The following is a 72089-nucleotide window of genomic DNA, read 5'->3' on the forward strand; positions in this document are numbered from 1 at the left end:
CTCTTGTGAATGGACAAAACACGTATGGGCTGCGGGACCTTTAGGGCTTAGAACTGAACACATATCCTTTCCATCTTTATTACACTTTTATGAGTCCTACACTCTAAGCAATCTAAAAGATAAAGCTATGACAAAATGGTTTTTCTCTGTTTTCATCATCTTTTGCTATTTCATTTGGATTCACAGGAACAAAGTTCTATTTCAGAAGGATAAGCTAGATCCATTATGGATCATGACTATGGCTAACAAATGGCTCTGTGAGCTTTCGGTTAACCCACCTTGTTGTGATCCCATTGAATCTTCAACATGCTACACGAATGAGCTCAATAGCTTGTCATCTTTGGATAATCTTCCAGTCTTTAATTTTCCAATTTTGCTATGCGCAGGGGTTGCTGCCTCAGAACTAAACAGATCTGGTTGGGCCTTTATAGTTCTGCTATAAGGAGAACTTATATTTCTTTCTGCAGGTTTTTTGGGTACTAATAATATTCTGGAAATAGAATTGTTTAGCATTACTCAGGGGATGGAGTTTGCTACTAGACAAGGATACGACATCAAGGAAATGTGGTGCAATAAGAAGGAGATCTTGGAGTTGGTTACTAATCCCAACAAATCGGTCCACCTGCAACCGTTATTATATTCTAGTCTTATAGCCTACTGGAACTCTAGGCTTTTTGTTTTCAATCTAGATGTTCCAATCTTCTCTTTACTTTGTGCTCTTACTAATTATATGTATGTTCACCAAGAGCACATACAGTTATCAAACAATATTATACGGTCGTTATCTTTTATTACTTAATATATACTTTCTTTCCCCATTAAAAAAAAACAAAAAAGCATATTGGGGGGTTTTACCAAAAAAAAAAAGGAAAGCATATTGGGGAAACGTTGATTTCAGGTGCCATTCCAAAATCCTGTCTGTTTTTACATTCATACCACCCGAGATACTTTAGCTCGTATTTCTATTGGTGACATTCTGTCTCGGGTTTACTTATCTTTCAAGTCAGAATCTCCGAAGTCCTTGATATAAGCTTTGGAGATCGATAAGTGCTTTATAAACTCAACCTATCTCTCTCTCTATTTTTTGGTTTCACTGGTGGAGCTCTGAAACATGACAACCGACCCAAACCCTAAAAATGACGGAAATCGGGAGGAGGCCTCATTGAAGGTCCCTTCCAAAGACCCTAAGAAGAAAAAGGATGAGAAGAAGGAGGAAGATCTTGTAAGTTCAAAACCCTACTTTCCTTTGTTTTTTTTATTTATTATAGTTTTATTGAGCTTTTACCTTCGTTCTCTAAGCTGTTCGATCTGTTACGCATTTTTTACATACGAATTATAGTCAGATGAAGATTTAGCCTTAAAGCAGCAGTTGGAGCTCTATGTTGAGAGAGTTCAAGATCCTGACCCGGGCTTGCAGAAAGTCGCCCTCGAGAGTATGAGGTAGTTTAGTCTCTTAAAATTTCGATTTTTACGGGGATTTCTTTTTATTTGTTTGGGTTTTTATGTTGTAACGCTCGGTAGCTCAGAATAATATAAGGCAGTTGGAAAAATTACTGAACAGAATATAACGTTTGGAGTGGGGTGGGAGAAGCTGAAGTTTGAAGAGTGTTTGTTAAGTACGGGTGAATGTTTAGGGCATTTGAACTGTTCACTTTCTAGAATATAACCCATGCAATAGGTAACTTTGATTGCTGCACTTTATAGGGAGCGCATCTCCTATTTTGAAGAATATTCTATACAAAATTTTGTTTCGTTAAGCATTTAGTATGCATTTCATGCATACTGCCTTGTGGTGTACTTCTCAGATAACATTTTTTGAATTAGGAATTAAGTCCTTTATATGCATGTTTTGATTGGACCAAATTCTACAATAGCAAGGAAAATTTATTAGTGGGGGCATAAGTGAGATCAGTGTCCATTTTACCGTGAGAGCAATGTCTTGGGAGACAGTGGTTCGGGGAAAAAATGTAGGGAGAGTGTATTTATTTTTAATATGTATAGCTATATAATAGAAGAGGCTCTTCTTGACATCTATATCGTGAAAGTGCTTTTGCTGCCTCTTTCTTTCGTGACACATTTTTCAGAGTTGTGCAATATCATATAGTTTTTTTTTTCCCATGGGGGAGGAGTGCATTCAGTGAAGTTGTAACATAATGTTTCTTACTGTATCCTATTGTGGATAAATCTGCATTGAACAATGTTTCTAATTTGGAGACAGTGGTTATGCCTGGAATAACTTTATCTACACTGTAGCTTGAGAATGTGTTTTCTTTCTTCTTGTAGGCAGGAGATCCGAACATCTACAAGTTCCATGACTTCGGTTCCGAAGCCATTAAAGTTTCTTCGTCCCCACTATGGAACCTTAAAAGCATATTACGAAACAATGAACGATTCTCCTGAGAAAGTATGAACAGTTTGTTTTGGTATTTTCCATAATTTTGTTCAAAGAGCACTACTGCTTATGTGGTTTCTGACCTTCCCTTTCTCCATTTACTTGCAGAAATTCCTCGCAGACATACTTTCAGTTTTGGCCTTGACTATGTCTGCTGAAGGAGAACGGGTATGCAAAATTGCTTTATAATGCTATTTCTAGTTTGAAGTGTTTGACTCTAGTGTTCAATTGTATTTATTTGTTTTCCAGGTTTTTTATCCCCATTTTTTCTAAGAGAGGAAAAAAAGAACTTTGTCGCCATGAGCTTATTGTTTTTTTTATGTAATGGGGATGTGTTGTGTGAAAAACAAATTCCTGCACTTCGAAGTAGATATTGAAGAGGAAAATAAGAAATAATAGTGCAGAATCAGAGATTTTAGGAATGATGTCACTTGTCATTAATGGCAAAGGTCCTCTTTATTTATAATGAGAATTACAGCCCAAGGGCAAAATAATAAAACGGGAAATTATAAAATCATAAAGACAAAGAGAAAATATTCCAATCCCACGGTTCTCAACACTTTCCCTCAAGTTGGTGCAAATATATCAAACATGCCCAGCTTGGAGACCAATGGATGGAACATCTTACAGTTTAGGCCCTTGGTGAAGACATCATCTAACTGATTCTCAGAACTAACAAAAGGAATGCAGATCACTCCTCCCTCAAGCTTTTCTTTGATGAAGTGTCTGTCAATCTCCACATTTTTGGTGTGGTCGTGCTGAATAGGATTACGAGCAACATTGATGGCAACCTTGTTGTCACAGTAAAGGCGAATAACATAGTTTGAAAACTTGTTTCGGTGTTTCGGGCTGACCGAAATTTCGGATATTTCGGTTGAAATATTGCATTTTTTCTGTTATGTTTCGGTAGGTCATTTCGGTGGGTTTTAGGTCAAGTTAATGCCTGAGACTACATGGAAACCATATTTTAGGCTATATAAACACATTTAAATGTTCAAATTGCAAAAATAGTCACCTAAAGTGGTTTTTTGGATTTGCACCATTGATTGGTAATATACGGTCGAATCCTTATGTATAACTTAGTTATTGCACATACACATTGTTTAAGACTTTAAGTACTAGAGGGCATAATAGGTTAATAATTAATCAGCAATTTAAACAAGTAAATTGATTTGGAAGTTGGAAACATAAAGTGAATGACTCATAACTTAAGTCATAATATTAAGTACAATAAGTCATTAACAACTTAAGAAGATGATATCAATATGACAATATCCCCAATAGTCTAATACAAGTCAAGTAGTCATCAAATGACTTATGTTTACAAATATTCTAATAATAATTACTCTGCCATCTAGGATCGACCCCACTCATAGTCCGATGGAGCCGACGTGCATTGTTCTCCCACTGTAGAACAAATGAATGCCACGTCATAGTCTGGGAGAAGAAACGAGTGTTGTCATCAACAATGGCCATGTAAATTGCATCAGCAACATGCTGAAGGTAACTTATCCTAGGATATGGATCATCAAACTGTGAAGTACTACCCATTGATCCACTATGATATAACGCCTCTGGGGGCATATACGGGTACGGCTGGTGGGTTGGGTAGGAAAAGATGTCATCCAAAAAAGATGATCCACTACGTCCCTGTGAATGGGAGTCGTACTTGGGAATGGATGGAGAAGATATATGCTCCCCCCCTTAGTCTACCATATGGATGTGAATGAGATGAACTATACTCTGATTGTGCTGGAGATGGACTGCTCTCTATCTAAAAAGATGGGGCACAAAAATGCCCACTCGATTTGCTGTCCCTATCCAATACTCAATCCACCAATAGAGCCAGATAAGGTATCAATGTCCCTAAGATCAACCGGCCTACTAGTACCACGGGGACGGGACTGGCCATGACGTTGTCTCGAGTAGGTCGAGGTGGCCGGTGTGGGGGCACGTGCACCATGGTCTGTATCTTGTGTGGCATGATCAAACTGTGTTTCTCCGGTGAATCGGACTGGCTCTTGCTGCTCTCCTACCACATACCGCTCTCGTATTCCCTCGTATGCTTGACTACCACCACCATCACTACCATTATCACCTCCATCATCACCTCCATCATCACCATCTTCACCATCGCTACCATCAACACCATAATCATCTCTACGAGTTTGAGTCTGAGTCCCACTACCGCCACTGGAGGGCACTGAGCAATCTTCTTCCTCATCAACATTGCCACCAGTAGGCTGGAACGGTATGGGTGACGCGTCCCGTGCGTGTACCTCACCCTCTTTAGCCATGAACTCATCCACATCGGCTTCTATATGTTCGGCTATCATGGGGTCAGGCCTACCTCCAGATTGATATAACGTTGGCTCACCTCTATCCCTCACCCAATCCACAATAGGATCTTCATCATCCGACTCCACCTTGAAAATGTCGGCGAGATCGATATTTTCCCTGATACCCTCTTGTCCCATGCGTATGTGTTTTATCTTCGACCTCAAATTGTAATGCATATACACCAAGTTAGATAGATGTTCGGAACCCAATCTATTTCTCCTCTTGGAGTGATGAGAGAAAATGTACTCCAATTCCGTTCACAGCCAGATGCGGAACATGTCTGGGAGAGAACCTTGATTGCTATTTTCCTTAAATTCTCTGCCAAACCCCCATACAACACCGACCATTCAGCTGCATTGCAACAAAAGAGACATGTTATATTCATTTCAAAAGTTTCAATACATACATAATTTAAAGAATAAGATATTGAATTGAGTAATGACTAATGAGTACCAGCATCACCATGTGTCCGGCCTTGCTCTGCAGCATCGGTTCCAAAACTCCCCAATGCATCCCTAAAAGTCTTCAACTATAATCATTTGGAAAATATTTAAAATTAGTAATTCATTACTATTTAGTATTTACTGAGGTAATTCCAAATGAATTTTAAGACTCACCTCATTGTTCCATATAGCTTGTACTTTACTGTTAGGCTCTAACTTGGTAACTACTTGCTTTACTGCTTCAATAAGACTACTATTCAATCCAAGCCTATGATTGTATTGGTACTTGGGGTTCAATAGTATGCTGAAAATTGACATTACATATTGTCAATGCCTTAATAGTTAGTAATATATCTTTCAAATTAACTTTAAAAGATGTAATTGCATAAAAATAAAATTATACTCCCCAGCCTTATGCAATGGATGCATAAGTTGATTTTTCCAGTGCTCCTTGATAATTGTGAGAAAATGTTTGCTACCTCGTGGATTGGTATTGTAAACACCTTCATTCGTCAAGTCTTTGGCAGCATATAAATGTGGCATGGTTGGTCCCTTGAGGGCAGAATCAACTATATGCAAAATCTTGACCAATGGGTAGCAACTTTGACTAAAAGTCGTCTGATGCAATGGTAGCTTGTGCTCCCTTACCACCATGGGTATTGGACCCATTCCAGTTAAACCATCTTCAGAAGCAAACATAGACTTATGTCCAGACTTCTTGGTCTCAATACTCTTGAGTGCAATGTAGTTGGTGGCAAATCTAGTTATGTCCGGCCTCACTAAGTCAACCCCACACTTCTCCCTCACGAGGTTTAATGCAAACCCATAGTTGTATACAAAGTTGGTCATTTGTCTTTCCTTTTCCATAACATGTTTACCAATTTGATCTTTCCCATATCCTTCAATATGAGGTCTATACAATAGGCAACACAAGGAGTCCAAAACAGCCGATACTTACTGTTATGCATCAACTTCTCACAGGCCTTTTTGTAGGTGCTTACGTTGTCTGTTACAATCTGGACAACGTTCCCGACTCCTACATCATCTACCACGTCCTTCAACAGCTTATAGATATACTTTGCATCCTTTTTCTCCTTGGATGCATCCACAGACTTGAGAAAGACTGTCCTCCCATCACAATATAGCATAAAGTTGATGATGGACTTTCTTGTAGGACCAGTCCAACCATCACACATTATGGTCACCCCATAGCTCTCCCACATCCCCCTCATTTCATTGATATATTCTTGAAGCTCTCTCTTCTGTTGGGGCAAATACACATTCATGATCTCATGGGGGTGGGCCCCTTATACCCTGGGCCGGCCTCAGCAATGGAATCTATCATAGTCTGATAAAAGGGGCCTTGTACAGTGTTTGCTGGGATGATATTGTATAAAATCCACTTAGCTATAGATTCCTTTACCATCCCCTTCAGATTTTTTCAGGCTCCATTGATTTTTGGTTGCTTGTTGTCTTCCTTTGTGTAAACACAAGGTGCTTGTTGGAGTGCGGGGTCAGCTCGTGGTGGTACTACTGGACGTGGTGGAGGCGGTGTTGTCCTCTTGTACTCTGTGATCTCCTAAAGGGATTAGGCACCCCAGGCTGCCTACCACCTGCTCTAGATGTACCTGCTCCTCCACTACCACTAGCACTTGCTCTAGAGGTACCAACTCCTCCACTACCACCTACTCTCTGTCTGTCTTGCTTCTCGTAACAAGTGCCTCTGCTCAACCCTGTCGCCCGTCTCCAATCCCTAGCCTCTTGCTTAGTCTCTATATCATTAGGAACATAGACAGGATCATTCGTATCACCATCATCATCATCATAAGCAACATCATCGTAGCCTCCTGCTGTACTCCTCGCTGCATCCTCAAGGTCTGCCCTTGCCTTCTCCCCCTGAGCCTTCCTTTTACTCCCTCCCTTCATGTACTCACTGACAGCCCTAGATACCTCAACAGGGACCATATGACATGAAACTAGTTTAGGAGAATTCCCAGCCTGATGTTGTTTGAGTCTAAGTGGCTCCACCTCCCGAAAACTTCAGGTGACAGTAATTGCATTGTGTTTTTCTTTTATCCCCATCAATTGGAGTGACATGCAACCATGCAATGTCATCCCTAGTGCGTCTGGGTGGTCTCTGCTCCCCCTACCTCTGGCTCTGTCGTCTATCACGGCGCCATAATCGGACTTGTTTACTGTTGCATGAATACAAGACAATTCAATAATCACTGAAGCACATCAATTCTTTTAGTTTGAGAGCACTAAAACAAGTATATAGCTATTTAATATTTTTCCCTTAACCCTCATATTTTTCTCATATTTAAAAACAATTTTTTAAAATATTTTTCAAATAAATATTGGCATAGCACAACAAAACCGAAATGATATGCAATGGACAACACTTAAAAAACATGTAGAATTTACTTTCATATTTTTCAGTAATTTTCAAACAAAAACCTCATATTTTCCTTATTTTTTTTTGAATTTTTATATAATTTTCATAATTTCTGAAAATTATAATAACTAATTATTGGCAGAAAAATATTTTTGACACTGTGAGACCGTAGATCGGCCAATGGTGTCTAACATATATTTAATTGATCACCATACAATGTACATAACCCCTATTTTTTTTTTTTTAGATTTTTGTTGTAGGAAAATCAAGTTTTCGAAGCAGAAAAATAAAAAAATAATATATATACAAAAAAAAATTTGACACCATGAGGTTGTAGATCGGCCTCCGGTGTCTGACATATATTAATTTCATCACTAACAAACATGTATTAATCATGCATTTAAAAAAAAAAAAAGACAATTTTAGAGAAAATGGTTTTACCTGGAATAGTGCACAAGCTTCACAGATGTGCTAAAAGCGAGAAGATTCGAAGAACAAACCAAAAATCACCAACAATGAGTGAAAAATGAGCAAAAATTACCAAAAACAAGAAAAAGGAGATTGTTGTGAGCTCTCGGTCGAAATTTCTAGTGAGACTCACGAAACAGTGTCTATTTTTATAAGGGACGTTTTGTAACTTGGCCAAAAAGTTCTAAGAAAGAAAGTTGTCAAGCTAGAAACGCTACGAGTAAGCCTAAAGCTCATTGTTCAGCTGTTCAGCTAGTAACGCTTTGAGAAAGCATGTGAGGCTCTGCAAGAGCTTTCAAGAAAAAAAGAAAAAAGATCTTTCGGCATTGCCAAGAGTGGGAGAAATGTTTTTTAAACGAACAGCCACTAGAGCCTATTGATACTTTCTACGATCTTACTCATGACGATATCCTAGCGTGGTTAGTTTCCAAGGAATATGAATCAGATGAACAACAGGGCGTTCAAAACTCGATATCTCGCGAGATGATATATTGGGTTGAAATATTGCGAGACGATCGAAATTTCGAACGAAACAATGTATTTTTTCGTATCCAAGTAGCGTTTTGTTTCGGACAGGTCGAAATATTCAAAATACCGAGATTTCGTGAGTTTTTGTACAATGGGGAATAGGATCTTCAGAATTGATTCCCAAATCACTCAAAATTCCCTTAAGCCATATAAGTTCACAAATTCCTTGTGCCATGTCACGAAATTCGGCTTCTGTACTGGAGCAAGAGACAACTGTTTATTTTTTGCTATGCCATATAACTAGATTGCCTCCAAGGAAGGAGCAATAACCAGAGGTAAATCTCTTGTCATCAATGGATCCTGCCCAATCGGCATTAGTGAATATTTCCAGTCGAAGGGTCCCATTAGTGGAGAAGAGAATACCTTTCCTAGGGGTAGACTTCAAATAGCGTAATATACAATTGACTGCTTCAAGATGGGATATCCTGGGATCATGAAGAAGCTGAATGACAATGCCCACAACATAAACAATATCAAATCGAGTATGAGACAAGTAGATCAATCGACAGTCGTATATACTGTTCTCTATCAACATGGTCCTCCATATGATTGCACAACTGGTGATTGACTTCAATGGGAGAATCAACAGGTTTACACCCTAACATGCCAGTGTCTTGAAGAAAGTTTTAGACGTATTTCCGTTGGGAGATGAAAATGCCCTTATTTGACCTTGCCACTTTAATCCCAAGAAAATACCAAAGAGGACCCAAATCCTTGGTTTCAAATTCCCTTACAAGTAGTGGCTTCAAATGAGATATTTCATCATCATTATTCCCAGTGATTACTATATCATCAACATACACAATGAGAGCAGTGATCTGGGATCCATCTCTTTTCACAAACAAAGTATGATCAGTCTGACTGTGACGATATCCAAATATTTGCATGGCTTTTAGAAATCGACCAAAGTAGGCCTTGGGAGATTGCTTGAGACCATGTAAGGATTTCTTCAACTTGCAGACATGGCCAGTAGCTGAAGGAAAAGAACCCAGGGGGTAGATCCCTGTAAACTTCTTCTTCAAGATCTCCATTTAAGAAGGCATTCTTGACATCTAATTGTTGGAGATCCAACCCAAATTGGCAGCACCGGATAATAGTTCCCTTGCTGTGTTCATCTTTGCTACAGGGGCGGAGGTTCTCTTGGTAATCAATTCCATAAGTTTGGGTAAAATCTTTTGCGACTAGGTGTGCCTTGTATCTCTCAACAGTGCCATCAACTTGCTACTTGACTGTGAATACCCATTTGTAGCCCACTAATTTCTTCCCTGTAGGGTGAGGAGTGAGTTCCTAGGTACTATTTTTAACAAGGCCTACATTTCTTCTATCATGGTAGCCTTCCATGTTGGATCATTGATGGCTTCCTTTCAATCCTGTAGAGTAGACACAGAAGACAGGAAACAAAGGCCGATAGGAGGGCGATAAAGACTCATAAGAAACAAAGTAGTTAATGGGAGTATGGGACGTTGGGTACATGAACTAACCCCTTTTCTTAGAGCAATGGGGCGCTCATCAGGAGCATTTGCAGAAACAGGTACAAAATTAATAATAGGAGAGATGTTACCTGATGGTGAGGGCAGATCTGGTGAAGGCGCCACCATGGGTAATGGTTGAGAACCGTCCATGGTATTCGCTTGGATTTAGTCCCGAGTGTAAGTTATCTAATCCAGAACAATAGGAGGGGTTTGGACAGATGTTTCTGGAATTGGAACAAGTAGACTACCAACTACTAGAGTGGGTAATGACATCTCTTCTTCCTTTAGACTCTCCTCCTTAAGAGGTGTCGAGAAATTTTGTTTAGACTCATGAAAGGTTTCATCCATGGTGATATAAAGGCGGCAAGAAGGGGGATGATAACATTTGTAACCCTTCTGAGAGTCAGTATCCCAGAAAAATGCACCGAATAGCATGAGGATCCAGTTTAGAACAAGAGGGAGAAGAATTGTGGGCGAAGTAAACGCACCCAAATATTTTGGGAGGAAGAGAAGAAGCAATTGTGGGATCCGGTAGGAAAGAAATGGGTATCTTAAAATTAAGAACACTAGAGAGAACTGTATTAATGAGATAGGCGGCAATGAGGATAACATCTCCCCAATAGGTTTTAGGGACACTAGTAGTGAACATTAAGGCATGGGTTACATCCAAGAGATGATGGTTTTTCCGTTAAGGGATGCCATTTTATTTTGGAGTCCGAATACAGGAAGTCTGGGAAAGAATTCCATGGGAGAGAAGATACCATTGAAAGGTACCATCCAGATACTTAGTACCATTGTCACTCCTAAGAACTCGAATAGTGGCATTAAATTGGGTACGAAGCATGACATGGAAAGACTGGAAGCATGAAAAAGCATCATTTTTATTGTTCAAGAGATAAACCCATGTAAGTCTGGTGCAATTATTAACTATAAATGTAATAGACCATCGATAACCATGACAATCAATAGTCCTAGAAGGACCCCAAATATCAGAGTGAATAATAGAAAATAGAATATCACTTTTAACATCACTAATAGGATAAGAATCTCTAGTGTGCTTAGCAAATTCATACACATCACAATGAAGCTGTTCTAAACCACAAATTTTAACCAAATCCGGAAATAGAGAACGTAAAATGTGAAAACTAGGGTGTCCCAAGCGGTGATGCTAGTGATGAAACTTGGTCAATGCACTATTAGAACAAAGAGTATGAGTAGAGGACGAGAGAGGTGCGGTTGGTGGAGACTCCAAGTAGTAGAGACCATCACGGACCCGACCATACCCAAGCGTTGCGCCCGTCACCAGATCCTGAAACAAACAATGAGTAGAAAAGAAATGAACAGAACAATTCAACTAAGTAGTCAGGCGATAAATAGACAATACATTTGCACATAGCTTGGGAACATGTAATACAGAAGAAAGAGAGAGGTGGGAAGAACAATTAACTGAACCTTTACCAGAGATGGAGGACATAGACCCATTGGCAACACAGATCTTATCCCGGCCAGAGCAAGGAGTATAGGTACGGAAGACCTTAGAGTTACTGGTCATATGGTCTGTTGCACCAAAATCAATTAACCACAAGGGACTTGAGGATGAAACTAGGAAATTACCTGACTGGGCAAGATTGGAGACAAAGAAGAACTAGAAGTAGTCAACTGTGTCACCAATTTTTGAATTGTGGCCATCTGATCCGGGGAGAAAGGTGCCGGTGTAGAAGTGGCAGGAGAACTATCAGCCGCATCAGAGAGATGGGCCTAGGAACGAGTGTCACCTGATTTGGGAGGATTGCGTCCATTCTTAGGGTGCCCATGAAGTTTTCAGCAAGTTTTGCGTGTATGACGAGGGCGACCACAACAGTCACATTTCACGGGTTCCCGTACCAAAGGAGGAGCTTTGGAAGTGTCCACAGGAAGAGGTGTAGGTGGAGTAGTAAGCAAGGCTAACCTTACAGGAGTAGCAGAGGGCATCATAACAGTCCGACGATGTTCCTCAGATTGAACAAGATTATATGCCTGAAGAAGAGTGGGAAATGAATCACACCCTAGTATCTGAACACGGACCTGATCATATTCTGGATTCAAACCAGTCAAGAAATCATATTCTGGATTCCAACCGTTAGAGCATGGTTCAGGTTTCGTCTACCATGCTAGACGAGGAGGGCAAAATAGTAAAACGGGAAAGCAATAAAACCCTAAAGATGAAGAGAAAATATTCCAAGCCCACGGTTCTTAACAATAATCAAGAAAATATGCAATATTTTATTGTTTTCACACATGGGAACTAATAACAAACTAAAGAAACTAAGGAAAACATCTCAGAATACAACTACACCTTAGGAAAGTGGACATTGTGGCCTAAGAAGATATGTGCTTGACTTGAGAACTATTTTCCTAAGTGCTAATATGTGCTGCTGGGTGGGATTATCTGCAGATATTGATAACACTCTCAGAATGTAATTCGACGAAAGCCAATTCAAGAATGTGTTAATTGGTCAAACTGTATATATTGGGAATTTCTCCATTCAATTAAGGTAACATATGCAGATGAAGAACTTTTAGGAAACCTGACAATGGTACAAAATTGATCTGGGAAAATATGTGTTGTAACTATAGGCCTGTAATTGAATGACACAACTGGAAGCTAGGCAAAAAATTGAATGGAGAGCAGAAAAAGGAAAAAAAAAAAGAAAAAGAAAAAGAAAGGAACTTTGGGATCTTCCTAGACTGTTAAGAAATTAATGTAGTTCTAGATTGATAGGAAACCAACTAGAAGCCAATAAACCATGATCTGCTATGAACTCTAACTCGACTAGGCTAAAATAGGTGTTTTTGGTGAAATTAGGGTTTGGGTTTGATGTGTGGGTTATGTCAAGTTGGGGTAGGGGAGTCTATCGGTGAAGGTTACATTAAGTTTTGATAGGAAAGAGTGTAAACTTGGTTTGGCAGCAATTTAGGTTTAGGGTTTGGGTTTTGTATTAGTGGAATATGAGGGGATCTAAGGTTTAGGATGGTCTCCTTAGGCAGGGGTTTGGATCGAGTTTCCCTAAGAGGGAAAGGGGCACTTGGTCAGAATATGGAGGGTTTTTGATAGTCAGAATGTGCTGGACAGAAATTAGGTTATTGGGGAATAATGGTGGTAGGGTTTTGGCAGGGTTTTAGTGGGAGATGAAGGTTGGCCTTTGGATCGAGTCTTCCTTAGGTGCAGGGGGTTATGTGCTCCAATTTTGGGGGTTCGTGGCTGGCTGGTCAGGTCTGGACAGGGTTTTGAGGTTGGAAAAGTGAAAATAAAAAGGGGGAATGTTAGGGTTGGGACGTGAGAGGATTAGAAGAAGAATAGTGGGAATGGGGATGCTTCTAACTCACTTTTGTTGCAGAGAAACCTTAGCAGCAGCAGCAGCAGCTTGTTTGTTGCAACTTGAAAAAAAATTGAGTCTTAAACTAGAACTTGAAGGAGATCTTCAAAGAACCACCCAGGCTTCACACCGCAAGGTGTCGATTGGATCAAACACCAATCCCACCAGCCTTGATCAGACACAAGACAATTCTCCAAAGGAGGAAACAAAGTTGCAGAGCAGGTTGAGAAGAGAATTTATCAAAATTGTGAGGTAATGGAGCCCCCACAAATTTGATGTTTATTTATATTGGCCAAGGGCCTTTTCCCTATTCAGCCTAGGAGTAGGAATCCTAGGCTGAGTCCAATTACATAGTACACCCTCCTGGAAAAATCATGGAGAGGGGTGGGGGTCCTAATTACAACTTAAATATTCCCAAGACAAAAGAAAATAATCTAAAATCACTTAAATTGAACCACTAGTTCAAACCAGTTTGGACTGGTTCAATTTAAAACAAAAAATGAAAACTATGGAAAAAACTAAGTATGAGAATCTACTAAACATAAGCATCCCTATTAAACTACTTAGACAGTTGGACTACTTCTTGTGCTTCTTCTTCTTGCGGATGTAGGACTTCAGTTCTGCATCAGAAATTCACCACTAAACCCCATGAATGCATAGAAAGGAGTAATCTGTGGAGAAAGATTTTGATTTTGCTAATTGAATAATGGAACTGATTACAACTCTTCATATGGACTTTAAAAATTCCTACCACTCACACAAAAAATAAAAATAAAAAATCCAATCACTCATAATTGGATTGCCTATTTGCGTTAGTATTTGCAGCAAATAACTCTAAAAATTGGAAAGAGAAGAGCTTGAAACTCCTCCATGGCTAGACTTTTAGGACTCTAACTTCAAGTTCTAGTGTAAGTAACATAGTTGTCATGGAGCCAAAGTGAGCCATGGTAGTTGTTAGGTGCCTAGGTGCCCAAGGTGAGTCCCTTATTTGAGAAAAAATGTGCCCATTTTGTGTGCTGATTCTTGTTCCAATTCTTTTCTGCTTCTTTCCCTTTTCTTCTTGCCCCTCCCCCTTTTTGCTCCCTTATTTTACCCATTTTTGGAATAAAACAGATCTGGTAACTAGGGTTTGTTTTACATTGAAAGGACAACAACAACCCAGCCCTATCCTAACCTAATGGGGTCGGCTACATGGATCCTTGTGAAGACAAAATATTAGTAATAAGAAAATGAACACAACAACAACTATAAATCAGTCTTATACAAACTAACTAGAGTTGGCTACACAGATCCTTGCCCTCCAATCAGCTCTATTTGATGTCATACTTGAAACAAGACCTAAACTATGCATGTCTTTCCTTACCACTTCTCCTAGCCCCTAGGGTCTGTTATTTTAGGCCTGCCCCTAGCTCTTTTAGTACCTTCAATCTGAATCAAGTCTCTCCTCCGGACTGGAGCATCCAAAGGCTTCCGTTGAATATGGCCATGCCACCTCAGACGAATTTCTTGTAGCTTATCTTGAATCAGTGCTACTCCCAAACCAATTCTAATATGATCATTCCTTATTTTATCCTTCTTGGTTTTGCCACTCATCCATCTCAACTTCCTCATCTCTGCAACACATAGCTTATCTATATGACGCTTCTTAATTGCCCAACACTTCACACCATACATCATAGCCAGTCTTATGACTGCCCTGTAAAAGTTTCCTTTAAGCTTTAAAGGAATCGTCAATCACATAACACTCCGGATGCACCTCTCCACTTCATCCAGCCTACTTTAATCCTTTGTGAGACATCATCTTCTATATCACCTTCCTTACTAATGATTGATCCTAGATGCCTAAAATGGTCACTTTGCGGAATCTCCATCTCATCAACTTTCACCCCCTCATTATCTATCCCGGAGTTGCTTAAGTTACATACCATATACTTATATAGATAAGTCACTTAGAGGGCTTTTTTTGATTGAAAATAAGCTTTGGGTTGGGTTATGTAGGTGTTGGGCTTTTGATCCCATGGTTTTTCTGTGCAATGGGCCACTTTAATGGGCCTAAAATATGGGTAGAAAGTAGGAAGACGGGATTTAGTTCATAAGTTTAGTTTTAGTCCTATTTTGAGTCTGTTTTCTTTATTATTTCACTTTCCTAGTCAATTTAGGATACCTTATTAGATAAGGATTGGGTTAGGCATTTCCTTTTTGTGTTTAAGACTATTTTTGAGTATTCTATATAGGTTTGTAAGGGAGGCCAGCATTGTACACGAATTTGAATAATAGAATAGTTGCTTATGCAATGTGGAAATCCTGAGATAGGATAGGTGAGAGGCCTAGGATGAGATGCCCATTCCATTCCCCCATCCCCTTCCATCAGTTCTTGAATCCAAACCCTAATTTTGTTCAAATCGATCTCAAGAGTGCTACAAGCCTTTGGGATTTCTTTCAACTGATTGTCACATTGATTTTTTGAAGATTGCCACATCAAGATCATTGCTGCTTCAACAGGTTACAAATTTGTGGGTTTTTATTTGTTACTTCAACCAAGGAAATTGTTCCCTCTTTTGAGTTCTTGTTTATTGGAGGGTTTTCTATTTGATCCTGCCTGGGGCTAGGTCCTTCGTGATCCAGCCTTACATTATATACTCCGTCTTCGTTCTACTTCTCTTAACACCTTTTGATCCAAAGTTGCTCGCCATAACTCCCGTTTGGCATTAATTTCAGCTTTTGTCTTGTCCACCAAAACAATGTCATCAGAAAAAAGCATGCACCAAGGATCCTTATTTTGGATGTCTCTGGTTAACTCATCCATGATAAGCACAAACAGATAAGGGCTTAAAGGTGATCCGTAGTGTAACCCAACTGTAATTTACATTGTAAGGTCAAGGAAGTAAATTATTAAATTAAATCCTACTTGAACTAGGACTGGCCTATTTAATGTAATAAAAATAGGAAAATTGAAAGAACGTCAGATCTACTGTATGCATCAGCGCATTTGTCTGAGATTCTCTGATGGATAATTATTTACTAAAAATGAGAAATGATAAAAAGCAGGAAGATCTATGGAAGGAGTGCTTGCAGTTCTTTTAGTTTTCTACACATATGGAACTTATTTTGTCTCTTTATCAGTGTGACTGTATTTGATCTGTGTATAGTCTTTGTTGTTGATTCCTATATATATTTGAGCAAATCATGGGTTTAATGGATTTTCTATTTCCATCGTCTCTGTTTTAGAAAGAATTACTATTTGAAAACTGGTTTTTACTGCAACAATTTATTCATGGCTGGTACTTTCATATAGTTTTTCGTTTCCTTTTTTTTTTTTTTGGGTAAAAAAATCCCCTCCTTATATTAGGTATTAATATTCAAAGTTTTCTTCTAATTTTTGCCTGAGCTTGATATTTCCACTAGATTTCTTCAAAAAAACTTGGGTTTGGTAACCGTAAGCATCGATGTGTCATTTGATGCCCTTTTACTTTTGCAGGAGAGTTTAAAGTACAGGTTGTCAGGTTCAGTTGGAGATATCGGGTCATGGGGTCATGAGTATGTAAGGTGAGCAACTTTTGTCACAAACAAACACAATCAAGTTAATATTATTGTGTGGTGTAGTTTTTATGCTATTGCATTTTATTTGTTTGTATGTTACATTGGCGTATATGATGTTGAACTTAACTTTTAATAATTCTCATTATGGTTATGTGGACACCTAAAAGACTATAAGTAATGAATAGACTAATTGTGTATTAGCTTCCCCGCCAATCTGTCATTCCATAAAAGAAGAAGCTGCACTAATTTGTATTTCTTGTGAAATTATGATGATCATGAGTTAAGCACAGTAATTATCAATGATGCGGATCCGAGGTTCCAAAACCCGACTTGGATCGCTTATGGCTCACCCAAAAGTCCAAATAATTGAAGGGCAATGACAATCTTGTAATAACCAGAATTTTCTAAGGTTTAAATTGGTAGGTAAAGAAGAGAGGACCTAATAGGGATTTGCATTTATTTGTCAAGGACAGACCTGGAAGCAATTTCTACCAAAAAAGAAAAGAAGACTTGGAAGCAATTATAAGGTATGGGACGAAACAGAATTAGAGTAAAAGAGGGGTACTTCTGAAAAAACTCAAAAGACAAGAATTGAAGACATCAAGAAGAGGTCTTCTTCTTTCGTGAAACCAGAACCAGCGGTAATGTCTCTTAGCTTTAATCAATGAAACTCAATCAATAGGCGTCCAGTCAAGCGGTACTTCGAGACTAGATTCGCAACTCAAGTCCCCACTTGATGCATGCAATAAACTGAACTGAAAATCAGACAAAAAACTAAGAACAACTTCTACAACTGAACCTGGTGGTGGTCTCTGATCTGGGTTTTGTTGCAGGTCTGAAACTTTGATGCAAACTCAAATAAAAAAGGGCTTCCGGATCTGGATCGTGGGGGATTGAATTGCATATGGAAGAATGCTCTAAACCCCAAATCCCAAAGTGAAATAAGGAAAACCCAAAAGGCTCAATACCCAATTATGGGGCTGCAAGCATCATTAGTTACAGAACCGAGAAATAAATTAGGATATAGAAGGTGAGGTGAGAGAAAATCCAGAGATGAGAGAGATTTCAGAGGAGAAGAGAGAGAGAGTGAAGAGGTCACACAACCTGGTTCTGTGGTTCATACCATTCTAATAACATAACCCATTCAAAATCTTGTTCCAAATCTGAATCTTACATAGGTTTCAACCTTGTATTTAAAGAGGAAATAAAGACTCTTTAACTATAATCCAAAACTGAAATTAAACTCGACTCTAACTTAGACTCATAAACTCCTAAATAGGCTCTACCACTAATTAGCCTATTAGAAACTAAAACAGAAAATTACAATATAAACTCAACTAATAAAAACCTATTAAATAAATAAATTAAATATCCTACGGAACCCGAAACTCCTATTGGACCCGGTTCATCTTCATATGGGTCCCTAACAGGTTTGGGCCGGTCCAAGGAATTGCCCCTGCATCAATCGACTAAAATTTTCCACTATTTAATTAGTCTAATAGTTTCCACTACTGAATTAGTCTTTGTTCTGAAACAAATTTTAGAATGGTATATCTACTTCAAACTTGATGCTCTTCCTCACCCTCTTCTTTCAGTTAGGAAATATTACTGAGTTTTGTGTGTCCCCACCCCCCCCCTCCCAAAAAAAAAAAAAAAAAAAAAACTGGGTTTATTTTCTCTTGAAATTGGAGGCTTGGAGCCAAATCTCTAACCTATTACTAGATTATATTGATGGGGCTCGATGTGGATTACTTTTATTTTCTTGCATTTCTTCATTATAGTGAATATATCGTATGATGTTTCAAACTGTTAATCTGATCATGATCAATGTCTTTAATGCTTTTCACCTGGTTTTCATATCATAACTCTAAAATTCAGAAGTAAGAGTATGTTGAGTATGTTGATCGTCTATTCCTTTATTGCTCCTCTCCAAACAATTTGAGTTCCATATCTTGACCCTGTTTCAAAAGTGGGTGAGCCTTGGCGTAACGATTAAGTTGCTCTATTGCAACCATCAGGTTGCAGGTTCAATACATGGAAACAGTTTCTCCACAAAGCGGTTGTTACTTGTTAGGCTGCATACATTTGCCCCTCCCAGACCCTGCACTAGTGGGCACCTCGTGCACTGGGATGCAAGGTATTAAAACTCGGAACTCGACCCTGGGAAAAACCGAGATCTCGGTCGAGTTGGTGCATTTTTTTTTTTTTCAACTCGAAACCTCGGCTCGGTGGGTTTTAGACCTAGTTTGGGTCTGAAACTTGGTATTCAGCCTATTTTAGGCCCATTTAAACACAATGACAATATCAGATTTTGCGAAAACAAAGTCCAAATAGGAGTTTTACTTTGGATCCTAAGTTGGTAGGCGTTGACGTACTAAAATACCCTACTCTACACATAATTTAGAAATAGAAAGCAAGCAAAACATTCAATTAATAGCTAAACAACTTAAATAAGCATTAGAAATGTTAAAGTGATACATCAAACTGTTTACAATGTTACAAGTTACAACTATCATCACATAAACTGAGTTTGAATCAAGTATTCAGTCCCCAGTAGTGCCACATAGTCTTCCCATGACATAGTGTTGCTGCACTATGGCATATAGTGCTCCATAGCAAACATATAAGAGTTGTCATCAACATATGTCAAGTCCCCTATCCTAGGGTATCACTGTTGCCATGAGGCGTGAGACGGTTGCCATGACTCAAATTTGAGATGAATCTTGAAGATGTGTAGCTGAATCCTTCAATGTGCAGCTGAATCAACTTTACCGTAGATTACAACTTCAAATCTAGAGCTAAAATGAGTCACAACCTTCAAATGGGGAAGAAAACAGCTTTTGGACAAAACTTGATTGAGTTCTATCGAATTTTGTTGAGTTACATGACTTTTAAAGAAGTAGATGGGTTGAGATCGACCCGAGATCTCGATCGAGAAAGTATAATTTTTAACTCGTATACCAACTCGATTCGACTTCTCAAAAAAAGGAAATCTTGGTCGAGATCTCACGAGTTCTCGGACTATTCTGGGATGCTAAAAATCTTGACCCTGTTTCGAAGGACTTGGGGTGTTCCCTGAAGATGTAAAGAAGCCATCTGGGTTTGGCGTGTGGCACCATTTGGCAAAGAAAAAAAAGAGATTTCTAGGGAGGACTGACCAATTGTGCTACCCTTTTGTGCATTTTGGAAGAGAGAAACTCCAGGGTGCTCTTTGATTGAATTAGTAGGTGTAGTTGACAAACTGAATTTAGGTTTATAATTGGGAAGCAGTAATTACCTAATGCAACCTTAGGTTCCAAACCCTGCTTTTGGATTGCTATGGGCCCACCCATGTGATGAAAATCCAAATATAAAGCAGTGACAAATCTGTAGTAATTTGAACTATCTAGGACCCTTTTGGAAGAGGAAAAACAGAAACTGGACCAAAATTGCCATTTACTATGAAGAAGAGGGCTTTTCTGTAAATTTTAATGAGGGAAATGGAATAAAAAAATTTAGAAACTTTCAAGTTCCAAACCCTGTTTTTGGATCGCTATGGGCCCACCCACGTGATGAAAATCCAAATATAAAGAAGCAGTGACAATTCTGTAGTAATTTGAACTATCTGGGACCTTTTTGGAAGAGGAAAAACAGAAACTGGACCAAAATTGCAATTTACTCTGAAGAAGAGGGCTTTTTTGTAAATTTTAATAAGGGAAAAGTATTAAAAAAACTTAAAAACTTGGGGGCTTTTGAGTGATTTTAGAAAAATCTGTCCTTAAGTGTAAATAGAGAATAGGTCATTGATGCAGATACATCATCAAAAGAGGCTTATTATAATGGGAATAAGTCTAGGGTTAGGTTATATACATGTTGGGCCTTTGGTCCCATGGGTTTTAAATGTAATATGTCACTTTTATGGATATAAAGTAGGGGTACATAGGTTGTATACGGGATTAGCTCTATACTTAGTTTATTTTTATGTTTTAGTGTTTTAAATTGGACCAGTGGTTCAGTTTAAGTGCCTTTTAAGTCACCTTTTTCTATTTAATGTGATTTTGTTTTTCTTTGGGTCCATACCTCCCACGAATTAGTCAAGGGAGGTGATATTAGAGTTAGCCAGCTAGGAGTATTTACACTCCTAGGCTGCATAGCAATAAGGCCATTGGCCACCTATATATACTAATAAAATCGTGGGAGGTGCGGTGCACATTACCTCTGAATTTTGAAAAAATCTCTTTTTTGAGCTGCTGCTCTACAACTTGTTCTTCATTGCTGAAGATTGTCTTGTGTGTGATCAAGATTGGTGGGATTGGTGTTTGATCCAATCAACACCTTGCGGCGTGAAATCCGGGTGGTTCTTTTGAAGCTCTCCTTCAAGTTACTCGAAGATTTCTTTGAAGTTCTAATTAAAGGTCCAATTTTTATTCAAGTTTCATCCTCAAACAAGCTTCTTCCAAGAGTAATCCGCAACTACAGTTGTTTGAGACATCCCCATCCTCATCCCCATCCTTCTTATTCTAATCCTCTACAACCCCAACCCTAGTTTTCCCCTTTGTTATTTTCAGTTTTCCCATACCCTAAATTTCTCACAGACCTAACCAGCCATTAAAACTTCATCAAACTTCAACCACAACACCCCCTGGCCATAAGGAGAACTTGATCTCCCTTGCTGCCCCTTCCAACCACTGAAACCCTAATTCCCCCCATCTTAAATCAATTCCCTAAAACTCCAACAGCCCAAACCAACCGTAAGAATAGTCTACAAATCTGACCGATTATCCCTCATACCCTTCTAAGAAATCCATTGAAGTTTGGTTAACTTCTGCCCCGCCAAACCCTCGAAATCCATCTTTTCCTCTTTCCCAAAACTTGAAACCCTAAACCTAAGTTGCTGGCCGTTCAAGTTTACATACTTTCATCCATCAAAACATCTCAGGACCTTCACTGATAGACTCCCCTACCTCAACTTGATATAACCCAACCCATACATCAAATCCTAACCCTAATTTCACCAAATTCCTTATTTTGACCTAGCCAAATCACCTGTTCATAATGGATCCGGGTTGATTGGTTCCTAGTTGGTCTTCTACCAATCTAGGACTACATTAGTCATCTTCAACCTTCCGATTGAAACAAAGCCAGCGGTAAGTGTTGGAATATGAACACCAGAATACCGTGGGGGTATTTTGGTCCTTTTAGGGGTTTATTTGTTATGTTATTAGGTATAGCCTGCTTCTCTTATAGAGTCAGCTAGTGTAGGGGTATTTCTGTCCCCTTTGTAATTTTCCCTTTATTATAAATAAAGGGCTTGTCTGATCGATCAGATCACTCAAGCATTAGAAGCTGTTCTTCTTCCATCTTCTCTTCTCTCTTTTCTCCTCTCTAAAGTTACTGGTTACAGACTTACAGGTCCTAGGTTTTCTACATGGTATCAGAGCTGTTTTCACCAGTGATTGATTCTTTTCTTGGTTTGCAGTTTTGAGAGTCGTTTCAAGGTTCTCCGATTTATGGAGAAACCCTAGTTCATGGAAAGAAAAGAAGAACTAGGGTTTCCTACTCATTTAATCTTTATTGATTTTTTTAATCTTCCATAGTTGTTGCTTCCTGGAATCGCAAGGTTGAAGAGGACCCTTGGCTGTATCGATTTTCTGCTGTTGCCCTTAGGTTCGAAGGTTTTCTAGTAGTGGTGTCTATTCTACTGCTGAGATTTTGTAATTGATTTCTGGTTCATGCTGGAGATTGGAGTCGACTGCTGCAGAATCGATTTCTGAAGTTATGTCCATCGATAACTTCTGTTGAGAGAAAATTAGCTGCAACCAGAATCAAGTGTGGTCCTACGGCCTGGAGAAATTTTAGAGCCTTGATACTGGTTTGATGCTTGCGGTTTGGACTCATTGAGACTTCGATTCAATAGAGCTGGAAAATAGGAACCAATTTACAAATTTTCTGCAATTTTGGAGCCTATTTAGTTGGTGGGTTCGAAGACGAAGGTTTCTTGGTTCGACGAGGTCCTCTCCTCCTGAGAAGCAAGTGAACTGAGAAGAATGTGTTCTTCGATTTTTGGTTTCGATTCTCCTTGTTGATTTGCTACTAGGGTTTGCTGAATCGATTACCCTGTTAGTGGTTCGTGAAGATGTTCCGCCTTGATTCGAAGGTTTAGTCAATGGAGTTGCAGAGTTATCGTGAGATTAGGTTTCTATGATGTGCTGCATAGTTTTTTTGGCTGGTTTTTTGGCTGGAGGTTGGAGATGGTGCTACTAGTTCTAGGAGATCATGAGCCATGATGAGTTGCCGCTGCCGCTGGTACCTCTTCTTCCCTGGTTACCACTGCCGAGCTTTCCCTGGTTTCTCTGTCGTAAGGTTGAAGACAACCTTTGTAAGTTGTTTCCTAAATCCTTATTTTGTGATTTCCAATAATACTCTTCTCTTTTATCCATTTTTTACATTCCTTTCCTAGTTTACCCTTTCTACTAGGAAATTAATTTTTTTTCCATATCTGTTTTTGTACAATACATACTAAATCCCACTTGTGTCCATTCCCCTATTTGACTACCTAGTTGACCCTTGAAAATTCTGGTATATTACCAGTTTGCCCCTTGGCTTGGATTGTATTTAAAAATGGATTTCAACCAAATTACAGCCATGCCATCCTTTTTCCAACTCCGTCTCCTTTCAATATTTCTAATTCCCTTTAAATCCCAAACCTTTGGTATTTACCCATAACACCTTTAGAAATTTTTGGTAAATTATAATTTGCTATTCCTTCCTTTTTTAATTACCCATAGCTCCTTTGGAAAATTCTGGAAAATAAAAATTTTTCCATTATCCATTACATCATCTCCATCATTTGTCCACGTATACTACTACATGTGAAGGGGAGACTGTGTACAATTCCATTGCAGAACTTGCAGACATTGCATAAAATGCAGAAACATGCAGACATTGCAGAACTTGTAGGAACATTTGTGCAAAACATTGAAGATCAGCTTTTCCACCATTGCCATTGGGTATCTTTAGTTATTGGGTTGAATTTGTCGTAAGGGGGAGATTGAAGTATTGAATAGTATTGAAGATATTTGGTTGTTGCCTACTTGCCTATTTGAGGATTTACAGGTGGGTTGATTCAGTTTTTTTCCGCTGATTGTTGCCTTAGTTGTATATCTTCAAGATTTTATGTCACTATGACAACTATTGAAGATCGTTGAAAGCTTAGCTGATCAAGTCTGTCCTGGTTTTGAAGATCAATTATTTCAGGTTCTTGAAGATTTATTATGTCCAAGAATATTTGGGAGCTTCATCCATCCGCCAGTGTGTCAAGCTGGACTCTGTTGCAACTCTGTTTCTTCCTATTTTGTTCAAGTTGGGCATTAGTGCTTTATATGCGCCAACTAGAGGGGGAGTGTTAGAATGTTGGAGTGTTTGTATTTATTTTTTACTTATTAGTTCAAGCTGGAGCTTCCTTTTGATATATGTATACTCCAGCTTGAGGGGGGGTGTTGGAATATGTACAATAGAATACCGTGAGGGTATTCTGGTCCTTTTAGGGGTTTATTTGTCATGTTATTAGGTATAGCCTGCTTCTCTTATAGAGGCGGCTAGTGTAGGGCTATTTCTCTCCCCTATGTAATTTTCCCTTTATTATAAATAGAGGGCTTGCCTGATCGATCAGATCACTCAAGCATTACAATCTATTCTTCTTCATCTTCTCTTCTCTCTTTTCTCCTCTCTAAAGTTACTGGTTAGAAGTCGTAGGTTTTTATTATAAATAGAGGGCTTGCCTGATCGATCAGATCACTCAAGCATTACAATCCATTCTTCTTCCATCTTCTCTTCTCTCTTTGCTCCTCTCTAAAGTTAATGGTTACAGGTCCTAGGTTTTCTACAGTAACTTTCATGGCTTGCGGTTGAGAGAAATCACTCTATTCAACTCCTTTCAAGCTGAGATTTCAGGATGAAGTTCCTATCGCACTATTCTGTGAACAAGCAACAATAAATCTAACCAGCAATCTGAGAACTAAAAATAAATCTCTATAATAGCATTGGTGGAAGACTATAACTCTGAAATAGTTTCAGATTTGGTTCTCAATACGGACAGACTATTAGGGGACCAAACTGGGGGCGTGAGGTCACCTAAAGGTAGGGGAGCAAGCCCCCCAATCTCAGTCCAAATTGTTAAAGTTTAACTGAGTTTTAAGATTTTCTCCTCAACCCAATGGTACCATCAACGACTGGAAAGAATAAATGTTGAAGGAAGAAGAATAGGGATAGAATTTGGGGGCTTACTTCCCTACCTTTAGCCGACCCCATTTAGTTGGGATAAGGCTGAGTTGTTGTTGAAGAAGAATAGGAATAGAAGGAACTTACCCACGATAGGAATTGACAGAGTCGAGGGAAGAGGTAGAGAGGAGATTGAGAAGCAGCTAACCAACAAGCTTGCACTGCAGCACACAGACACAAACTCAACAACTATGCATCATTACATTCTCTTCTCTGATCAATGTGTACAATCATATATTATGATAATAATAAAACAGACTCCTAATCATATTCTAGAACATAATTAGAACTCTACTTAAACTGAGAAACTACTAAAACTAGCTCTCCTATGCCTTTAGCTCCCATAATATGAATTAAAAGAAAGTAAAATTCATATTATATAAGGGAAAATGTTCTCTGTTGGGTGGGCGCAGGCCACGCCCAGACACAATGGGGGGCAAAATGACCGGCCCGCCTCCCATGAAAGGCGGAATCCCACCCCCTGAGATGCCAGTGCGCGCATTCTCATTGGCTGCCTCATGCGCGTGGCCCGTGTTCTCCCACAGAGAACACTCCACCATTACATGAATAGCCCCAAATTAATGCATAAATATAATATTGGACTGAAACCAGATTCAGACCAGGTTCGTCTTGGTCTGGCTTCCAAATGGATTCATGGCTGTCCAAGAAAGCACTATTGCATCATTACCAGCTTAAGTTATACGATATGCAGATCTTGAAGGATTACATGCTCATGCTATAGTAGAGGGGGATTTGGCTAAACTGTAGGATGTATTAGTAAGAAAAGATGAGCCATGGCATTGTGTTCACAGTGTCAGACCCATCTATCATCTCATCTCCTAGATGAACTATTTGTTCCAATGGATTCAAGATGCACATGAGGTGGCTGAATTTTTGGCAAAACAGTGGTGTTCGTCTTAGGATGTGTTTTGGATTACTCTTCCCTTGTTAGTTAAGTTTTTAGTTTCCAGGGCAATGCCGTTACTTTTGCTATTATGTGATAGCTCTTTGGGCTTATTCATAGTTATCAAGGAGGCTAGGTGACCCAAGGCGGTCCTGGGGGGTGGGGTGAACCAAGGCGATACCAACAAAAGGCGCCTAGGCGATGCCTTGACAACTGTGGACTTGTTACCTTCGTGAAGGGTTTTACCTCTACATACTGTCTTCTATTTATTTATTTATTTTTGGCTCCTTCTTGATCAATTGAAGGTCTCGAGTTCGAGTCTCCTGGCTGGTACCTTACCCCCTCCCTATTCCCCCCCCCCCCCCCTTTTAAAAAAAAGTATAAAGAAGACCTGTTGGTTTGGCTGAGTCTCGTTGTGTTGTCTGACTTTGTTCAGATCTTAATCAGGTATGATTCAGATTTCAAATTCAATTTCAAAAAGAAAATCTAAGTCACGCCAATGAGCTCTCTTTGCACACCCAGAGAGTAGATACTAATTTCTACTGAAATTGTCTGACTGATAGTTGTTTGGTCTTTTTTGCCAGATAATTGTACCTGATCCTTAATCCTCATACGAGGTTTAGGTAGTTGCCTTTATGGGCCTTGCTCATGTAAAACCAATATGTTGATTGAATGGTGCCAAAATGAATCAATTCTGTTGAATATCCAAACACGGTCCCCCCATATTCCATGTTGTCTTATGTACGGATAACTTTTATGTCCTGTAGATAGCTTCACCGATCGAATGAGCGCTTATGGTATAATTACTTCCTCTTTGTTAACTATATATATATGGGGGGGGTGGTTTGTCTGGCTGGCTTAGTTTCCCTAGATGCAAGTCAGAATGAGGATGTATATGGGCACCAATTGGGTAAGCTTGGTGCCCAGCCTCTGACTTAGCTTGGTTGCTGAATTAATTTTGTTTAGATTCAGCCAAGCTTCTTACATTAGCAATCCCATGTAATTATCCTTAAACCTATCAGGCGACTGAACAATGTTTGAACCAACTCAGCTTGGATAAACTCTGGTGAGGTTGGTTTTGGCTTGTACGCATTTGGTTGCTTTCAATGATTCTATGGTTAGAATGCACATAAACTGATTTTACATTAGAAAGACTCAGCTGCTGGCACGCATTGCATTCCATGAATTTATTGTTTACCCTTCTTTCCCCCCCCTCTATCCTCCCTCGCTTTTGCTTCCTCCTCCTCTATTGATTGCATTGGTTGATTTGTTCTTTGTTTTTACCATCTCCACATAGTGGTGTAATAGAATATTAATTATCATATTCTCACTGTTGATTATTTATTGGTGGCCAGGAATCTTGCTGGAGAAATTGCACAAGAGTTTGCAAAGAGACAGGTTGTATGATTGATGTTTTAAAGTATCAAAACATGTTTTCTTTTATTGTAAAGTTCAAAAAGAGGCTTGAAAAAACACAAGGAAAAACTGAAAGGCTTTTATTTTTTTTTTGGGTGCAAGGCAAAACTATAAGCATGACATAAAAAAAAAGGGCGTACCCAGTGCACGAGGCTCCAGCCATTGCGGGGTTTGGGGAGGGTCATAATGTATGCAGCCTTACCCCTGCTTTTGCAGAGAGGCTGTTTCTAGACTCGAACCCGTGACAACTTGGTCACAATGGAGCAACCTCTACCGTTGCACCTAGGCCTGCCCTCTATAAGCATGACATAAGTACTAAAATAAATATTTATATTTTTACTTTTTGGCCCTCGCTGCCAATGTGTATTTCGGTTGTATTTTTTTTATTTAACCCAAATATTATCGGGGACCCGGGCCAGCCCCTATGATTTTATTAAAAGATCAATCAAAGAATATGAAAGAATACAAGGGGGGACATACTCGCCTTTCCCCAATCCAACAAATATTGAACCCTGTACACTCAAGAAAAGCTCACAGCCCTCACAAGCAACCCCAAGCAAAAAACCTATTTCCTTAACACGGGAAAACCTAGAGCATCCTCTCTGATAATCCACCGAAGCTCCAGAGGGAGATTCATTTCCCCATTAAAATAATTATCAGATGCCGAATCACAAGCTAAATTGGCCAGCCAGTCTGCTGCCCCGTTCCCCTCTCTATAGGTGAAGGAGATCAACGGCCTAGTAGACTTGATGAGCTCCATAATCTCCTGGAACCAATACCAACCCTTCCAAAGACTATACTTTCTTTTTTGACACACACCTAATAGTCACCTCTGAGTCAGAGTTAACATGAGTTCCCACAAACCCAAATTCGCACAAAGTCTCAAGCCATCCATCCCTCAACGCTCTCAATTCTGCAATGCAATTTGTGCAAGCACCATAGTGATTAGCGAAAGCAGCAATGATGTGTATTTCGGTTGTATCTGATTAATGTTTGGGTACATTTTTGACTTCTGGAAATTAATTTGTATCTTAGTAGGATCTTTTATCTGATCTTGTTTGTTTTCTTCATCCTGCACCACTGCAGATGGAAGAGGCGCTGGTAGATGATCTGATGGAACTTGTGACTCAAATTGTTGTTTTTCATTTGAAGGTACAGTTCATAAGAGTGTTTCTGAGCAATTCACATGGGAAAACCTTACTTGATTTTTTATGGTTTGTATTTCACTGAATTGTATTGTCACCTGATTTATTGGAAAATTTGTTATTAAATGACTAATTGTTTTGTTCTATGAGGCACTGTTTTATGAATTGGAATGCCTTAAACGCAATCTTGTTTTCCCTTTTTGTCTGTGTTGCAGCATAATGCTGAACCTGAAGCTGTCGATCTGCTGATGGAGGTATTCCTGGGATCTTTTTGCTTGTATTCTCATTTTATTGGCTGGTTGGAAATGGTCATGGTAACTTTTCTAATTTGTCTCCAGGTTGAAGACCTTGATACTTTAGTTGAACATGTTGATGCTACCAACTACAAAAGGACATGCTTGTACCTTACAAGTTCTGCTAGGTAAGTGCCAAAACTTTTGATGAAATTGAAAATTCTAGCATCAAAAGCATTTCCTCCCCATAATTCCATTGTTCTTTTCTTCCACGTGGATTATGGAATCTGGCAAGTAGATGTATTTAGTGTTTACTTGAAAGAAAAAAATATACAATAATAATAATAATGCGTCCCAGATCAAGTCCTTTTGTTTCAATGATCTGGGAACAGGATATATGAAGCATCAATCACCTCCGTTCTCCAATGTTCTTTTCCTTGTTCTTTCCTTCTGATTGCCAGTTATGAATCTGATGGTTCTGCACTGCAATATGTTGTAGCTATCTTCCTGGACCAGATGATATGTTAGTGCTCGATATAGCATATATGATTTATTTCAAGTTTGAAGAGTACCCAAGTGCACTTCGAATTGCACTCTACCTCGATAACATGCAGGTTTGCACTTGTTTTGAAAATCAATTTTACTTTTTTTTTCTCCTGATTTATTTATAATAGATACATAATTATCTTGCAATTTTATAACAGTGATTATTTTTTTATTGGGAATTTCTTTCCCTAACTTCTTATGTCCTCTTATGCTTATAGTGGACTTTGTACTCACTCATCCCAAGAAAGACCATTCTCAGGCAATGCAGTTCTTATATGTTGTGTTTTTTTGGCAGTATGTAAAGCAAGTGTTTACATCTTGTGATGATCCACTCCACCGGAAACAATTCTGTTACATTATTGCTCGACATGTAAGTCCTGAATTTCTTTGTCAGTTCGTCTTTCCTATCACTGCTTTTTATTATTTAGTATGATATCCCAATTGCGGAGTTTTGTGTAGTTCATGTTTTCCCTGGGCTGGAGCAGACCTTGCTTGTTTCATCTTCTTTCTCTTCTATCATTTTTTCATCTTACAGTAGCTTTATAGGCTTGTGCTTTGGATTTTCAGTCTTTTGGTATGGGTTTTTGCACTAATTCATTTGTATTGGGATCTCCATTGGAGGAGAATAAGAGCAATGTGGGTATGTGGATAAGAAGAAACTAGGCCAATAGAGTATTTGTGAAATAGTGGATTTTTTTCCTTTCCGATTTATCATCTTACGAATATAAGTTAAACTTCCATATGTTTTATAAATGAGTTGTGGATACTTGTTTAAAGACAGCAATTCACAATGCAGGGTGTTACATTCGAAATTGATGAGGAGATAACTGCAGATGAAGATGAGAGGGAGGTATTGCAGGAAATTATCTATAACACCAAGCTAACTGAAGGTTATCTTACTCTTGCCCGTGATATAGAGGTGATGGAGCCAAAATCTCCAGAAGATATCTATAAGGTATTGATAATATGTATTATAGAAACTACTTTCTGCTTTATTTCGCCTTCCATCTTAAATGTTGCATGCATTTCCTCATTTCACTAGTCAAATGTCAGTTATTTGCATTCTATCCTTGTGGGGCTCTCTGCTTTAAATTTCATTAAGTTGATGTCTTGAAGCTATTCTGCTGCTAGCAATCTCTGAGGTTTCTCTTTCCCACTGCCCCAACTTAGTGCTTCTTGCTTAAATAATCAACAGGGATCTCATTGTTAGCTGGTTGGCTGCAGTAGGCACTCAATTGCCAGTTTTTCTTAATCCTGCCATCGTTTTGGTTTTTCATTGTCTCTTCGCCCTCTATGTGCTCAATGTATTGCTTTATATCTTCATGTATTCTAATTTATTATCAAAAAAATTATTAAAATTTATTGCCTCATAAAAAAAAGAAGAAAAATTTGCGAGAACCACTTCCTTTATCTGATAGTTTTCAGGTTTGGCACACCACCCTGATCCTTAAATATCCTGACGTCAGGCAAAGGTCCCAAAGACAATGGACCCAATTGCCAGTTTTTCTTAACCCTGCCACAGTTTTGGCCTTTCATTGTCCCCTCACCATCTATGTGCTCAATGAGTCGATGTATCACTTTATTTTTTAATCTATTGGAATTTATTGACTGATCAAAAAATAATATTAAAATTTATATATAAAATTTTGCAAGAACCACTTCCTTTATCTGATAGTTTTGGTTTGGCCCACCACCCTGATCATTAAATCTCCTAAGCCAGGCATACGTCCCAAGGACAAAGGACTAGCATAAACCTTCAGCCCTAGCTCAAACCTGCCAATGCATCCTGAATGACCAGCAAAAATGTTTAACAATTATTGACCAGCTAAAATGTTTAACAATTAATGACCAGCTAAAATATTTAACAATTAATAAGTCTTATTAAACGTAAATTAAGCTAGATCATAATTTGTTTTGACTTTTCTATTTTTTTATATGGGCTGGTCAAACCCGCCTGTTTATAAGTAGAGCTCAAGAATTGCCTAGTTGACTAGAATGTACCCACACTTTGAAGAGAATAAAGTTTATTGATCAAAATTTGTTTAAATCTGAAAGTGCCTACGCTTTTAGGTTTGAAGTTTTGGTTTCGGTTTCGCCAAACTGCGAAATTTTGATTGAAACTTGTAAGTTTCGGCTTCAGGTTTTGACTACTGTTTGCCAAATTAGGTCCCAAAACTTATTGGGAACCCTATTTTAAGCCCTTTAAACAGTGGAACCCTTAGATTGTAAAAACACATACCCAAAATGGTAGTTTGGCTTCGGTTGCTAGGTTGGTAGTTCACGCTGTGTCCGCTGTATCCTTTCTCTAATATAACCTATTTTATACAAAATTTAGTGTTAAAACACTCATATGGCTTCGGTCTCTAGGTTGGTAGTGCACGCTGTGTCTGCTCTATCCTTTCTCTAATATAACCTATTATATACAAAATTTGGTATTAAAACACTCATAATTCAGTTAAAACAACTAAAATATGCATTAGGAATGATAAACATAAAATCAGAAGCCATTTCATAATTATCAAATATTATACATGGTTCATTGCAAAGGTACGAGAGTGATTTGGCAAAAAATCACAAAATCTGAGGTTTTCTAGGAAGTTTTCTTCTTTGGAGTCGAAAATATCGAAACGATACCAAAATCCAAAACAAAGTTGAAATTTTGGCGAAACTATGAAATTTCAACTGAAACTTGGTACGACCCAGGTATCACACTTGGTTTCATTTCAACCTTTGTCGAAACCGAAAAATTTCATGAAATTTCAGTCATTTTTACCGAAATTTTGAACATTTCTTTACTGTAGTCTCTTTCTCCGATGATATCAACTGTTGGAATATGTAATCCAGAATACCGTGGGGGTATTCTAGTCCTTTTGAGGGTAGTTTAATTCTTATGTTATTAGGTATTAACTGCTGCTCTTATAGAGTCGGTTAGTTAGAGGTATTACTGTCTATTCCAGTCCCTTTGTACTGTTCCTCTCTATTATAAATAGAGGGGCTTGCCTATCAATGAAACTAAGCTATTCCATTCTCTCTTTCTCTCTTTCTAACCCACGATTCTACCAACATGGTATTAGAGCAGGTCTGATCTAGGTTAGAGAACAAGGAAAAACCCTCCTTTCTCTCTTTCTCGGCTTCTCCTTCTGTTTTTTTTCTTCTTCTCATCCTTGTAATGGGGCAGCACTAATGAGGTAATCAAAGCATCCAATGATTTAGTTGGTGCCCTCCTCCCATACTACCTTTTTTTATTAAAAAATTCTGTGTGAAATCTGCTGGAACCATACCTGCGATGTTAGAGCTTTCTAGAATTTTTTGGACATCTGATTTCTATCACTAATGAGGGCTGATCCTCTATTGTTGGAGACTCCTATGCACCATTTTCCAGCACCTTTCTACCCTATTCCATTGTCCTTCCTTTTTTCTTTTTTCCCCATCTTTAATTAACCTTTCCAGCCTTGATACCCTAATCGATCTCAACTTGTCAGGGTTTTTCACGATTTTAGGGTCTCTTTTTCAGATGCGGCTGATTGTTTAGGGGTGATTCCCTACTACTATATGCCCTACTCGACTTGAATTTGGATCATTTCTGATGGTTGGATTAGTTTCTACAGCAAAGCCTCCTTAACCTTCTAATTTGGTTACCTCCTAAAACCCTGACAATACCATGACTCCAATCGAATTTAGGGTTACATGTTTCAGTTTTTGCTGATTTTTGGAGGGCTGATTATTTCCATTACAAGGACCAATCGACCTCAATATTGCACCTATCCAAGCTTTTTTGAAGATCCCTACCCGAATGATCTCTTTTGTTCAGGGTTTTCCAAAACCCTGATAAAAATTGATTTGGGATAGGGATGTTTGCTGCTGTTGGTAGTGCTTTAGAGGTGGTTTTAACATTACAAGAGAACTCTACTTCAACAGTTCATGGCTTGAAGGTCTTTTTTGCTGCTGTAGTGCTGTAATACTGCCCTACTTTTCTGCAATTTTTGGAGTCTCTCCCTCTTGAAGAACAAGTCTCATATTAATTGGAGATTGGTTGTTCGCATTGGAGGTCCCATTCAAGCAGTACTAATCAGCATCTATTGCAAGTCTACATCAGCAATTACAGCCCCCTTTCCCTATATTGATCTCAATTTCAGGGTTTTCCAAAACCCTGACTACAATCGATTCTAGGGATTGGGCTGTCCTATGAAGCTAATTTTTTGAAGAGAGTCTTATACATATTAGAGGAGTATTCCACCCAAGTTTCAACATCATTCATGGAGTTTTTTGAAAAATTCAGGTTTCGCTCTTTTGGCTCGATTTCTTCAACTATTTCTTTTACTGGTTCCTATGTGGCTGGCTGCTTCAACTATTATTGGATCTGTTAGAGTTATTTATCTTATACTTGCTGGTTCTATTGAGCTTTACTACATACCTTGCTGGTTCTATTGAGTGACTTCTGTAACTATGACTGGTTGACATGTTAGTGCTGCCTTTATGAGGACTAGTGCTGCCCTGTCTTTGAGACCGAGTATCCTACTATTGGAGATCGAATTTCTTTCATTGTTGAAGACTCGAATCTACCCTGGAGATCAGTTTATTTGGGATCACAATAGTGTGTTCCATAGTTATTGGTTGCAACTATGAACCTATTCAGTTGTGTGAAGTTTTCTCTACTGAATCAAATCCAGCTTACTTTGGGAGCTTGATCCTAGCATTGTTCACTAAATCAGATCGGATCCAAGTTTTTTGTTGAAGCTTGTTACATCAATTCTTCCCGGATATCTTCAGCAGTTCTAATCAGCATATGGGAGTTTATAAATTGGAGTTTTGCACACTTGTTCTTCCTTGTTTGAAGATTGATCAAGCCTTGAAGATTGGAGTCTTTCCTTCAAATCAGATTTGACTATTGGAGTTTGGTGTCTCTCCCCTGCAGGAGTTTCCATCTAAGGAGTTTGTTTGATCGTTTGAAGCTGGTTGACAATTTATATGTTGCAATGTTTTTTTCCATATCCCATTGCTTTTTTTCACTTCACCACCTCCTATACCATACCTTTGGCATATACCCATAACCACTTTGGAATTTATGGTATTCTCTAAATTGCCATTTCTTCCTTTTCCATTACCCTTTGCACCTTTTGGAATATTATATTTTTGCACTATTCCTTGCATCATCTTTGTTATCTGTCCATGTGAGGGGGGGATTATGTACAGTACACCTGCAGCCATTGCAGAAAGCAGAACATGACGGAACATTGGTGCAAAATATAAAAGATCAATCTTCTCCACCATTACTATTGGGTATCCTTCATTATTGGGTTGAGTTTTCCGTAAGGGGGAGATGAATAGTATTGAAGATGTTTGGTTATTGGCTGCCTATTTGAGGATTTACAGTGCCTTTACTGGGCCGATATGAGGGTTTACAGTTGGGTTGTGTTGCGTCAAGAAATCGCTCAGCGGTCCTTCGAGTACCGTAACTTGCAAAAGACCCTGGGTGACAAAGGAGAACCGGTGTGGTTCCGGCCTAGGACTCTCTGATGCCTAAGTTAGATCTCTCTAAGCAAACAGATGAATAGTAGTATTCAAGATGAGTTAAGATGTCCCCTGATGGGGCTGAGTACATTGCCTTTTATGGTAGAGCATGGCGGTGTGGAGAGTCCCAGTTGGTGTAGAGTGTTCGACTTAGGTGATAGAGTCCCTGAGTAGCAGGGCTCGTCCTTGACTGGTTGTCTTCCCGTGAAACGTGGTGTCACGATAGAGTTGGCAATCGTCTTCCTGAGAGACGTAGTGTCATGATAGACTTGGTATCCTTGGTGGATTGACCTATCTACGTGGTAGATCACGTTCCTGGTACATGAGTAGACTACGTGACTTGATAGGCGGTGGCCTAGAGTCCTTGGTGATGCGGTCTGTGTCTTGTTGATGGCGGTGGTGCCTGCCGTGTTCGAGGGAGACTGCGCCCAGGGATGATGTGTTCAGGGAATCCGTGCTCGGGGTCTTCGGTCGGCGCCCGAGGTCTTCATCCATGTTTAGTCTGCACCCGAAGGAGTTGTCGCCCAAGGGAGGTCCACGCCCCAAGGGGGGTTGGCGACCAGGGAGGTCCATGCCCCCAAGGGGGTTGGCGCCCAAGGGTGGCCACGCCCGATGGGGTTCGCGCCCGTGGGTGTTGGTGGTCGGCGCCTGCGGTTGGTCCTTCACTGAGTCTGTCTTGGCCCACTTTTCTGGGCCGCGACACGTAGCGACCTCTGATTGGTTGGTGTGAACTTGGGCTTTCTCCTATGGGTGTTCTTACTGTGGTGCGGTATGCCCACAGGACGCTAGGTAGTTCCTCGACTCACTTCCCTTTGGCTCCTTCCAGTCTTTTCTTTATTCCATCCAGTAGGATTCGGTTTGTTACCTCCACCTGACCATTGGCCTGTGGGTATGCTAACGAAACAGGCCGATAGTTAATGTTGTAGCTTTGGCAGAAGGCTTTGAATTTGGGGTTGTTGAATTGCTTCCCATTGTCGGAGACTATGATCTTTGGCACACCGAACCTGTAGATGATGTCGTCACGGACGAACTTCTCCATTTCATTCTCTGTGATCTTGGCCAATGGTTTGGCCTCTACCCACTTGGTGAAGTAGTCTATGGCGACCACCAAGTACTTACGGTTGCCTGATGCTGCTGTGAAGTCCCCCAAGATGTCTACCCCCCACATGGCTAAGGGAATGGGGTTGAGGATCGATGTCAGTTTGGTGGCGGGTAGATGGGGTACTGAGGCGAACAATTGACATTGCTCGCAAGCCTTGACATACTGTATTGCTTCCTCTTGCATTCTCGGCCAGTAGAGTCCTTGTCGGATGATTTTGTAGGCTAGATTCCGTCCTCCCATGTGGCTTCCATAGATCCCCTTATGTACCTCTGCCAGGGCATATTGGGCTCCCTTGGGTCCTAGGCACCGAAGCAGTGGTGCTGTGGCCCCCCTCTTGTATAGTACTCCGTCCAGGATGGTGTACTTTGCAACTCTCATCCTTATCTTCCTTGCTTCGACCTTGTCTTCTGGTAAGACGTCGTTCTATAAGTAGTTGAGTATAGGGTCCATCCAGCTAGGCCCCTCCTCGATTTCATTGACTTGCTTCTCCTGGTATGTTGGTTCATGCAATATTTTCATGTACACTGCACTGGCCAGGTGTCTGAGTTCATCGTTGGCTAGCCTGGATAGTGCATCGGCAGTGGCATTCTCGATCCTGGGAACCCGAACCATCTCGAACTTCACGAATTCTCCGATCAGCTCTCGAGCACGTGCTAAGTATGACGCCATTCGATTGGCCTTCGCTTCATTTCTCCATTCACCTGATTCACTACCAGTTGGGAGTTACTCCGGATGGATAGGTGTGACTTGAATGGCCTTGGCCACCCGGAGTCCAGCAAGTAGTGCCTCGTACTCTGCTTCATTATTGGATGCTAGGAAGGTGAATCGGAGAGCATACTAGATTCGAAATCCTTCGGGGCTGGTGAGTATGAAACCAGCTCCGCTTCCTGTGGCATTACTCGAACCATCCACGAACATCTCCTATGATCCTCGGTCTTGGTCCTCTGGTTCCTCTGCTTCTATCTCAGTCTCAGGTTGGGTGCATTCGGCGACGAAGTCCGCTAGGGCTTGGCCTTTAATGGCCGTCCTGGGTTGGTACCTGATGTCGTGCTCGCTCAGTTCAACCGCCTAGGCGATCAATCGTCCAGAGATGTCTGGCTTGTGCAGTACCTTCTTCAATGGTAGGTTGGTGAGGACTGTGATGGTATGGGCTTGGAAGTAAGGTCTAAGCTTCCTAGCCGCGATCACTAGTGCGTATGCTACCTTCTCAATCCTTGGGTCTCTGGTCTCTGCATCAATTAAGACACGGCTAACATAATAGATGTGTCATAGCCAAGTAGATCTGCAACTCTTCGTTGGGTTCTGGGCGCCCGAGCAATGGTGGGTTCTCGAGGTATACCTTCAATTCTTCAAACGCTGTTTGGTACTCCTTTATCTATTCAAAGTTTTTTGGACTTCGGAGGTTCTTCAATGTCTTGAAGAATGGCAGGCACTTGTCTCCCGACCGTGACACGAACCTTGAAAGGGCAGTGATCCTTCCATTCAATCTCTGTATTTCTTTGATTGTCCGAGGTGGTGCCATCTCTTGGATGGCCTTGATCTTGGATGGGTTGGCTTCTATTCCCCGTACTGAGACCATGAACCCCAGGAATTTCCCTGACGTTACTCCGAAGGCGCACTTCGCAGGGTTAAGTTTCATCTGGTTCCTTCTCAGCACAGTGAATACTTCTTCCAGGTCGGTCAGGTGGTGATGGGCTTGGACGCTCTTCACGAGCATATCATCCACGTACACCTCCATATTGCGCCCAATTTGTTCCTCGAACATCTTGTTGACCATCCTCTGGTAGGTGGCCCCTGCATTCTTCAATCCGAACAGCATGACGTGATAGCAGTAGTTCTCCTTGCCCTTTCAGAAGGCGGTGTAAGACTCGTCATCCTCATGCATGAGGATCTGATTGTAGCCGGAGTAGGCGTCCATGAAACTCAACATCTCATGTCCGGCGGTGGCGTCGATCAGCTTATCAATCCTGGGTTGTGGGTACTCGTCTTTTGGGTACGCCTTGTTCAAGTCAGTGTCGTCGACGCACATTCTCCACTTCCCATTAGGCTTGGGTACCATGACCACGTTCGCGAGCCAGGTAGGGAACTTCTCTTCTCTGATGAACCCTGCTCGGCTTAACTTCTCGACCTCTACCTTGATGGCTGCCTGTCGGTCGAGGGCGAAATTTCTTCTCTTTTGCTGGACATGCTTCCTTGTTGGGTCTACATGGAATCTGTGCTCTGCTATGGATCTGGGTATGCCTGGCATGTCTGCAGTTGACCATGCGAAGACATCCATGTTAGTCCTGGAGGAGGTGCCCCAACTCTTCTTTTTCTGCTTCATCGCTCAATAATGAGCAACCGCACATGCGACCTTGGAAGGGTCGTCTTTCTTTGAGTGCCAGGGGATGAGGTCCTCCACCGGTCTTCTTCTCTTTTCTGTCAGTTCATATCTCTGGTCACTGACCAGGTTCTCTATGCACAGTGCCATCCCCCATGTGTTGCCGTTGTTCTTCTTCACGAAGGTGGTTTAGCAGTCTCTAGCCTTCTTCTGATCACCTCGAACTTCCCCTACTCCGTTGTCAGTGGGGAACTTCATCTTTAGGTGGAGTGGAGACACCACACCTCTAAGGGCTATCAGGGAAGGTCGCCCTAGGAGGCCATTGAACGACACCACGGACCTGACGACCATGAAGTTTACCATGATGGTCACCTGTCGAGGGTACTCTCCAAAGGTGACGGGTAGCTCTATGGTGCCTCTGATGGAGGCTGTGGCGCCTGAGAATCCATGGAGGTAGGTGGGTTCTGGCTTGAGTTGATCGTCTCCAAATCCGAACTTGCGGTAGGCTTCCAGTGAGAGTACATCCACGGACGCCCCTGTATCTATCAACACCCTGTGTACGGGTCGGTTGGCTATCTCTACCTGTACGACCAGGGCATCCTCATGTGGAAAGCTCACACCTTCCAAATCTGCATCCGAGAAGGAGATCACCGTCTCGGTCTTTGCCATCTTGCTTGGCTTCTCTGCTACTCCCACGAACCTGGCATGGGCTTTGGCCTTCCTGGTTGACTCTTGCCCCGGTCCTCCAAGTATGTTGAGGATGGGGGCTCCCTTGGTGCCGCTGGGTTCCGGCACATCTCTTCTTTCGTTAGTATGGTCTCTCTCTCTATCTCGGTCCACCCTTCTTTCTTCCCCCCTTGGTTCTTCTCTTTCTTGGTTACGTCCTCGATCTCCTTGGCCCGAACGGCCATCACGTCTCCCCTTCACATACTTGTTCAAACTCCTTGCTCTCACAAGGCCGCCTATCTCCCTCTTCAGTTGGTAGCAGTCCTCTGTGTCATGCCCATAGTCCTTGTGGAAGAGACAGTACTTGTTAGGATTGCGCTTCTCGGGTCCTGCTAACATGGGTCGTGGCTATCGAATTAGGTCACGATCCTGGATCTGCATAAGAATTTGGGACCTGGTGGTGTTCAGCGGTGTGAACTCTGGACTGCCTGCTCTCTCACTCCTCTCTGGTTGGCGGTCACTTCTTCCTGATGGGGGATCGCCCTTCTCTTGCCGATGTTCGGTCCTCGACCTCTTACTATCTTACGGTCATCTGGTGCTGACCTCTTGTTGTCCTGTGGCTTGGCTTCAATTGCCTTCTTCCGAGCTTGTACTATCTTGGCCATGTGGGCGAACTCGTTGCATCGCTCCAGGAGCTCCTTCATAGTCCTGGTCTCATGACGCCCCAGGTCCTTGATCAACTCCATATCTCGGATGCCCCCAGCCAAGGCAGCATGCTAGGTCTGATCGTTTAGGTCTCTGACTTCTAAGGACTCGGTGGTGAACCTGCTGACATACTCCCTGAGGGACTCCCCAAGGTTTTGTATCACGTTCAGTAGATTGACCGTGGTCTTCTTTTGCTTGACGCTACTCTGGAAGCGGGTCACGAACTATTCGCATAGCTCTGCAAACGACCCAATCGACCGTGGTCGCAGTCTGGAAAACTATGAGGTCGTTGCACCCTTGAGGGATGTAGGGAATGCTCGACAGGATACCACGTCCGATCCACCATAGAGGGTCATCATCCCGTTGAAATAATTGATATGGTCATTAGGGTCGGTGGTACCACGGTAGAGTTCAAAGGTGGGTAGCCTGAACCTGGATGGGAGTGAGGCTGACATAATCTCTTCCGAGAAGGGGTGTTGTCCAGGGATTGAGTGTGTCTCACCCTTGGTCTGCTTCTTCAACCCTTCCAGCTTCTCGTTCAACTCTCGGAGTCTCTTGTCTAGCTCTTCATCCAGTGCTTGTCCTTCATGTCTGACTGGTCGTTCGCTGCGAGCTCGTTCGCGTCCTCTCCTGGAAGTCCCCTCCCGTCTCGACTGTTGGCGAGATGGTGAAGGGTCACGTCGTGATGAATCTTGTCTTGACCGCGAGGGGCTTGCTCCATGGTAAGTCCGACTTTGCTTTGGTACATAGCTTCCTCCTAGTCGACCATTAAACACCGACCTCCGGATGGACCCTTTTGGGTTAGGTGCCACGGATTGGTGTGATGATGTTCTCCCCTGATTCGACTGTGCTGGAGGATCCGCCGATCTCCCCCTAGGTTGGGAAGGCTCTCCCCGCTGCCTGGTGTGCCTCTTTGATCTGTCACCCCTGGGAGGGGACCTCCTGGGGCTCTGTTCCCGTCGAGGGTCCGTCCTACGACGGTGTGATGTTGCACGCTGCCTCAAGTAGTCGCGGAAGAGTCGTTGATCCTCGAGGATCTGTCGCTGTAAGTCATTGATTTGACCTATAGTTGCTGGGGCATTGGGGTCAGGTACCACCTCCACCACCACTTCGTTGTTGAGTTCGACTACCCCAACTTGATCATCGTCTGGGATCTCCCTCTCCAGAGAGACATGGTCCTGGTCATTGGCTTTGTGACGTGAGCTCTCTGGAGGAGGTGATCCATTCCCCTCTCTTGGGGCATTGTTGGTGGAGGGAGCTGTCTTCCTGCCTCGTGGTGCCATGGTTGAACAAATATGGAAACTTGCTAGTAAAGGCGTTGGCTAATGTCGTTCCCACAGACGGCGCCAATTTGTTGCGTCAAGAAATCGCTCAGCGGTCCTTCGAGTGCCATAACCTGCAAAAGACCTTGGGTGACAAAGGAGAACCGGTGTGGTTCCGGCCTAGGACTCTCCGATGCCTAAGTTAGATCTCTCTGAGCAAACAGATGAATAGTAGTATTCAAGATGAGTTAAGATGTCCCCTGATGGGGCTGAGTACCTTGCCTTTTATGGTAGAGCATGGCGGTGTGGAGAGTCCCAGCTGGTGTAGAGTGTCGGTTGTAGGTGATAGAGTCCCTGAGTAGCAAGGCTCATCCTTGATTGGTTGTCTTCCCGTGAAACGTGGTGTCACGATAGAGTTGGCAATCGTCTTCCTGAGAGACGTAGTGTCATGATAGACTTGGTATCCTTGGTGGATTAACCTATCTACGTGGTAGATGAGCTTCCTGGTACATGAGTCCTTTCGGACTACGTGACTTGATAGGCGGTGGCCTAGAGTCCTTGGTGATGTGGTCTGTGTCTTGTTGATGGCAGTGGTGCCTGCGTTGTTCGAGGGAGATTGTGCCCGGGGATGATGTGTTCGGGGAATCCGTGCTCGGGGTCTTCAGTTGGCGCCCGAGGTCTTCATCCATGTCTAGTCCGCGCCCGAAGGAGTTGTCACCCAAGGGTGTTGGCGCCCCAAGGGAGGTCCACGCCCCAAGGGGGGTTGGTGCCCAGGGAGGTCCACGCCCCTTAGGGGGTTGGCGCCCAAGGGTGGCCGCGCCCGATGGGGTTCGCGCCCGTGGGTGTTGGTGGTCGGCGCCTGTAGTTGGTCCTTCATTGGCTCTATCTTGGCCCACTTTTCTGGGCCACGACACGTGGCGACCTCTGATTGGTTGGTGTGAATTTGGGTTCATCAGGTTGATTCAGTTGTTTTCGCTGCCTGATTCAGTTTACTCCGCTGCTTGCCACCCTAGTGTTTCACTTTAAGATTTTATGTTACTATGACAATCTGAGATTCATCACTGGATAGTTATTGAAGATTGTTGAAAGCTGTCTTTTTTGGAAGAAATTCCAGTCCCGGTTTGCTGATCATGTTTGTCCGAGTTTTGAAGATCTATTTTTTAAGTTCTTGAAGTTTTATTTGGGAGCTGCATTCATCTTTCAAGCTGGACTCTGCTGCAACATTGTTTCTTATCGTTTTGTTCAAGTTGGGCATTAGTACCTTATATGCGCCAACTTGAGGGGGAGTGTTAGCATTATTATGGAGTTTTTATCTTATTAGTTCAAGCTAGAGATTCTTTTTACTTATATGTATAATCCAGCTTGAGGGGGAGTGCTGGAATATGTAATCCAGAATACCGTGGGGGTATTCTGGTCCTTTTGGGGGTAGTTTAAATCTTATGTTATCAAGTATTTACTGCTCTTATAGACTCAGTTAGTTAGAGGTATTACTGTCTATTCCAGTCCCTTTGTAATGTTCCTCTCTATTATAAATAGAGGGGCTTGCCTATCAATGAAACTAAGCTATTCCATTCTCTCATTTTCTCTTTCTAACCCACAAATCTGCCAACATCAACTTTTGGAGTTCCCCCTGCATGTAGACATACATGTTCACATGCACAAATATAAACTTAGTGAATATTATTTTCTAATTATTTTGATTTTATTAGGTGCACTTGATTGATGGCCGGGCAAGTGCTGGTGCAAGTGTCGACTCCGCCAGGCAGAACTTAGCTGCTACATTTGTTAATGCATTTGTTAATGCGGGATTTGGTCAGGTAACATGCATTTTGAAGTCCAAGCTTCTTATTATTTGTTTTTATTTTCCATTCTGAATTTTCTCTTATTATTTCTCTCTTTTCTGCAGGATAAGTTGATGACTGTCCCTTCAGAAGCTTCAAGTGGTGGTTCTACTGGAAGCTGGCTATTCAAGAATAAGGAACATGGGAAAGCCAGTGCTGCTGCAAGTCTGGTATGTTTCTTCCTCTTGGTTTCTGTTAATTTTTGGGCTTACTGACTTCCACCTGAGATTCATATTTTTTTCCCTTGGTTGTAGGGTATGATTCTGTTATGGGATGTTGATTCAGGACTCGCACAAATCGATAAATATTTCCACAGCAATGACAACCATGTCATTGCAGGTGCGTTATTAGGAGTTGGGATTGTCAACTGCGGTATCAAGAATGACTGTGATCCTGTACGTCCAATAGTTTCTATACGTTAAAATTATGGTTGATCATCAGAGTTTTCTTGAGATCTAATTGTGATTTCTTCCTCTAGGCATTGGCACTTTTGGGTGATTACATTGATAAAGAAGATTCAACTGTCCGAATTGGTGCAATTATGGGCCTTGGCCTTGCTTATGCAGGTGCCCAGAATGAGCAGGTGAATTATTTTCCAGGCTTCCTTCCTTGAGGACTCTTTTGGAGGTTTTTGATTCTGAAAGAAAATTGTGGTAACAAGTGTTACAAGTACAAATACTAATGTAGTTCTGGGTTGGTAGGAGAACAATTAGAAGCCAATAACCAGGTTCTACTATGAACAGGGTAGTTCGGGTAGGTCAAAATGGGTATTTTGGTCAAATTAGGGTTAGTGTTTAATGGGACCTAGGATTTGATGGTAGGGTTAAGGTAAGTTGATGTAGGGAACTCTTCCAGTGAAGGACTCGTTAAGTTTTAACAAGTCTAAGGCTGCTAACCAGAATTGGCAGCAAGGAATTGTGAGAAATAATGGGATATAGAGTTAGGGTATGAAGATGTCTAGGGTTTGATGATTGGGAATGGGATAAGTGTCAGGTATGAGTCTTCCAATGAAGGTTACGTTAAGGAAAACTCTTAACCAGGGGCTGTAGCAGGTTTGGCAGCAAGGAATGGAGGTTAGGGTTAGGGTTTTGAAGGATGGAAAATAGCAGTTTTAGGGTTAATGACTGGGCAGAATTGGTGCAGGTTTGGATCGAGCAAGGTTCGAGAACTCGCGAGATCTCGCCGAGTTTCTCGGTTTTGGGCAATACCGAGTCGAGTTACTAGTCGGTTCCTAAAAGTGCAATTTCTCGGTGCCGAGATCTCGGTGATATCTCGAAGGTTAAAATCAAGATATTTTCAATACAAAAAAAACAATATCTTGCCAAGATCTCGGCGAGATATCGAGATCTCGGCGATATCTTGGTTGGGCCCAAAAGTGCTATTTACTTGTATTCAGCTCAATTTTCACCCAAAACCCATTTCCAACATAAGAGAGAGCAGGAACAGAACTCGATAGGCTAACCAAGGGGAAAAACACCTCTCCTTCAAATTTCTTCTTCTTTCTTTCGATTGTTGGATGGAATGCATTGTTTGGAGTTAGATTGAAGTGCCAAAGTGAAGATTCAAGTGCCAATTTGGAGCATCATCACCTATTTGCAAGATTTCAAAGGTGTTTTCTATTTCTTCCCCAAATCTATTTTTTCCAAAATTTTTTTTTGTAATCCTTGTTAGATTCATGTGGTTTTAATAAATGTTGAACATCTTTGCCCGATCTATCACTTCATGGAGTCGGATTTTTTTTTTCAGTTAATAAATTATTTATTATAATTTCTGAAAAAATAAATGATTTATTTGAAAAAAGAAAATGAAAAAAATAAGATGAATAGTGATTGTTTGAAAATGATTTTGATATATGTTAAACTACTTGGGATGCTCTACAGTCCCATGGATTAATTTTTATTTTCACCCATTAAAAAAATTATTTTATTTTCAGATTTAATAAATATATTATAAAAATTAAAAAAATATATATAATATTAAGGAAAAATACTTATTGCTTATGGAAAATTATGTACAACATATGTACATGATATTCAACTTCAAATGGTGTCAAATTCATCATTACATTGTATTTTTCTTATACTTTAAGGTATAAATAGTTTTAAAAAAATTTAAAATATTATTTTTAATTAACAAATAAATACTAGGGTTAGGGGATAAATAAGAGATAGTTATTTCATAGTTCTAGTAGCTTGACATTACGTTTAAGAGTTATGAATAGCATACTTTAAGTCTTGAATACCTTACTTTAAGTGATCCATGGTTATTAATACATGCTTTTTATATGTAACAGTAAAACATAAGACATTTTGTATACAATGTACGATATAGCATGGCAACATGGAGTTCCCATGTCCCATGAGACAAAAAGAAGTCCAAATGCAATTATTGTGGGAAGTTGCTATACGGAGGAGCCACCAGGTTAAAGCAACACTTGTCCGTGCAGAGGATGTTTCATCATGCCCAAATGTTCCTATCAAGTGAAAGTGGCAATGACAACATTTGAAAGGAGGAAGATTAAAAAATCGAGAGGGAAAGAATGCAACAAGAGTTTAATGCGGCAATACTAGAGAGGGTGGTGCAGAGGTCCGTGGCGGAGATGATATCGACATTGGGCCTCCACTGGTGAGTTTCAATCAAAGGTGAATGGAGAATTTACCTGCGGACTTTGGTCGAGAAGACAGGTTTTCATTTTGATAATATAAGAGCATATGAGCAAGCAAGAGGAGCTGGTGGAGTGGTGGATCTGGCTCAGTTCCCCGATGCAAGAAGATGAGAGGAGGAGAAGCACTGGGACAAGAAATATACCACGACCCCAAACCCGACCACGAGTACAAGGTCCGAACCCATTTTTGAGCGGATCCTACTACTTTTAGGCAACAAGATGCCTACCCCAACCATCCCACAAGTATTTGGTGGTAAACAAGAGAAAGCACGAAAAGCCTTCAAGAAGTTCATGCTTTACCATGGCATTCGGCCAATGTAGCACAAGGAACATACTATAATGCATTCCTTGATGCGAGGAGGGCTGGTGCAGGATGGAAGGGACCTTCACCATTTGAATTATACAATGTATATTTGCCTCAAGCGGTAGAGGAGCTAAAAGAATACATTGATGGTTTGAAGCCAATGTGGGAGACATATGGGGTTACTCTTATGGTGATGGTTGATGGACCTACTAGGCTGTCCATCATAAATTTCATGGTGAGTTGCAATAGAAAGACTATATTCTTGAAGTCTATCGATGCATCAAAGCATATAAAGGATGCATCATACTTGTATAAGGAGTTGAAGCAAGTGGTGGAGGAGGTATGACCAAGGAACGTTATCCAAATTGTGACGGATAACGGTTCCAACTATGAAAAGGTTGGAGAGAAGTTGATGAATAAGAAGAGTAAGAGGATCCGGCTCTTTTGGACCCCATGTGTAGCCCATTCTATTGATTTAATCTTGAAGGACATGGGGAAAAAGACTTTGGTGGCGGGTGTGGTAAATAGGGCTAGACAAGTGACAACTTTTGTGTACAACCATTCTTATGCTTTAGCCTTGATGAGGGAGAAATGCAATGGAGATTTAGTGAGGCCTGGTGTCACTCGATTTGCCACCAATTACATTGCATTGTTTGCAAGTCATGAATGGTTTGGTTGGCAAGGTTCTAAGTCGGAAGAAGCAAAGGTAGCACTGAGACCATTTCAAATGATGGATTTTGGAAGGACTTGGGGAAAGTGGTTGGCATATTAGAGCGTGGTGGCTGAGGATGGTTGATATAGAGAAGAAGCCTACTTTGGGCCACATTTATGCTCGCCATCCAAAAATGAAGGAAATGGTTAGAGTCTATACCTCGAAGTGCAAAGTCCTACACTAACATCATTGATGAGCGGTGGGAGAAGCACTTGAGTCATCCATTACATAAGGTGGTGAGTTCAACATACTTTATACTTTAAATGTTATAACTTTTTTACATTTACATATTCTAAACCCTAAAGGCATTAAAGCGATTAAGTCACTAATAAATCATATTTGTGGTGTTTACTTTACCAAAGATACTATTTGAATCCAAAGTATCACTACTCCCATGATCTTGGGTTAGACATAGAATTGTTAGAGGCGTTCAAGTTGTTACTCGAGTTGGAGCCCCATCCAAAGACACAAGTCGTCGATGATGATGAGGTGAGAGTATGGGACTTTGGCACTTTGGTAGTTAGTTTATGAATGTAATTACTAAATAGGAAATACTAATGCCTCAAATTGAAAATAGATCAAATACTTGGAGAGGCCTCAGAAGTTTCGGTCGACTAGCTACGTGGAGGGTAGACAAAAGTCGACCTGGTAGGTGGCATGATATTACATTTATGAATTATAATTTTATCTCTTTAGAATGTACATATTCTTACTATTCTATATTTGTAATGCACTGGATGGTGGGTGCTTTATGGTACAAGTTCACTCAACCTAAGAAAGGTAGTAGTGAGAGTGCTCTCACAAACTTGTTCATCCTCCAGGATGTGAGCGCAATCGAGTACATTCTCATTGATACATTCAAAGAGGCGGAACAGGTTGGGTACGAGCGAGCTGGAGCGCTTGTGTATGTGCACTACAATATGAGATTAAGGATGAGGCACATATGTGAAGGAATTGAGGCCAATGATAAAGAACCCATTGAACTCGTCCAACATTTTTCAAGAGGACTCGATGACGATGAGGATCCCTATTCCAGTGGGTGAGGGATCGTGGTACACTGATATGGATCAACGGGGTAGGCCCGACCCCACCATTGCGTCTGTCGTAATCGGTTCGATGTTGATGAATATATGTCGACGCAAGAGGGGCGTGCATGCGAGTCACCGAAACCTTTGAGCTCTGTAGGGAAGTCCTGGCGATGATGATGATGGTGGCGGTGATGACACCGGTGATGCTAGTGATGGTGATCTTGGTGGTGGTGGTGGTGAAGCCGCTATTGCTAGTGGCATGCGGAGTGGCCGTTATTATGATGATCGTCATGAGGGGATGCGCGAGCAATACGAGCAAGAAGTTGAACGCAGGAGGACCTGTGCGTTTCACGGTGAGTCTTAGTTTACGCATGTCACTCAAGATCAAGACCATGGTGGCCACCCTAAAACATACAAGAAAGAAGGGTCACAAACACTCACATCACCATATGCTCGGGAGGAGGACAACAAAGCTATGAACACCATGCTTACAAGTTTCGAAGCATGAGTATAGATACTACTAGTGAGCATCGCTTATGGCAATCATTTCAAGATCATCATGGCTATGACTATGGCGAGCGAGCACCGGTTCTAATTATAGTGCCTATGGTCGTATGGGTCGTCGGTGAGTATGACATCCAAAGCTCTGCGTCGGTGTTGGGTAGACATTCCTAGTCCCAAACCACCATACATGCCTCAAACTTAATATGACGAGAGCAATGGATCTTACACCTCATACCAATGACCTCCCATGTACCCTAAGATAGGGAAATTGGTATATGTTGATCGAAGACTTATATGGAAACCGTGTCACACTATTTGCAACACTATAGCAATTCCATGACATGGGAATTCTATGTGGATCGATATGGGGATGAATTTCTTGTTCAATCTCATTTTCGTAACAAATTAAGTGAACATTGATGTAATGTACATTTTATTTCAATGTTTTGATTGATGTGTACTAATTAGAATGTTTTGATTGCTAATTTGCTATGTTTTACTAAATTATATGTAGATTAGGTTGTTTTAGTACGACTCGTCGCCTACCAGCCTATGGTCCAAAGTGACTCATATTTGGACATGTTTTTTGGCAAATCTGGGCATGCCATTGTGTTTAAATGGCCTGAAATATACTGGATACCAAGTTTCAGACCCAAAATATGTGTACAACCCACCGAGTTGGGGTCCGAGTCCAAAAAAAAAATTTGCAGCAACTCGGCGAGATCTCGGCTCGACTCGGTTTCTTGCCTGGCCGAGATGCCACCGAGACCCGAGTTCTCGAACCTTGGGATTGAGTTCTCTATGAAGGCAGAGGAGCACTTGACCTAGGTTTGATGTGATTTGGATGGCGGGGTAGGTCTGGACAGCACATGGAGTGTGAAAAAAAAAGGTTAAATGATGAAGAGAATTCTAGGGTTTGGGTGTTTAGAGGATTAGAAGTAGAATGGATGGGGTCTGGGATGATTCAAATTCACTGTTGAATTTCTTGGACAGCAGCTTGTTTGATTGAAGATCCTTGAAGAATCAGAACTTGAACTATGTTGAAGAACAAAGAGAGCTAGAACGAACCACCCGGGCTTCACTCTGCAAGGTGTCGATTGGATCAAACATCAATCTCACCAGCCTTGATCAAACACAATACAAAAATCTTCAATTGAGAAGAAGAGCAGCAAAAAGCTTTTTTGTTGAGACATGAGTCAGTTGGGGTGTGTCCAACGTGACATAGTTATTTAGTTTCCTAGTTTAGTTCCTTTCCTAGTTAGACTAGAGATCTATAATTCCTCTCTTTGAATGCTGCATTGAGTGGTCCTATTGTTGACGGAAAAGGCAAGTTTTCGAGGTCCAGTGCGTTCTGTACCTCTTTCCTTTGAAGGCTGGCTGACCCACAAGTATCAACAGCAGTTACAGGAATACTAGTAGATTATGGCAGTTCATGTTCTGGGACATTTTTGGGGGTCATGTTACATAATTGAGAGAGGCTATCCAGCGATCCAGGGTGGAGGTCAAGCGCAAGGATTTAAGTATGTAATCTGTCCAAAGCTATTATAAAAAGGAACATTGGCTGGAGCGGTAAAAGTAATCTATCGCACAGCCATCTTCCCATCTTCTCTTTTCTCTTTTCTCCTCTCTAAAGTTACTGGTTGCTGGTCCTAGGTTGTCTACATGGTATCAGAGCTAGGCAACCAGTGACTGATTCTCGCCAAGATTTCCAATTTGAGAGTCGTGTCAAGGTTCTTCGATTTATGGAGAGACCCTAGTTCATAGAAAGAAAAGAACTAGGGTTTCCTGCTCGTTTCGTCCTTGTTTATTTATTTATTTGGAAATCGTTTGTCAGTTTGTTCGACTGATCGTTGTTGCTGCCTTCCGGGTTTCTCTGATTTGATGTCGCTAGTAGAAGGGGTTCCGCCTGATTTCCACCTGCATGTTGAAGTATTTCTACTGTATGACTGTCGGAAGAAGAAGACTATACTGCTTCACCATGCCTTTTTGTCGCCCTGTTGTCTCTCGATTACGAGAAGAGAGTTTCTGCTGGCCAGACATTGCTGGTTTGCTTCTACTGAATCGAAGGTCTCGCTTAATCGATTGGGGATTTTGTGTGCTATTGAGTTGTCGAGAGGGAGTCGATGGCCATGGGCGAAAGCTTCCTTCCCTCCTGTAACTTTGTGTGGTTCTCTCCCAAAGGGCGACTGAATATCTAGAATCTTGGCTCCTGTTAATGCGCTCCTGCAGTGAGAATTGAAACCAAATCAGGTCTGGTTCTCAGATTACCGCCCCAACTTGTTTCAGCTACACTTTGTCGGCATAATACCTAAAATCAGGGACTGTCCTTAGGTGATCTCGAGAGGCCTACGTGTTACAAAGCCTTGCCTGAAATTTAGGATCGAACAAGATCAAAGGTGAGGAAATTCTCTTCTTCGAAGTCTAGTCTGGTTTCATTTCTGGTTTCGGATGTGGCCAAAGGTTGAAGGTGACTATGCTTCCTTCTCTCACGGTAGAAGAGGCCTGAAGATTACGAAGTCTTACCAGGATTTCAGGTTGAAAAAGCCCTATTTGCTGCGATATTCCCTTCGAACCAGGTCTGGTTCCGTGACTTTTTCTCCGCCTTTCTTTGTGTCGTGAGGTTGAAGAAGACCTTCCCACGATTTCTCTTCATCTTTTTTTGCTTTATTTTGAGTTTCCGTTAATACACCTCCCTACGCCTCAACATCCCTTGTCCATATTTTATCATACTTTCCCAGTTTACCCTTTTGTGTAGTTGGGTTTATAATTGGATTTTAATTTAATTGCAATTCTGCCATTCCCCTTGCAATAATTCTAATTCCCTTCATGTCCCATACCTTTGGTATTTACCCGTAACACCTTTGGAAATTTTTGGTAAATTATAATTTTTCCAATCCTTTTTATTTACCCATAGCACCTTTGGAAAATTACACTTTTTTCCGTTGTCCCTTACATGATCATTATTTGTCCTTGTGTACTACTATACGTGAGTGGGAGATTATATTACATTCAGGCGGACTGCAGCATTGCGCTTATGAGTCTTTTTGGGGCAGGTAGGCGCAGGCGCCGGGGAGTTGCACGACACGATTGAGTATTACATTCTTCGATTTCTTCTTCGTCTTCTTTCCCTCTCGATTTCTTCTTCTTCTTCCCTTGATTTCTTTCGATTTCTTTCGATTTCTTCTTTCCCTCGATTTCTGAATTTCTTCTAAAACTTGAGAAACAATAGAAAAAAAAAACATGGAGTATACATCATAACACATTAAATAGAGAAAATAAAAATAAAACATGGTCGCATGCCTGGCGAGCATTGCGACTTTATAGACTAGTCTTTTCAACAACTTGCCATTGGGTATCTCTTGTTATTGGGTTGTATTTATCGTGAGGGGGAGTTTGAAAATTTTCTGAAATCTTTTTTGAGGATTTCAGACCTATTGAGGTTGATTCAGGTTGTGCTGCCCTATAATGTTTATCTCTTTCAAGATTATATGTTACTGTGAAGATCCGAGATTCATCACTGGACAACTATTGAAGAACGATGAAAGCTGCCTTTTTTGGAAGATTGTGTCTGCCTTTTTGTATTTGGCCTTTATTAAGATTAGTGCTTCTCTCTATTTTGAAGAACGATTCTTTTCAAGCTTTGCAAAACAAATCTTTCCTGGTTTGCTGATCAAGTCTGTCCCAGTTTTAAAGATCAATTATCTCCAGTTCTTGAAGATTTAACTGCTGATCAAGTTTGTCCGAGTTTTGAAGATCAATTATCTCTAGTTCTTGAAGATTTAACTGTCCAAGATTATTTGGGAGCGTCATTCATTCGCCCATGTGTCAAATCCAAGTACTACATTGCAAGTGGGTACTTACTGCCAGACACTGCTGCGACAATTTGGAAAGTTGCTTCGTCCTGTTTCATTCAAGTTGGGCATGTGTGCTTTCTATGCGCCAACTTGAGGGGGAGTGTTGGAATGTTTGGAATGTATGCATTATGGTGGTTGGTTGGAGTTCTCTTTCTGCTCATTGGAGTCTACGACTACTATTCAAGACTAGTGTAGCATTTTTTTTCCAATTGTATTGGTCCAAGCTGTAGCTTTCTTTTGATATATGTGTACTCCAGCTTGAGGGGTAGTATTGAGATATGAGTCAGCTGGGGTGTGTCCAACGTGACATAGTTATTTAGTTTCCTTGTTTAGGTCCTTTCCAAGGCTATTATAAAAAGGAATATTGGCTAGAGCGATGAAAATAATTTATCGCACAGTCTTCTTCCATCTTCTCTTCTCTCTTTTCTCCTCTCTAAAGTTACTGGTTACAGGTCCTAGGTTGTCTACATTTTCATTAATCAAAATTCGTGTTCAATATTTGCCCTCTTTATAATCTTATATAAAAGACTCAAAAATAGACTCCTACACTAAAAAGGAATGGCCTAACCCAATCCTTAACCTATTAGGCAACTTAAACTGATTAGGAAACTGAAATAGACTCAAAACAGAGTCCCAATCCAGCTGAACCAAACACTTAAAAGAAAAACTACTGAAGTTACTTAAATTGAACCATTGGTTGAACCAGTTCATTTTATAAACAAAAACACCCAAAAAAAAAAAAAAAAAAAAAACTAATGTTGAACTAAAACAACAAATCCCGTATGCAACCCTATTACCCATACTTTAGGTTCTATAAAAGTGACCTATTACATAGAAAACCCATGGGATCAAAGGCCCAACATGTATAGAACCCAACCCTTGGCTTATTCCTAATAAAACAAGCCTATTTCGGTGATGAATTGGCGTCAAATACATTCCGAGTCAATCCAATAAATGAGTGAAATCTTATCTTCTGATGACTAGCAAATTGCTTAAATGGGACTATCCTGTAAATATGAGCCAGAGATATATTATCACTGTCTATTAGTGTATGGATTATCTACTATTTGAAACTAGATATCAAGTTAGATGGCTGGGGCTGTTGTATTCTCTCTAAACTATTGGGGGATGGGATATATATAGCCATCTCTCCCTCACCCTGGAGCTCAAACTCTGCATCCTGATCTAGATCCAACTACGGACTTACTAGAGCTACTATGTATTCTAGAATTGGGGGAAGGCACGACGACGCCTTAAAAAAAAGGCATAAATTACAGTCTGAATCTTCCTAAAGTTGCAGAGACATGAAGGTCACTAAACAGCGCTTTAAAACTATTCAATGTGGGCATAGAAAAGTTTTCGGGTATCACAGTAAGATTGAATTAGAGAGACCTTGGTTGATGTAGTGCAGTATATATCATTGCTCTTTTTCTGAATGGTAATCACTTCCATTTATGCCTGACTGATTTCTTGTATTGCCAGATACGGAAGAAACTATCTCCGATTTTGGGAGATGCAAAAGCTCCTCTTGATGTGATTGCCTTTACTGCAATCTCTCTGGGCTTGATCTATGTGGGTTCATGCAATGAGGAGGTTGCCCAGGCCATAATCTTTGCCTTGATGGATCGGAGCGACTCAGAACTGGGGGAGCCCCTTACTCGGCTTCTGCCTCTAGGCCTTGGTCTTCTATACCTTGGGAAGCAGGTAACTGAGTTCATAAATTCTTGCTTGTATTTGATATTGCATGATGTGTACAGTATCCTACAGGCTAACAAAATTTCAATTCTGTTTCTAGAGTGCTAGATTTGGGTTGCAGTTCTCTTGTCAATTTAACCATGTTGCTTGGAACTTTTGGTGTCTGACAGGAAAGTGTTGAGGCCACTTCCGAAGTTTCCAAAACTTTTAACGAGAAGATCAGGAAATATTGTGATATGACACTGCTATCTTGTGCCTATGCCGGAACAGGAAATGTGCTCAAGGTATCCATTTTCTGCAGGTCTGGTAGCAGTCGGATTTTTTCTAGTTGCTCCAGGCTTTAACTCTCTTCCCTTCATACAGGTACAACAACTTTTGGGGCAGTGTGCTCAGCATCTTGAAAAGGGTGAGATCCACCAGGGACCTGCTGTTCTTGGGATTGCTATGGTAGCAATGGCTGAAGAGCTGGGTCTTGAGATGGCTATTCGATCATTAGAGCATTTGCTGCAGTATGGAGAGCAGAATATCCGTCGGGCAGTACCTTTGGCTCTTGGTCTTCTATGCATTTCCAACCCAAAGGTATGTGATACACCCAGCCATAGATTCCAATTTAGGATCAGAGATCAGATTGACTGCTCCACGGGTTCAAATCTGAATTATTTCCTGATAAACCAGGGCTGAACAGCCTGTTGGGGGGGGGGGGGGAAGGAGGGAAGGGAATGAGGCAGAAATTGAGGGAGAGAAATATAGGGAGAAAAAGGTGATTGATGGGGAAGGAAAGAAGGATGGAGAGAGAGTTCAAATCCAATATTCTTTAGGGAAAATTACACTGCCACCCCTTGAGGTTTGTACTAAATACAGTGCGACCCCCTGGGTTTTCAAAATATACACCCAGCACCTTTAAGTGGACGATGTTAGATATTTTACCCTTCAATTAAAATAACCCTATTCTTTAACATAAAAAAGTGGGACCCACCACTATTTCTTCCTCTTCTTCTTTCTTCTTCTTCTTCAATCACCACCGCCGCAACCTTTATCCCTCTCTCTCTCTCTCTCCTTCCAAACCTTAGAATCTCTGTTCTTTTTTCACAAGTTCTGTTAGTTTGAGGACTCGTAGTGCATCTCATTAACTCTGCCTTAGGGCAGGTTTAATTTCCTTCTCTTCTTCGATCGTCGTGAGATTCAGTATATATTTTGTGTTTCATGCGAGTTGTGTTCAGGTGGGGCCACTGGTTACGGTGTTATCTTTATTCTTTCTGATCTCTTCTTCTCTTCCTTCTTCTATTAGATCTTTCTTTTATTTCTCAGATTACTTCTTATCTCTATCTTAATCTTCTACTTTTCTTCTCTTCCACTAAATTTTGTTTCTACTCTGTTATTCTGCAAATTCTGATCAAAATGAGTTACTTGGTTATGCCTGCGACACGATACAAAGTTAAAGTTGTTTATAGTTGAAACGACCTACAAGGCCACAACAACGACCTCCTTTTTTTTTTTTTTTTCTTCTTTGAAACAATTTTACGGTATTCTTTGTCAATAATCAATATATATTTCTCCCTTCTTTCTCCTTCAGATCCGAATAAACCAACGATTGAGATAAGATATCTCCTTGTTTTTATCCTTTTTTATTTGTGGATCTCTGTAGGTTTTTTTCTTTTCTTTTTTGGAATCGTACCCGGTCTATATGAGAAAACTAGATAAAAAAGAACATCTGACATGAAGTTCTTCCGCTTTGAAATTGACTTAGGAAGCGCAACAACTGTGAGTGGCTCAAATTTACGTTCTTTCAGCTATCCTGATTTACTGCAATTTAATGTGTCTGTCTTCGTTTCTACTGAAATAATCAGAAAAACAGAAATTAAAGTATATCCTTTAACCTGGGTAGCTTTTCTTGTTCTTCAGTGGCCAGAGTGAAACATGCGGTGAAGAGTATTTGTACTTGTTGCTTCTTAATGAGTGCAATTTGATGATCTAGTTCCTGCTACTGCGAGTTCTGTGTTTTTTTTTTTAAAAGCTCGGTGATTTTGGCATGTGCGCACTCTGCAAGTCTTGCCGGAATGACGGGCTCCTCCACACAACATGTGGAACGCCGGAGTCCAGTAGCAGGGGAAGGGGGTGGTGAAGTTTGGCTGCCCTATGGGCAAAATGGTAAACTCACACCGATTAGGTATATTTGTCATTTTAAGCTATCAATGGCCAACACATCAGCAACTAACGGGAATGCTCTAACGGAGTGGGGCTGAGTGTAACAAGTACCTTAAACTCAGGGGGTCGGGATGTATATTTTGAAAACACAGGGGGTCGCACTATATTTAATACAAACCTCAGGGGGTGGCAGTGTAATTTTCCCTATTCTTTATTTAATTCCACACTTCTAGATAACTCCTAAACTAAATTCTAATGGCCCCCACCACTAATTGAAATATCTATTTTTAACCCATTTTGACTCCCATTTTTTGGCGGGAAATTATCATCGCCACCCTGAGGTATGCCATTATTTTAAAGAACCCACACTATGGAAATATCAACTGTTACTCAGATTTTAATGGGGTTAACCTTTTAACTATTAAGTAGTGATGTCAGCAGGTTAATTTTTTAAAAGACAATTTTTCCCTTATTAGTGTATAAACTACTTATTCTACCCTTTCAAATAAAAGAACCAAACACATCCCTTCTTCTTCCTCCCATCCTTCTCCCCCACACTGGCCCCTCTTCTGTACCTTACCCTCCCCCAACTTACCTTCACCATGCCCTCCCGCCCTTTTCTTCCTGGCAGTTCTATCTCACTTATATTGGCGGCTGCAGAACTGCTGATATCCCATTTTGAAGAAGTGGAGCAGCTACCATTTGGAAAAGATTTTTTGAAAAAGCAAAAGAAAAAGTCTGAAACAGAGGGACGGATTTCCTTGAGCCACGGGAAAACCAAGAGCCAATCCTCCTTCCTCTTCTTAGTCTTTTATTTTTTCTCTCCATTGGACAAAACATGAAAATACATCTCCCTCTACCCTCAGCATTCCCATTTCGTTCCTTCCGGATGACCTAGCCATGCCACATCAGCCGAAACCCATTTTCTTCCTTCCACCAACTGAAACCACCATTTCACCATCCAAAACCATCATTTTCTCTTAGATTTCCAAGCCTTAACCCTAAACCAAAACCCTCTCTGACTATCTTCTCTCCAATAGCCAAGCCTCATTTCCACTTTCAAAATCCTAATCCTTTATCCATCTCTCCCTATCTCTTTCATCCGTTCTCCTTCCCTCTCAATCCTGGATCTTAACCATGGCGCTACCGTCACCCACCTTCTTCCCCTGGCTTGTTAGAACAGAGCAGAGGAGCCTGCCGTTCACCAATGGCATCCGCAGGAAACACTTCCCTTGTCTAGCCCACCTTCCTCCCCTCCTCTATGAAACCACCCAGCCCCCAAATCCATCTCCCCATCTTCACCAACTACCCCAACTCCTCTCCCTCCCGTCCTCTCGACATCATCAGCACCCTCTCAAACCCCCCCACCAGCACCAGCACCAGCACCAGCACCAGCGTCACCTCCATCTCTGCCGCATCTGCTGCCGCCACCGCCACCGCCACCGCCATCGCCACTGCCACCCCCACCACCGCCCCAACCACCACCACAACTCCACCTGCCTTCATCTCCAGATTCGCACCTGACGAACCCCGTAAAGTTTCCGATGTCCTTGCCGAAGCCCTCGGACGTGAACCACCGTCTTTGCTTAAAATGACAGAGAGAGTTTGTATCTCTTTCGTTGCCAAAATTTGCAGTCTTTCGGCAAAGGGGCTTCATCGCCTCACCCTTTTGGGGTGAGGATGATGGTGTTGAAAGAGGCTGTTTTTTTTCTTGTTTTTTTAAGGTTTTAGTGTAGAGGGTAATTTAGTAAATTGCATTTCATAGGTTAACCCCGTTAAATCTGGATAGCAGTAGATATTTCCATACATAGTGTGTGCTTTAAAATAATGGGATACTTCGGGGTGGAGCTGATAATTTCCCTTTTCTGGCCTTGTAATTCAGCCCATTATACATCAACTCAAAGAACTAAAAGCCCGTACCCAATAAATATCAAAATAAGACCAAGTTTTGAACTGGGCCTGCATTAGTATGAATCCCATGGTTGTACTTATTTTTTGTAATCAGGATACTCTACTAAAAAAAATTTGGGCGCGAAGGTGGGCCCCATCAGTTTCGTTAGATAATTGGGAGTGAGGACCCAAGTTCCCCTTTCCTTGGAATATGTAAAGAAAACATAATTTCCCCCATTTTTTAAGTACAATTTATTGAGTTCAACATTTGATTGTGAAGATTTGCTGCTGGGGCATAAAATTGAGGGGGTATAATTGTTATCTTCTTGTAATCTCAGGAATGTCTGTTTATTATTGCAAAATTTCTGAATTGGTGTTCCTCACCAGGTCAATGTTATGGACACATTAAGCAGACTCAGCCATGACACAGATTCAGAAGTAGCAATGGTATGTCCTGCTGCATGCTTAAAGTTTGATTTTTTATTTTATTTTATTTCAGTCTATAAGGTATCTTGGGTTTCTGCAGGCTGCCATCATCTCCTTAGGTTTGATAGGTGCTGGTACCAACAACGCTCGAATAGCAGGCATGCTTCGGAATCTTTCAAGCTATTATTACAAAGAAGCCAGTCTCCTCTTCTGTGTAAAGCTTTGATGCTCAATTTCCTTTGACCCTTTTCTTTCTGATGGTCTTTTTAAATAACTAGTATTACATATTTGATTTTCCTTTTGCAGGTGCGAATAGCTCAAGGCCTTGTGCATCTGGGGAAGGGTTTGCTAACTCTGGCTCCATACCATTCTGATCGGTTCCTGTTGTCACCGTAAGTCAGCTTTTCTCTACTTTATTTTGTAACGAAATCTTGTACCATTTGAGGCACCTTAATTTGTTTCTTTTCTTTGCCCAGGGCGGCTCTCGCTGGATTAGTTACCTTTTTGCATGCCTGTCTGGACATGAAATCAATCATCTTAGGAAAATATCACTATGTTCTTTACTTCCTTGTATTGGCAATGCAGGTCCATCCCCAACTCGATTTCTTGTGTACTTTGGTTTATAATTTCATATATAATGTGTTACATTGGTGGATGTTCATTGTTATCTGAATGTTTTTCTTGGTGGTTCTGATGAGCAGCCTCGAATGTTAATGACTGTGGATGAGAACTTGAAAGCTCTGTCAGTGCCTGTTCGGGTGGGTCAAGCAGTAGATGTGGTCGGCCAAGCTGGTCGGCCCAAGACCATAACTGGATTCCAAACACACTCAACGCCTGTCCTATTGGCTGCTGGTGATAGAGCCGAACTGGCGACTGAGAAGTAAATAACCCTAGAACCTTTGGTCCCATTACGGTTTGCTGTTTGCACTTTTCTTTGTTGCACTGTGAGCTAATGACATTTGGTTTTTGCAGATACATTCCACTTTCCCCCATCCTGGAGGGCTTTGTCATATTGAGAGAAAACCCAGAATATCGGGAGGATCGTTAGGCCTGATATGTAGCAACACAGACTACAAATTTCCCAAGATCCAAGAGTAAGTCCCACCTTGTGAATGGGCCTGGCTGCCATGCATGATTGTTAAGAGGTTAGTGGTGGTGCCTATTTGTGAAACTGGCAAACTCCTTTGAGAAGGGTTTTCAACAGGCCATTTGTTGAACTTTAGGGGGGTTGCAAACAAGTGCGAAGTCTCCCTGTGTAAACAACGGTTATTTATTTGTTTTTATGCCTTGAAAAATATTTCTTGTTCTTGAAAAGGGGAAGGGAAAGGGGATTGGTCGTATGTAAAACTAGAGAACTTTTGAGTTCCGTTCGCAATATTTATCAAGGGCCTGTTTGGTAATGTTCTTCTGGAGTATTTCTGTTGTTCTTTTGTTTCTTTAGAACAAAAACAAAAAAGAAACGTTCTTCTGGAGATTTCTTGGGTTCTTTTGTTCCTTTAAAACAATAATAGAGGAAAAGAAACATGTTTGACAACACTGGTTCATTTTTCTGTTATTTTGGAATGAATTAGGCATTTGGAACTCTAATACTAACAGAGCAGTTCTAAATGGATTCTAGTGTTGTTCCAGAAACATAATTGAAAGCAAAAAAAAAAAAAAAAAAAAAACCAATCTCTCTCGTCTCTCATCTTACACTTTACCCCACTCCCTAGCTCTTTGCAAAGCTCCCCCACACCTTAATCTTTTTAATACCAACAGTTATGCGGAGAGCTGCATTCATACGGGAGTGCAGCTAGGGCAAGGGAGATGATTTTTCGTCCTTACAATTCAATGCAATGTAGGACGTGTGACTTGATCCAAGTATTGAGTGGTGCCATATGCTAATTCTCTTTTCGATAGTCGGCTGCATAACTGTAGGTATTAAAAGCTACATGTCTATGATAAGTGCGTCATGGACTCCGGTACGTGGTTCACCACTAACAACTCACATCTGCTCTTGGTCCCAGCAAGCGGAAGCACCCTCCAATACAATCGTTATCCAGAGTATTTACGGTCCGGAGGACACTGTAAACACAGTTGGTTTAAGTGTACCATCTCCTAACAAATTTATGCAGTTCTTGAATTGAAATACATACCCTCTCTGCTGAGTTCGGCAAGCTAAAGTTCCAAAATGTGTAACTCATAGCGGAACAATTGTTCTTTTACATATAAGTGAGGTGGGACTTGGGAGAGACGGTGAGAGGTATTTAGGAAAAGGAGGAAAGAGAAGTGTTTCCTAACTCATGTTACAAAGCACATTTCTAACTAGTAGTACTCCAGGACTTGGAAAAAAATATTTGACACAAATATTTTTAATATTTTGGAAGGGTTAATCACTGGAAATGACACTTGGAATACTGAATGTTTGGAGAAATTGCACATAGGGTACTAAATGTCTAGAATCTTTATCATTTGGGGTACCTCACGTTCCATAATATAATGTTTGAGGTACCTCACATTTCACCGATATTATGTTGGAGGTTCCTTATTTTTTTTTTTATAATCCCAAGTTGACCTTTCCCTACACACTCCCTCCTGGCAACCCCAACCCACACTACCCCACCCCATTCCCTCCAGATCTGACTCCTCTCCAAGGAGCTCAGAGCCCAGCGTCCAAGGAGTGCCCAGAGGGGCATCCAAGGGTTGGGCTATGCTGCACACATCTCGGCATGCATCCAGGCAACCATCGGGATGTGTGCGGCACAGCCCAAAGGCTGGATGCCCCCTGGGCACTCCCTGGGCGCTAGACTCCCTGGAGAGGAGCTCAATCCCATTCCCTCTATCCCCACCCTGTCCTCCTCGCCCCACCACCCCCTCCTATCCCTTTCATAGCACTGCCCAAACCCTATCCTTTCTCTCCAACCCCATCCCACCCCATTGCTCCTACTCCGCATTAGCAAATCCAAGCTCTGAAACTTAGCAAAGAATGCATGCTCGTCTACAACATATTTCTCAACATAAAGGTGGAAGGATAGATCTTCTAAAAAAACTTTATCTTTTGATAGCAATCAAGCCTTGCCCCCTATATATATAGATATATCATACTACTATTATATAAGTGCATGAACTCATGCTTTTGTGGCTACTATTTCACTTGATTACTTAATCCCCTATTTTTAATTTAAACTCCTTTAACACACCTTTATTATTGTGTCTTCATCATTATTGTTTTTCTACAAATTCTCTATGTTATCAGTATGCTTTCTCAGTAAAATTCTTTCAAATCCCTATACTACCCTTTTCCATTAAACTCATTTCACGCTCTCTTGCGTATTTGCTTTCCGCTCTCTGAGTGTCCTTGTTCTTTCTGCAATCATTACCTGAAACAGTTCTATTCATTACCTTTCTTTCCTAAATCTCTCTCTCTCTCTCTCTCTCAATCATACCTTCAGTCATTTCTCTGTTAGAATTTATTCCTTCTTTCTGTTTTTCAATCAATCTTGTTGTTTCCCTCGGATTTACTTCGGCCAAGAGCCATAGTCTCTTCAGGGAATTACTTTCTGTTTTGTACTTGGCGATAGTAAGTTCTTTTCCTGCCTCGGTAATCCAAGGACTTTCACTCAAAACAAACGAAAATGGAAGTAAACTGGGAACGATGTATTGAAACCTCACTTTGAATCACTCGGCGTGAGCAATCCACGATCTGAGAAAAAGAAGGCAAAACCTCGAGACTACCCCCTTGTAAAAGCACGAAGATAAAAATAACGAAAAAAGTGCAAATTTGGGTATTTGATCAAAAGGTCTTTTCTTTTGCCCTTATTCTTCTATTTATACTGGCACGCAACTCATCGATCTATTATAAACTCCTTATTGATCATGGCCACTTCCCGCAATGTCGGGGTTAGTTGTAACTGCCTGACCGACCATAACCGTCATATAGTTACTTGACCGAAGTGTCATAACAGTGCATGTTGTGATCGATCAACTATCATGGCCAAGCATGTTAAGGCGTTCTCGTCCTGATTTGGCTGGACTCATTCTTGACCAAACCTCTTCTATTCTCGAGAATTTGACCGAGTGAAATTAGGGTGTAAACAATGCCCTCACAATCTTTGAGGATGATTTTGCCTCCAATCCTTGAAGATTGTGCCTGTATTGGTCTATGCTCAAAAATATCTCTGACGAGCCATACGGTGAAACAACGTATTTTACTAAAGCATGTCACTGGAGACACGTGCACCAATCACAAGTGATGCTCAAAACTTTTCGTCTATCTTCCGCCATTTCCCAAGGAAGCAATCATACTCCCTATTGTCTAGGGATTCTAAACTCTTTAAAAACCCTTCTCGCTTTCCAAACTCTTCACAGTTCCATTCTTTTCCTTAGAGCTGATGCGAAATGGATTTTCTTCTTCTTCTTCCTTGCCTAGTCGTTCCTGTTAGAGTGACAATGAGCCAAGCCAAGCCTGATGTCAATGGTTCCAATTCAGTTGCAGACCGTCTTCAAGAGAGGTGTGCCAGCCTTCATCCCGCCATGAACTTGGAGGTACTTCCACCCTGAGATGGTCACTTTGCTGTGGGTCCTCTCTTTGAGGATCCTATTGTGGCTGATGTTGGGAAAAATCTTCCCTCCCTCTATAAATGTTTTGATGATAACAAACAAGTTGGCACAAGCCATTGTGTTCTATTATGTCAATAGGTTTAATGTAATAATAAAGAAGAATGAGTCAAGGCTTAATTCACAAGGAAGTTCAAGACAAAGCCTGAAGAGATCAAGCCTGTAAAGAATTTTCAAGATAAATAGCTCTTGAAGAAAAGACTATTCGAAGATTGAAAAACATCTCATAAAGAAGAAATCAAGTTGAAGATGCTCGTATGCACATACACATATACACACTTGCATAATTGTAATTGCATACATATAAATGAAATTGCATTTACATCATATAAAGACTCTAGGAAGGCACTTAAAGACTCTAGAAGTCCTTAGCATTCGTTGGGAAAAGATTGGACCAAAGACTGTCAGAGACAGGCTGGCAAAATACCTAAAAATCCCAAACAATCGGATAACTAGTCGATTGGCTGTAGAGCCAAATCGACCATTGGAAATAGTGAGCAACTGGTTTTAACCGGTTGCCCAAATGGCGGCCCAATGCCTGCTGGTCGCACAATTGGTCGATCGGCTATCGACTACTTGGACTTAAAAGTTTTAACGGTTCTATTTTTTCAAACGGTTATATCTAGTGGTCGACCGGTAGAACCAAGCGGTCGACCGACAAAACTAAGCGATCGATTGATTGAGCTAAAAAATATCCGTTTTATACCCGTTATAGCAATTTTGACACATGATTTTTGAGCATTAAATAATGCCTATAAATATCAATGGTGTTAGACCTTTTGATCATCATTACAATCCAAAAAAATACTTTACTGAGAAGTGAAAAAGTCAATACAAGTTCTTAGTGCTAGTATTTTCAAGTTAAGAAGAAAGTTTTCTTACCCAAGCTTGACATCATCACTCAAAGACTTATCTTCTTCTAGTATAAAACTCAAAGGTCAAGCATCTTCATATTATTCATTGCGCATTCATAATTGCATTGCATGAAGTAAGTTAGAACACTTTCGCTTAGGTAATATTTTTCTTTTAATCTCTTTTGTTGATTATTTTCTTACTCTTAAGTCAGGTTGACTCTAGACGGGTAAGGTGTGCTTACATTTTTCTAGATTATATTTAGGTTTTGTAAGGGATTCTCTTATCCTTAAAAGATTATGAGATTCTCTTATCCTTAAAAGATTGTAGGATCCTCTTATCCTGGTAAAAAGATTTGTAAAGGTGTTGTTGATTATTTTCTTATTCTTAAGTCAGGTTGACTCTAGACGGATAAGGTGTGCCTATATTTTCTTAGATTATATTTAGGTTTTGTAAGGGATTCTCTTATCTTTAAAAGATTATGAGATTCTCTTATCCTTAAAAGATCGTATGATCCTTTTATCCTGGTAAAAAGATTTGTAAAGGTGTTTTTTTCACCTATTGTACTGAAAGAGAAAAGATTAGTAGAATTCTCTCAAAGTTGAAAGGAGTGGAGGTAGACTCAAGGTTGAGTCGAACTACTATAAATGCTTGTGTTTCTTTTGTTTTAATTTACTTTAAATTACATTGTCTTGATACTTTAGTATAATTTTAAAAGAACAAAAATTCCACTAAGGTAACCTATTCACCCCCTCTAGGTTATCCAACACTTAGTATCAGAGAGGGGGCTCACTTTAAAAGTCCAAAATATCAATGGGATCACATCACCCTATTACACTTGAAGGGCTGAATGTATCAAGACCACCATTGCTTAATGGAGATAACTTTTCTTACTGGAAAATCAGATTTAAGAATTTTACATGTGCCCACAATCTTGATGTGTGGCATGTGATTGAAAATGGACCACACCTATACTCTAAAATAGTAGATGGTGAAACCATGCTAAAGGACACATCTGGATTAACTCTCTTGAAAAAGAAGAAAGTTCAACATAATTATAAAGCTATCACCTTTTTGCAATATACATTGAGCGATTCTGAATTTAATAAGATGGCTATGTGTGAGACAGCTAAGGAAATTTAAGATACACTTGTGATTTCATATGAAGGAACCTCACAAGTAAAAGAATCCAAAATAGATAAACTTGTTCATGAATATGAACTGTTTAAGATGTTAGAAAATGAGACTATTGCTAGCATATTTTTAAAATTAACTAATATTATTAGTTAGCTGAAGGGTCTTGAAAAAACCTACACCAAATCAGAACATGTTCAAAAGATCCTCAAATCACTACCCTCAAAGTGGAGACCAAAGGTAACTACAATCAAAGAAGTCAAAGATCTTAAAAAGGTAAGTATGGATGAATTATTGGGTTCTTTACTAACTCATGAAGTTGAGTTGAATGAAGATGAAAAATATGCTGAAACAAAGGAACCTAAAAAGAAAATCGTCGCACTCAAAATGTCAAATATATCTGATGAAGAGAGTGAGGAAGAAGACAACATCACTTTCTCTGATAAAGAAAAGTCCTTGATAACAAAAAAATTTTAAAAGTTTCTCAAAAAAAAAGAAGGAAGATCATCCAACAAAGGAAACTCTTCCAAGGAACAAAAAGTGAATTTTCATCCAAAGACAAAACTATATCTACTAACAAAAAGGATATTGTTTGCTTTGAATGTTGAAAGCCAGGACATTTAAGAACCGAATGTCCAAAATTTGGAGAAAAGAAGAAAGCCTATGCTGCAGAAATTTCTTGGGTCTTCAGCGAAGAAGAACAAGAAAAGGAGTCCGATGATGAACAAAGCAATCTTGCACTGATGACACTTATTCAAGAGGAAGACAATGATGAAGTAACTTCTGAATATATTACAACATCAAATATAGTGATCTATGTAATGATATAGATACTGATAACATTGATGAAAATGACATTAAGAAAGGTTTTGAAGCACTATATGAAACTAGTCAACGACTAGAGATAACCAAAATCAATCTTGAAAAAGAAGTCATTTTACATAATAACGTAGATGACTTACATTCCTTTATTGAAAAGCTTGAAAAAGAGAATGAAAAATTGACTACTGCTCTACATACCTTTTCCAAAGGACAAAAGTCCTTAGATGCTCTTCTTGGTATACAACAAAAAAGACCTCTGAACAAAGAGGGACTTGACTATTTAATTTCAACCATTCAAAACGACCCTGGAGGAGAATTCTATAATCAAAATCAATTTAGAAAATTTTGTGACGATCAAGGGATCACACATAACTTTTTTGCCCCTAGAACTCCCCAGTCTAATGGAGTAGTTGAAAGGAAAAATAGATATCTCCAAGAAGCTGCTAGAACTATGTTGAATGAATACTCCTTACCCAAATATTTCTGGGCTGAAGCTGTAAGCACAGCTTGTTATGTACTAAACTGAGTCTCTATTAGAAAAACACTCTCAAAGACATCATATGAGCCGTATCATGGAAAAATTCCCAAAGTTGACTATTTTCAAATTTTTGGATGCATATGTAGTATATTGAATACTGAAGTCAAGCATGAAAAATTTGATGAAAAGTCAAACTAAGGCATCTTTCGTAGATACTCCTTAAATAGTCATGTCTATAGGGTGTTTAATAAGAGAAGCTTGGTGGTTAAAGAGTCCATGAATGTTAAATTTGATATTTCTCCACCAAAGGAAAAATATAGACCCTTGGATGACGATGATGAAGACTTACTGGTAGAAATCAATAAGAAAACTAAAGATACATATTTTGATAAGCCATAAGATCAAATTCAAGAAATACCTAAAGAAATTATTTTTGTAAAAGACCACCTTTTGGAATAAATTATTGAAAATCTTGATATGGGTGTACAAACAAGATCTAAAATCTAGAACACCTGCAACTCTGTTGTTTTTCTATCCAAAATAGAACCCAAAAACATAAAAGAAACACTTAGTGATAATGATTGGATTATTACTATGCAAGAAGAACTACATCAATTCGAAAGAAATGATGTTTGGGAACTTGTATCCAAACCCAAAAATAAAATAATTATTGGCACTAAGTGGGTTTCTAAAAATAAACTTGACTAGGATGGAACGATAATAAGGAATAAAGCAAGGTTGGTTGCCCAAGAAAATAATCAACGAGAGAATAGATTTCAATGAACTTATGCCCCCGTTGCTAGACTTGAATCCATTAGAATGTTATTGGCTTTTGTCTATCATAAAAACTTCAAATTATTTCAAATAGATGTCAAAAGTGCATTCTTGAATGGATTCATAATGGAAGAAATATTTGTTGCACAACCTCCTGGATTTGAAGATTCAAAATTTCCATATCATGTTTTTAGATTAAAGAAAGCATTATGTGGTCTTAACAAGCTCCTCGAGCATGGCATGATAGATTAAGTAAATTGTTGCTTGAAAATAATTTTTTTATGGAAAAAGTATACTATATTATTTGTTAAGCACAAGAATTCTAATTTAATCATAGTTCAGATTTATGTGGATGATATAATTTTCGGTACTACAAATGACTCATTATGTGTTGAATTAGTACTTGTATGAGCAATGAATTCGAAATGAGTCCGTTGGGTGAGTTAAATTTCTTTTAAGGACTTCAAATAAAACAAACTTCTAAAGGAATATTTCTGAATCAATCTAAATATGTGAAGGAATTGTTAAAGAAATTTGATATCAACTCACAAAAATCATCCAGCACTCTAATGAGCACATCCCTAAAACAATCAAAGGATGAGAATGGTATATCAGCTGATGCAACTCGATATAAAGGAATGATAGAAAGTTTATTATATTTAATTGCTAGCAGACCTGATATCATGTTTAGTGTCTGTGCTTGTGCTAGATTTCAGGCAAATCCCATGCAATCACATGTTAGTGCAGTAAAATGAATTTTTAAATACCTGAAAGGCACGATTGACGTTGGATTATGGTATCCTATGCATAATGACTTTGATCTTATAAGCTTCTCTGATGCTGATTTTGCTGGTTGTCACGTTGATTGGAAAAGCACTAGCGGTATGTGTCACTTCCTTGGTTCTTGCCTTATTTTCTGGTTTAGTAAGGAACAGAATTCCATTGCCCTCTCCACCACTGAAGCTGAATATGTCACTATTGGAAGATGCTGTGCCCAAGTCCTTTGGATGAGATAAACTCTAATGGACTACGAAATATCCTTCCCGTCATCAATAATTCAATGTGATAACACAAGTGCTATAAATCTTAGCAAGAATCCCATTCTACACTCCCGAACAAAACACATCGATATCAAATACCATTTTCTAAGGGATACAATTCAAAAAGGTGAAGTGACTCTTAGCTACATAGAAACCAAAAAACAATTAGCCGATATCTTCACAAAATCCTTGTCAGAAGATATATTTTGTACTCTTAGGGGAGAATTAGGAATTTGCAATCCATTTGAATAAATCTCTACAAAATTTCCCCAAGAAAACCCAAAAACAAAATCTAGATCCAAAAATTTGAGTTTTTACTCAAACCGGTCGACCGAAACGTAAAAATCTCTATTTAAAGCCAATTCGTGGGTCCATTTGTTCACTTGTCTCTTCTAATTTTTTTGTCCTCTTCTCTTCTAAAACCCTAGGGCAAATAAACTAGGGCAAATACTCAACAAAACCCCTTGATTCCTTGTTCCTATTCTATAAAATCTCATCAATCAAATCCTTCCTTTTCTCCATTGGCTCCCAAAGAAGGTGCTTCAAGCAAGAAGAGAAAGGCTCTTGCCAACAAGGGCAAAACCTCCTTCAATCATGCTCTCTTTTCATCCTTGGAGGCTTCAATATTTTGGCCTAATACTTGGAGAGGAAAGTCATTCAAGAACGCCATGTGAGGACTTCGAAACTCCAAACCGGTAACATCTCTGAGTATTACTCCTTCCTAGGCTGGGATGCCACTCTTTATCACAATAATCTTTACTATCCCAATCTTGTCAAGTATTTTTATTGCAATCTACAGGTTGTTCAAGAGGATGATGACATTAGATCAATTCTCTTGTCAAGGGAACTCCCATCTCTTTTACCTTGGATGATCTTGAAGACATCCTCAATATTAGGGCTTATGGTGAGAAGAAGTTTCTCAAGACCAAACAAAATTTTGATGAATTTAAAAATAAGGTTGAAGTTTATGGATAAGTTATGCTAAATTACAATGGGGACTCTTATAACCTCAAGGTTGTCCAACTTCACGACACTCCTAAGATTATGTGTTTGATCAACTCCTACAACACTCTTCCCAAAGGAGGTCTAGGGACACTGTCAAGCCTTTCGAGGCCTTTCTTACTTGGTGTCTTATTACTGGGAACCAAATTAGTCTTCCCTATCTCATGATGCGAGTTATGGAGACTGCATCTCAAAGGACTACCAAGGATAGTCTGCCTTATGGTAGATCTCTCACTACTATCTTTCATTATTTTCAAGTTGATTTTTCTGGTGAAATTCCTGAGGACAAGCCATGTGATATTGATGCCACCACCATCAAGAAGATGAACCTCTTTGTGGTTCCTCCCTTTGTCGATACCTCTCAAGCTCGAAGAAAGAGGGCTACCCAAAACAATGCCTTCAACACTGAAGATGAAGACTATGATGAAAGCGAAGAGGAGGATGAGGATTACGATCCTGAGACAGGTGAAGGATCCTCTAGTGCATCTTGTGACAGGAAAGTTATGATGAACTACATGGAGAAGACAACTGGGCGGCTCGATGAGATGGACAAGAAGCTTGACTCCATTGTGTTTGATCTCGCTCACATCGCTAGCTACTTCAACATGCCTCCTCCTCCTGCCTCCTTAGTTTTTATTCTATCTCTGATAAGTTTGAACAATTTTTATTTAGGTTGTAATACCTCTAGATTTGAACTCTTTACTTTTCCTTCAGTTTGCAGTACTCCCCACAACTTTAAGTAGTTTTTGATATAGATTATATGCTTTTAATCTTACTTCGGTAGCTATATCTCTGGTATTCTTCTTATATTTTAATGCATATGCTTAGGGGGTATGCTTATGGATATGCAGATTTTATCTGCAGGGGGAGTTTCTCTAAAATTATTTCTTTTTGCTGTTGACAAAGGGGGAGAATAATCATGATTTATGATTTGAGTTTACTTACAACTTATGCTTATATTTATTTATAATGATGATGCGTGAGTTGTTTGTCTTATTGCTCATGTTTATGTTTATAATGATTTAGAATAATCATGATTTATGATTTGAGTTTACTTACAACTTATGCTTATATTTATTTATAATGATGATGCGTGAGTTGTTTGTCTTATTGCTTGCGTTTATGTTTATAATGATTTATAATGATGATGCATGAGTTGCTTATCTTATTTATTATCATTACTTGTTATTTCCAAATCATAGTGTTGTCATCATCCAAAAGGGGGAGATTGCTGAGAAAATTCTTGCCGCCCTCTATAAATGTTTTGATGATAACAAATAAGTTGGCATAAGCCATTGTGTTCTATTATGTCAACATGATAAATGTAATAGAAGAACGAGTCAAGGCTTTATTCACAAGGAAGCTCAAGGCAAAGCCTGAAGAGATCAAGCCTGTAAAGAATTTCCAAGATAAATAGCTCTTGAAGAAAAGATTATTTGAAGATTGAAGAACATCTCGTAAAGAAGAAATCAAGTTAAAGATGCTCGTATGCACATACACATACACACACTTGCATAATTGTAATTGCATACATATAAATGAAATTGCATTTGGATCATATAGAGACTCTAGGAAGGCACTTAATGACCTAGAAGTCCTTAGCATTCGTTGGGAAAAGACTGGACCAAAGACTATCAGAGACAGGCTGGTAAAATGCCTAAAAATCCCAACTGGTCAGACAACCGATCAATCGACTGCAGAGCCAAATCGACCACTGGAAATAGTGAACAATCGGTTTCAACCGGTTCCCCTAAACGATTTCCCAACGCCTACCGATCGCACAATTGATCGACCGGCTATCGACCACTTGGACTTAAAAGTCATAACGGCTCTATTTTTCCCAATAGTTATATCTAGCGGGCGACCGGTAGAACCAAGCGATCGACCGGTTGAGCTAAAAACTAGTTGTTTTATAGCCGTTAGAGTAATTTTGATAAATGGTTTTGAGCATTAAATGATGCCTATAAATACTAATCGCGTCAGACCTTTTGACCATCACTACAATCTAAAAGAATACTTTACTGTGAAGTGAAAAAGTCAATACAAGCTCTTAGTGCTAGTATTTTCAAGTCAAGAAGAAAGCTTAGTTACTCAAGTTTAGAATCATCACTCAAAGACTTATCATCTTCTAGTTTAAAGCTCAAAGGTCAAGTATCTTCATATTATTAATTGCAATTCACAATTGCATTGCGTGAAGTAAGTTGGAACACTTTTGCTTAGGTAACATTTTTCTTTTAATCTCTCTTGTTGATTATTTTTTTACTCTTGAGTCAGGTTGATTCTAGACGGGTAAGGTGTGCTTAAATTTTCCTAAACTGTACCTAGGTTTTGTAAAGGATTCTCTATCCTTTAAAGGTTGTGGGATTCTCTTATCCTTAAACGATTATAGGATTCTCTTATCCAAGTAAAAAGATTTGTAAAGATGTTTTCTCCACCCATTGTACTGAAAGGGAAAAGATTAGTGGAATTCTCTCAAGGTTAAGAGGAGTGGACGTTGACTCATGGTTGAGTCGAACCACTATGAATGCTTGTGTTTCTCTTGTTTTAATTTACTTTAAATTACATTGTCTTGATACTCTAGTATAATTCTAAAAGAACAAAAATTCTACTGAGGTAACCTATTCACCCCCGTCTAGGTTATCCAACAGCTGATTCCCTTTTGAATTTCCCTTCTTATTCGGATGATTCTCTACTCTTTAGAAAAGGGACCCCTAGCTCTCCGATGCTTAAGCTTACTACCCGCAAACAACATTGGCCTTCTAGGTATGCTGAATGGAACGACTGGGTTAAGAGAATGTCATTTATAAAAGGCGACATTTGGAAGAAACTTGGCATTTTCGATGCCATCCATATGTTAACCATTTTTTACCATTATGACTTTGACCTTCTCCACGGTGCCCTTCACTTTTGGTCTAGGTTGACCAATTTTTTCCATTTCAGCTTTGGGATGCTAAGTCCCACCCTTTTAGATATCTGTGCACTTCTCAGTCTCAGAACTGAAGGTGAGGAATTTAATGGGGGTTCTGACAGTTCTAGGATCGTTTGGGATTTGGACTTTACAAAGAAGTCTAGTTACACCGCTTATTTAGCTCGCCATAGGAGAGAAAAAGGTCTGGTCAATAAATCGAAATACGTAGCTTTCCTTTTGTCTTGGATTTATCTCTGCCTTATTTGCACTAGGGTCGACAAAATCACCAAACCCTACCTCGGTCTAGCAAATGCTTTAGCCAGGGAACGACCTGTAAATCTCGCTGCCTATATCCTTTCCTCCTTATACCGTGACTGCAATGACCTGGTTCGGTCCAATTTTATCTATGGAGGAGG

The 72089-nt window shown here is 40.3% G+C and overlaps 1 protein-coding gene across 1 annotated transcript; it reads left to right on the top strand.

Moving 5' to 3' along the window:
- The first annotated feature begins 1092 nt into the window (after positions 1-1092).
- Positions 1093-59433, top strand: LOC122665784 (26S proteasome non-ATPase regulatory subunit 2 homolog A). The gene is made up of 25 exons (XM_043861924.1): positions 1093-1222; positions 1340-1440; positions 2284-2404; positions 2501-2560; positions 16873-16940; positions 27453-27495; positions 28600-28665; positions 28874-28912; positions 28997-29079; positions 29391-29505; positions 29733-29807; positions 30234-30392; positions 42713-42820; positions 42910-43014; positions 43099-43239; positions 43323-43427; positions 53394-53615; positions 53777-53890; positions 53970-54185; positions 58029-58088; positions 58168-58281; positions 58374-58459; positions 58544-58652; positions 58769-58947; positions 59040-59433. Exons 1-25 carry the CDS (start codon positions 1112-1114, stop codon positions 59113-59115), a joined length of 2676 nt encoding a protein of 891 aa, XP_043717859.1. The 5' UTR covers positions 1093-1111; the 3' UTR covers positions 59116-59433.
- Positions 59434-72089: the final 12656 nt, after the last annotated feature.

The sequence above is a fragment of the Telopea speciosissima genome, chromosome 1 (genome assembly GCF_018873765.1).
Source record: "Telopea speciosissima isolate NSW1024214 ecotype Mountain lineage chromosome 1, Tspe_v1, whole genome shotgun sequence".
Classification (NCBI taxonomy): Eukaryota; Viridiplantae; Streptophyta; class Magnoliopsida; order Proteales; family Proteaceae; genus Telopea; species Telopea speciosissima.

Bases quoted from the DNA above. Each gene is read 5' to 3' on its own strand.
- LOC122665784 (XM_043861924.1), top strand. From the start codon at position 1,112: ATGACAACCGACCCAAACCCTAAAAATGACGGAAATCGGGAGGAGGCC. The intron at 16,941-27,452 runs GTGAGCAACTTT...ATTGGTGGCCAG, and splicing joins TGGGGTCATGAGTATGTAAG to GAATCTTGCTGGAGAAATTG. The intron at 28,913-28,996 runs GTATTCCTGGGA...ATTTGTCTCCAG, and splicing joins CTGTCGATCTGCTGATGGAG to GTTGAAGACCTTGATACTTT.